The sequence below is a fragment of the Triturus cristatus genome, chromosome 4_1 (assembly GCF_964204655.1).
Source record: "Triturus cristatus chromosome 4_1, aTriCri1.1, whole genome shotgun sequence".
NCBI classification, from domain to species: Eukaryota; Metazoa; Chordata; class Amphibia; order Caudata; family Salamandridae; genus Triturus; species Triturus cristatus.
Window position 1 is genome coordinate 1,273,587,897 of NC_140585.1, and position 72,089 is coordinate 1,273,659,985.

Genomic DNA, 72,089 nt, shown 5'->3' on the forward strand with positions numbered 1-72,089 from the left:
GAATATGGGCTGTTATATTTTGTGCTCGGGACCCTTACAATCGCAGCACTACAAGACTTTATTTTCATTGTATCACACCCCCGCTAGAATAGCTAAATGGGGAGGCTCCACTGGTATTACCTGCCCCCGATGTAATGCAGGGGATGCAGATATAATCCATATGTTTGCTACCTTCCCCCAGCTGTATAGTCTGATTAAAAATGTGGAAGATTTTCTTGCTAATACACTTGATGTACGGGTAAAATTGACACCTTTGAGGATTTTGTTTGGGAGAGATAACCAGGACGGACCTGAATATAAGGAGTTTATGTTTATGGCTATGGCAGTTCTGAGGTTGACGATAGCAAGAGCATGGTTAGAAAAGATCCCCCCGGGAATGCAAAGCTGGCTGGCAAATTTATTAGCTAGTTATAACCTTGAGAAAGCAATATATGCACGCAAGGGGAAAAGGGGAAGGAAGTTAGGGTTAAAAATTTGGGAACCAATAGGGAAGTGGAAAGAGACTATTGCATCACAGGGTACTGTAACATAATATGCAATATAGGCCTATCTGCTACCTGTTTTTTTAACCTATGTTCTTCTCTTGCTGATATTGTTTAAATTTCAATCAGATGAAGTGAAATTATGGATGGTTATTTCAAAATTGGCTGGAAAATGTACAAATGTTAAATGTTAAATATGTAATACAATGTGTATACTGAGTAAAAAGGGTTAAACAATAAAAAAAAAATTTAAAAAAAATAAAAAGAAAATAAAGAATGGACAGTTGGTTTTGAGGTTGTTAGCCGCCCTGACCTTGCCCCAAGCCATAGCCGTTGTTAAATGTAGTGTCCACAAAGCAGTAGTTGATGATGTAGGTAAAGGAAATTCCTTTGCGGACAGAATCACTAAAGAAACTGCCCAATCCGATACCACCTCCATGTTTGTAACAAGTTTGCATAAAGGAATGATAGAAACAGAGACATTCCATAACATTATAGACAGCGAGAGAGAATTGCAATTAGAAGCAACCCCTGAAGAACTAAAGTACTGGCAAGAACAGATAGGGAAGCTAGATGACAATGGATGTTGGATTGATCTATCAGAAAGATGCAGATGGCTGCTGCCGAACGCATTTGTGAATGCTGTTGTGTCCATGGCACACGGTCCCGCACATGTAGGGATCCAAGGTATTTGCGCAATACTAGATCCTGTGTGGTATAATACCAACATCCATAGGACTGCAAAGCAACTAGTTCAGAATTGCATGATTTGTCTACAGCATAATCCAGGAGGTAGTATCCCTGTTCTGACTGGTAGCTTCGCGCCCCCCACCCTACCTTTTGAGGTATTACAAATGGATTTCATCCAGTTTGAGTGGGTTAACAATCTCAAATATGTCTTGGTAGTGGTGTGTACATTCAGCAAGTGGGTGGAGGCGTGCCCCACCAAGGAAAATACTGCCCTAGCTACCGCAAAGGCCCTAGTAAAAGAGTTCTTCCCCCGCTATGGGTTACCACGGGTGATCTGGAGTGACAATGGGAAACATTTCAATGCTGACCTTGTTGAACATGTCTGCAAGGGCCTGTCAATACGACAGAAGTTTCATGCTGTCCGTCATCCCCAATCAGCGGTTGGTGGAAAAATATAATGGCATCTTAAAACTAAAATTAGCTAAGCTACAGGAAACAACGGGACTAAAAGGGCCTGACCTCTTACCCCTGGCTTTACTGTCTGTAAGAACTACTCCCCACTCCCGGAGCGGGATATCACCGTGTGAGGTGATATTTGGTAGGCCCGCTAAAGTATGGGGTGTACCGTGACCAAAATCTTTTAGGGATATTGAATATCCTATGTTGGCGGATTACCTTTATGCATTAACTAAAGATCTCCGTTCCATTCATCAACAGATATCAGCAGTACTGCAGCCTCTGCCGGAGGGTCCTGGACACAGCCTGGAGCCTGGACAGTGGGTCTTGGTTCGGAACTACCAACGGAAATCGAGTCTAGATCCACGCTGGACCAAGCCCTTTCAAGTGCTCATGGCTACAAGGACGGCGGTAAAAGTTGAAGGGAAGCGGCATTGGATCCACGTCTCACACCTAAAAAGAGTTCCAATTCCCTTGCCAGATGATCAGCAGGACCCGGATGAGGTGTTAAGGCACAGAAGTGATAAACCCACCGAAAAGTCACCTTCCCCAGAGGCCCGAGGAGAAACGGATGGGCGAGTGGAGGGTGTCGTGAGTTCGGCTACATCTGCAACAGGTAATCTGACACCTGGGAATGCAATACGTGACAAGGAAAGTCACACACACAATCTTTTATCTGACCCCACTGTGCCTGTCCTGTTCATTAATCCCGAAATACCGGGTCATGCCTGTTATAACCTGCGGCCCCGACAGAAAGCAAGGATCCCAGACTCAACCTAGAAAATAAGAATGAAGGAGCTTGGAACTTTTTGATAGTGCTCTGTTCAGAAAGAAGATAGAGACATTGATCAGCTAGTGGGGGGCCCAGGTAGAGATTCTTTCCAGCCAGAGTTGTGTCAAGTGCAACTCCGACGCGAGAAGTTTTTGTGTTCTTTTCTTTTCCTTTTGTGTTGCATGGAACAATAGGAGTCTGCCTGTGAGGCTCTATAACGGACACAGGAAAGAAGCACCCTCCGGCAGGTTGGACTGCTTATAGGTTTCCCTTTTCCGAGATTATACCTGGACTTTTAGTGAGAATGTACCCTTTTGCTCGTTTTGTCCCTGAAGAGGAACGTCCCATAGTACATCGCCCTTTGTATACCCATTTGCCAATGTTTTCTACTTGGAGTTTGCGTGCCAAAATTGTTTTTATTATCATAATAGTTGTTTCATTAATCCTATGCTTAGGAATGTTCATTTATCTAGAATTCCGCCATCCTGTGCACACCCTGATAGCCACCACTCCCGCCCCCGAGGAACACCGTTTTCAGACTTTTGCCCCACATAAGGAGAGACATCGCCAGACCTATGTGAATAATGCTTTTATTTAAATGTTACATCAGACCCATAGTTCAACGAATGCCACAAATTGCTGGGTATGTGGCCTTCTTCCTTCGGTAATGCACAAACACGATATGTTTATTTCAATGCCATTGTCGTATTTAGGCAGTTGTGAAGCATGGTTCAGATTATTGTCAATGATGTATGAACATTATGCTGTTGATGGACACCGATTTTCAGAGAAGGATTACGATTTAATTCTGGCTTATATAGAGAGACACCAGGGATTCACTCCAAATGCCGAAGGTACGGATGGTACCCTGGATCCCACCGCTTGTATAAATGTGTATATGGAACATGAAAATGACACCTGGTTAAGGGACGAGATATCAGATTTTGTGTCCTTCAATTTTACTGAGTATTTTAGATATTTCCAGGAACGCAATGTGTCGAATGAAAGAATCATTCCGGTCCCTGTGTTGAATAGCTCGTCCTCCTTTTGCATACATGGTACTGGACATTTATTTGTTGGTTATAGTAGATGTAACTATACCTATAGATTACAAACCTTTAGCAGCCCCCCCCATACTAACTCCCTCGAATGTATATTTTGTGTGTGGAGAGAACGCTTACACCTGGCTTCCCAGAGGCTGGTCAGGTAAATGTTACTTATCCTTCTTGTACCCTCCTGTTTATACAGCACCTTCGGACTATCACAGATCCCACTCGTTAAATAGACGGAGTTTAGACTCAGGAAATCCTGATAGAGATGCTACCGGTCAGACTGATACCCCCGCCCAACATTTTGTTGATATCATAAAAGGAGTCCTGCCTATGTGGGGACCCATATTGACCAGTAAGGAAATTAGAAGATTGTCTAGGGTAGTAGAGGGAGTGGTGAACACCACTGCTGGGATATTAACTAATATCACAGTTGAGCTTCAAGCGACCAGACTTGTGACGCTCCAAAACCGCCTTGTTTTGGACGTTATCCTAGCTGATCGCGGAGGAGCGTGTAGAGTGATCGGCAGCTCCTGCTGTGTATATATACCTGACTCCGCCCCCTCGGTTCATTTAGCTATTCAGAAGTTGCATCGGTTAGCATCTGAGATTCATACGAAGACAGGTACCTGGTCTATTTCAGGGTGGTTCTGGGACCTCCTTACCACCTGGGGTTGGAAGATATTCATGGTCCTCCTAGGAATAGGCGGTTTCCTTTTCACTTGTTGTGTCTGCATTCAATGTGGGCCCGCCTGTTGCTCCTACTGTGCCTCCCAAGTACGTCTTGCTTTGCCTACTCCTAAAACAACCCCCGCTAAGGAAAACGCTCAACTAGTGCAGAAAGAGATACATGACATAATGCAGATAGACGAGGGTATCTTTGAAGAGTAGTTCAAATGGATAGCTACATTTTGCTAAAAAGGGCCGTTCTGTGGGATTCAAGTTAGTATGTAAAGTTAGCATAACGTAGCTTGGACTGTATCTCTATTACATATACATGGAGATCCGCTTTATAAGATGGCCCATTCATTCACTGTGTTTTGTATGATGGAAAGGGCCGAAAAGCCATACTACGGCCATCTTGGATTATGACCAGTCGTGCCTCAGATCACGTGGTTCTCTCTGTACACCGTCTGAATGATTTAGCTTGTACCAGCCTAGAGACAGGGTGAAATTGTATTTACGGTTGAGGCCCAAGGTCACATCTGCAGAGGGGAGTATCAAGCGAAATTCCTCTGGGCCCGAGACGAAAGGGAGTCACCCCGTCGACCTTCTCTGAAGAAGATAGTAACCTTATGTGTGCAGATGGTATGAGCTCATCTAGGTGCTCTAGGGCTAACTGGTGTTTTGCCACTCACAATGCTTTGTATGCTGAATCAGTTATGTATATAAGTGTAACTCTGTCAAGATGCCAGCAGTCTTCCTCGGCGCACCTGATGGGTGAGGGTCGATGAGGCTCCTCTATGTAGAGTTCTGTTGTGGCCAGTAAACGCTTGAACCTTCTACGTTGCCAACTGCTTATTATTAACTTGATATTGCGGGCCACTGGTAAGTGTGGCCCTTGGGATTACTATTTAGATTACTACAACTAACATTATCAGTAACACATAGTTTCTCAGAACAGCCAACCAATCAAGTGAGGACAAAAAAGATTCATTTTCAGTCTCATCAAAATATAAAAGACTTTCTCACAAGCAGGCTTAGACTGTGACCTTCAAATTAGCATATACACCTCATGGGCTGCGCCCACTTACAGGTGCAGTCAAAAGGCCCATTATTCAATTAAGAAATTCCACTGCAATCTTAAAGATTAAGGGTTGCATGTATCAAGCAACTATGTGTTCACAAACAGGCCATTTCGTAGAATCGTCCTGTTTGCCGATGCAAGAAATACTTTTTTCCATGTATCAAACCCTATTTTGCGATTCATCGCAAAATGGGTTTGCAATTCAGTATTTTGAAGGGGCGTGTTTAGGGCGTCCCTTCCAAATACTGAATCGCAGCGGTATATATGAATGTTTTGTGACCATGAATGCGGTCGCAAAACATTTGCATTTTACAATCAACTTCAAGTTGGTGGTTACCCATTTGCAAATGGGAAGGGGTCCCCTTTGAGAATGTAGGCGAAAACGTTTTTTAAGAGCAAGCAGTGGCCCCACGGACGTCTACCTGATCTTAAAAATGAAAAGAAAACTTTTCTTTTTTTTTTTTAAAACGCAACTTGTTTTTCTTTACGGAAAACAGGCTGCATTTAAAAAAAAAAAGATTGCTTTATTGAAAAACAAACACCGTCATGGTGGTCTGCTGACCTTAGCAGGCCACCAAAATCCCAGTGATTTTAAAGATTTCTAGGGGGTCACAAATTGGGACCTACCTCATTAATATTAATGAGGTTGGTTGATTTGAACCCCCTAGTAATCGCTAAATTAAACTCTTGGAGTTTCGTACATTAGGAATAGCAATTACCTAATTGCGATTCGCAGGAAATCGAAATTAGGCACTTGCTATTCCAAATGTTGATACATGTTGCCCAAAACTATTATTTTCTGAATTAGAAACAAGAAAATTAAATTTTCCCCTTTGTTAATGTTGCTTCAGCATTTTTGCAAAAAAATATGTGTTCATGTTTTACTAGCAAAGTAACAGCTAAAATGAAGTGATTTTTACAATACAGACCTAAATTAACTAGAATTAGTTTAAACATGGATAATGTGCAGAAATAAACTTGTGTCCAGCACGTAAATGTTAATATATGTATATACAGCATTTATTAAACATTTCTTTCAATCTTCCCTCTAATGACTCTGGGAGTCATCACATATTGCACCCACACCTCCTTTTACATTATATAACAGTTATTAACTTTTGCAGCTCGTGTCTGGACTCCTCTAAATCACGTATTTGATCGTACAGGTGGCTCTGCAACTCTGCAAGCTTCACTTCTGCCCGCTTCCTTTTTCTCTAATCTAATTTCATCACTTGCTTTCCGCCTTTCAATTTAGACGCACCTGTTGCAGTAATTATTTATATCTCCACTCATAAAAAGAAACAGGCATATCACACAAATTGCGATGATTACAAGTTTCCCTCTGAGTCATCTCTATATAATATCTTCATGTTATACCGGGGATACCAGTATCCTGGTCACAATCGGTGATCATCCCGTGTTCAAAAAGGGCTGTAGGGAAGATCTGTTTTGTTATTGAACCATCTCCTTGGTCGATTGCCAAGTGAAAATTTCAAGACAAGTGGTCTGAAATCACTCGCAACTTTGGGCGCGAAGGAGAATAACGCTCTGTCCATTATACAATATAAATTTAGAGCTGGTCATGGAACGGTCGACTAATGGCTTAATCTATATCTGGTTGCCTCAAAATACACAGTGGCAAAAAGTGATCACTTCACGTGGCCTTCTTGGATCTCAGTTCAGCCTTCAATAGAGTAAATAGAGACAAACTATGCCTATTCTATTTCATTGGGGTAATGTGGTGAGATCGCACAGGTGTGTGATTTACAACCTCTCATCTGATGGATCTTTTTAACCCTTTCCATGTGCATGACAGAATGGTTACAGTGGTTGTGTGCGTATGACAAAACCATTCCGTCATGTGCGCATGAGCACTAAATCCCTCTGCTGTATACAGCAGAGGGATTTCCTTTTATTTTGCCTTGGGAGGTGGGGAAGAGCTTTCCCAACCTTCTGAGGCATTTTCTTTTCACTGTAATGGCAATCGCTTGCATGGGACGCTGACGTCATGACATTGAGAATGAAACTGAAATGAGCCGATCAGCTCAATTCAGTTTTACTGTTTTGGGGTCCAGGGCTATCTCAGACCCTGAGCACTGAAACACACAGGAGAGGTATAATTTTGGCTGTTTCTGGCGCAGCTCAGAAATATTTTGAGGCTCATCTGAGTCCCATGGGGGCTAAAGACCACTGGACCAGTGAAAGTTTCTGGGTGTGGATGGTGCTTAGCTGGCGGTGTGTGCAAGGATGATGCATGGCTGGTGGTGTTCACAGTGGCCCCTCCTCTACTAATGCAGCGGAACATTGCCCCCCCAAAAACAGAAGAAAAGGAAAAATAAAAGGGTGATAAACACTCCATTCACTGCGCTTGACGGTTTGGCCAGCTGTCTCAGTCCGGCCAAACCCTCATGGGCAGTGAAAGCTCTCTCCAACCCAGAAACGCAGCTGGGTTGGAGAGAGCAGCACAGACTCATAGTCTATCCTGGAGAGCCAATCGAGAGCACTAAGGCAAATCCTGAAACTGCTCTGATGCACGAGAGCAGCTTCAGGATTGGCCGCAGGGCATTCGGGGGGCCTGTGCTGCCGAGAAAAGAAGAGGAGAAGAGCGCGACACGGCCGGTTGCAGGTACGTTTTAAAAAGAAAAAAATTATTAATTTATTTTTCCCACCCATGACACCTATGTCTGTCCCATCTCCTCCACCAACCCTGCCCACACCGCTGCTTGTCCAGGACACCAGCGGCGCCTGGGTGTGCGTGGACTGGTAGTGTGGCTTGTGTGGATCCCTGGTGTTTTATTTTACCTAGAATCCACTGCAAACATGACATTTCTGTGTGGGAAAGTTGTACTATCACAGAACCAGTACAAATTTCCTAACACCAGGCTTCGCCCTCAGTCTATCGATCAAACTGATACCTCACGTCTGTGGGTGCCTAAAGCAGAGTCAGCTTAAATACGTATAAAGAAACTGCCCTTTTGGACCCACTTTGGTTCTCCCTCAATCTCTACTACAGGTTTTTGTCCCTTCTTTGTCGCAGGCACATGGCCCACCCACACAAGTGAAGTACCATTTTTATCGAGAGGCCAAGGGGAATGCTCAGTGGTAGGAAATGTGTGCCGTTACTGTGATCCCACAACTTTCTCACACAAAATTGAGAGGAAAATGTGACTTTTTAGGTAAATTTGAAGTTTGCAGGGAATTCTGGATAAGAATATGTAGGGGGATCTACGCAAGCCAGACCTCCCTGGACTTCCCGGGTGTCTAGTTTCCAGAAATGTCTGGGTTTGCTGGTAGCTATGTATGGCTGCCAAGCCCAGGACAAAAAAAACAAGTGCCCCGCTACCTAGCATTAAACGACCTGGTTTTGCAAAGGGGTCACCTCCGTCTAGGGAGGTGTGGCTTGCGTGGAGCTCCCAACATTTTCCTTCCCAGAATCCCCTACAAACCTCAAATTTAGCTAAGAAAATAAAGTTTTCCTCACTTTTCTGTGAGGGAAAGTTGTGTGACCACCGGGCCGCCACAAATTTCCTACCACCCAGCATTCCCCTTGGTCTCTCGATAAAAATGATACTGTGATATGGGTGTCTAGTTTTCAGAAATGTTTGGGTTTAGTATATTTCCCTAGATGCCCGCCAAGCCCGGTACCTAAAATGCAGGTGTCCCCCCTGCAAAACCAAGTCTTTTTATGATCGATAATTTTGAAATCTCCGTAGTACGTTTTGGGGCCTTTCCTGTCGCGAGCACTATGCCTTCCCACACAAGGGAGGTACCATTTTTATCGGGTGACTTGGGGTAATGCTGGGTGCATAGAAGTTTGCGGCTTCCTGCAGATTCCAGAACTTTCCATCAAAGAAAAGTGAGGAAAAAGTGTTTTTTTCTTTACAAAGTTTGAGGTTTGCAAGGGATTCATGGGTAACCCCATCCCGAATGTCCCTGGGTGCCTAGTCTCAAAAAATGTACAGGTTTGCTAGGTTTTCCTAGTGTTTGGCTGAGCTAGGGGGCAAAATCAACACCTAGGAACACTGAGCAAAAAGGGTCAGTTGTCACTGGAAAAATGTGATTTGTCCAGGTTGCAATTTCCTGTCGCAGGCACTAGGCCTACCCACACAATTGAGGTACCATTTTTATTGTGAGACTTAGGGAAACAAAGAATATTAGAACAAGTGTTGTAACCAATTGAAGTTCTATTCATTTCTGCCTTCCAAATGAAAGACAATGTGTAAAAAGAAGTCATTTTGAAAAATGCCTTCCAATTCCCAAGCTAGTATGGGTACCCACAAATTTAGAGATGTGCAAATAACCACTGCTTCTAAACTCTATATTTTGTTCCCATTTTGGAAATACATAGGTTTGCTTGATACCTATTTTTCATTTTACCAAATGAATTCCTGTATACCCTGCACACAATGAAAACCCTTGCACGGCACAGCTCAGTTATTGGCTCTGGGTACCTGGCTCTGGGTATCTAGGGTTCTTTGTGAACCTACAAGTCCTAAATATTCCTGCAACCAGGAGGGTCCAGCAGACAAAACAGTATATTGTTTGTAGAAATCTGCCATACTTAGAAAAAGTTACAGGTGAAAACATAGGCACAAATGGTTGTTTTTTTAAACTCGGTTTGCGCTTAGGCCCTTGTAACGTTGTGTCCAGATAAAATATCCACGCCAAATTTGCATCCTTTTCTTCCAACATCCTGAGGATTATAAAAGTACCAAGGGTTTGTGGATTCCCGTTATGGGACTATGGAATTAGTTAACATACAGCTAAATTGTGATTTTTGGGGGAAAAATGGAAAAGAAGTGCTGCAGAAGATGTCTGTTTTTGCCTGCAAACTGTATCAATAAAGGGTTTATGGTGCTAAAATCTCCATTTTGCCAGCTTTCAGGAACAGGCTGACTTTTGTGAGAAAACCAACATTTTCTACACAGTTTTGGCATTTTACTGGGACATATCCTATTTTTTCTATTTTTTGTGCTTGCAACCTCTTTTCAGTTAGTGGTAGAAATGGATGTGAAAGCAATAATGAATCCCGACAAGCTCTTCATTTCTGTAAAGTAGACAAAAGTTTGAATTCAGCAAGGGGTCAATTGTGTAGATCCTTCACATTTTTCCTATAGAAACTAACAGTTGGAAAAACAAAATATTGAAATTGTGTTGAAAAAAAAACAGCCAATGTTTTCACCTCAAAATTCTAGCAAGTATGGCAAATTTTTTAAAGCAATATATCGGTACATCTGCTGGACCCTTCTGGTTGCAGGGATTTATTGGGCTTGTAGGTCCATCCAGAACCTGATTTACCCAGAGCCAGTAACTGAGCTGTGCCTTGCAATGGTTTTTCATTGTGTACCGGGTATATAGTAATTAATTTCGTAAAATCTAAAGAGTGAAAAATAGGTATCAAGAAACCATATGTATTTGGGAATGAAATATAGAGTTTAGAAGCAGTGATTATTTTTGCATCTCCGAAGTTGTAGCTATCTTTACTAGCATGTGAATTTGAGGACATTTTTCAAATGACTTTTTTACACAATGTCTTAGATTTGGAAGGCAGAAATGCATAGAAAGGTAATTGGTAATAACACTTGTTCTACGATTCTGTATTCCTCCAAGTCTCTTGATAAAAATGGTACCTTAGTTGTGTGGGTAGGCCTAGTGCCCGTGGCAGGAAACGGCCCAAAACACAACATGGACCCATCATATTTTTACAATGAAAACTGACCCTTTTTTCGCTATGTGCCCAGCTGTAGAGTTTGGACCCTAGCTCAGCCGGCACCTAGGGAATCCCAGCAAACCTATGCATTGTTTAAAACAAGACACCCAGGAAGCTCCAGGATGGGGTGAGTTGTGTGGCTCTTACCAGGTTCTGTTACCCAGAATCCCTTGCACACCTCAAACTTTGTTAAAAAACAAAATTTCCTTCAAACTTCTGTGATGGAAAGTTCTGAAATCTGTGGGAAGCCACACACTTCCACCCACCCAGCATTTCCCCAAGTCTTTCGATAAAAATGGTACCTCACTTGTATGGGTAGACCTACTGTCCGCACCAGGAAATGGGCCAAAACATACTGTGGAGACTTATTGATAGCAAAAGACTTGGGTTTGCGTTTGAGTCATCCAAGTTTTTGGTCCCAGGCTCTGCGGGCATCTAGGGAAACCTACCAAACTCAGACATTTCTAAAAACTATAAACCAGGGACAGTCCTGGAGGTGTATGCCTTGCTTGAATCTCCCAATGTTTTCCTACTCAGAATCCCCTGAAAACCTCAAATGTAGCTACAAAAAAACCCCCATTTTCCTCACATTTCTGTGTGGTAAAGTTGTGGGATTACCAGGGAAACAAAAATATCCTTCTACCCAGCATTCCCCCATATCTTCCAATTAAAGTGCTACTTCACTTGTGTGGGTGGGCCAAGTACCCGCAGCAGGGAAGGGCTCAAAACATGTTGTATAGAAATCAGAATTATCTATCACCAAATGACCTGGTTTTGCAAGGGGGCAGCTGCTTTTTGGTCATGGGCTCGGCGGCCATTGAGGGAAACCTACTAAATACAGGTTGTTTTGTGATAGATAATTTTAATTTCTCCACAATACGTTTTGGGCCCTTCCCTGACGCAGGCACGTGACTCGCCAACACGAGTGAAGTATCATTTTTATCGGGAGACCTTGTGGAACACTGGGTGGTAGGAAATTTGTTTCAGCCTGGTGATCCCACAACTTTCCCACACAGAAATGCGGCGGAAAATATGATTTTTTTAGCATGATTTGAGGTTTGCAGGAGATTCTGCGAGGGAAAACCTTTGAAGATCCATGCAAGCTATACCTCCCTGAACTCCCCCGGTGTCTAGTTTTCAGAACTGTCTGGGTTTGGGAGGTTTATCTAGATGGCTGTCGAGGCCGGGACTAAAAACGCAGGTGACCCCCTAGCATAACCAGTTCATTTTATGATAGATAATTTTGATGTTTCAACACAATACGTTTTCTGCCCGTCCCAGTCACAGTACGTGACCCACCCATGCAAATGAGGTACGATTTATATTGCGAGACCTTGCGGAACGCAGAGTGGTAGGAAATTTGTGTCAGCGCAGTGATTCTACAACTTTCCCACACAGAAATGTGTGAAAAATGTAATGTTTTTTAGCTAAATTTGAGGTTTGCAGTAGATCGTAGGTAAGAAAATGTTGGGGGATCCATGCAAGCTACTCCTCCCTGGACCTTCTAGGGTGTCCAGTTTTCAGAAATGTCTGGGTTTGGTAGGTTTCCCTACATGACTGCTGAGCCCGGAACTAAAACGCAGGAGCCTCCTTTACAAAAACAGGTTGTTTTATAATTGTTAGGGGGCACCTGGGTTTTCGTTCCGGGGCTTGGCAGCCATCTAGGCAAACCTACCAAACCCACACATCTCTGAAAACTAGACACCCGGGGATTCTAGGAATATGTGACTTGTGTGGATCCCCCAACATTTTCTTACTCAGAATCCCCATCAAACCTAAAATTTAGATAAAACAAATCACATTATCCCCACAATTCTGCAGGAGATCAGCCTGGCAGCACAAATTTCCTCCCACCCAACATTCCCCTTCATTTTCCCCCAAAAATTAAATCTCACTTGGGTGGGTGCCCAAAGCAGAGTCACCCTAAAAACGTACAAAATTAAAAACTGAGAGGGAATCAAAGTGTGTCCATAAGGGCCGTTTTTTAAATACATTTTTAGGCTGACTCTCTTTTAGGCACCCACACAAATGAGATATCAATTTTATCAGGATATCGAGGGGAAAGCTGGGTGGTAGGCAATTTGTGCTGGTGAGGTGATCGTTCAACTTTCCCACAGAGACATGTAAGGAAATGTGACCTTTTAGTCAAATTTGAGGTTTGCAGTGTATTCTGGGTAAGAAAACGCTGGGGGATCCACGTGAGCCACACGAGCACCGTGGCGCTTGACGGAACCACTCTGTCATACGCATGGAGGGGTTAATAAAGTTATGACACAGTAAATATAGTGCCACATGTAGTGATATAAGGGCATTTCTGTGATGTGTAAGCGTGGATTCTAAATTGTGCTACTCCAATCTCCCCTCTGTTGCGCTGTTAGCCATCACAATAACACGCATATGAATCCTTATTAGGTGAAATAAAGTCAAAGCCTTGATGTCCTCAACAACGTTCGTCTAGTGTTTTCCAGTAATTCATGTTATCATAGAATCTCCACTGATTCTCCTCCATTTCCATATCCCTCCTAGTTCTTTTCAATCCCTCACCATGTTGTCCTTCCTTACTTGCCTTTATACTGCTGTATCCTTTAAAGATAATGAACAGACATATCTCACAGCTGGTGATAACAATAGGAGGTCTCAAGATAAAACACACTATTCCACTTCCTTGTTTCCAAACTATCTGCCCATTACAGAAAATCCATTTCCAATTGCTTCCCAAGCACCTGTAACTTCTAATTCCTTCTAATCTCCTTTTAGATCAGTGATGTTCTTAATGTATCTCTTTAAGTCCTAACTCGTGTCAGGTATATAGGTACAGCATTGCTGGACCATTAATATCTTGCAGACTCCGTTCTCTTTTGCGAGAAGGGTGACTAAAGCCAATATGGAACTTGCTGTACTTGTGGCCAATTTATCTACTATGGTCGACAACTTTCTAATCTTAAAATCATTCGCATTGCATCGCATTCGTCTTTATTCAATCTCCCGAAGGCAAATCATAAAAGATACACACAATAAAAAAGAATCATGCAATATATAACACATATGTTAAAAAGACTAAAAGTTATGGAATAATTTACAATATGTAAAGTGACAGTGCATACATTTTTAATCCAAGGACATCAACACTAAAACGGACAACAAGGTGGATAAAAAGTAAGATGCCAGGGACAAACTTACACTTTACAATATAAGACCCATGAAACTTTGTAAACTAGAAAACAAAAACTATTCCATCAAAACAAAATGCTCCTTCTTTTGGCTAAAACACACTTCAAGAAGCTAGCAACTGCGTGGCATACACAGTGGTCATTGAGTTGCAGCAGGTAAATAGGGCGGCTTTACACTTAGAAAATGTATGTTTACGTAATAGGGGTAGTAAAAATGTCCTTGTGTATGGCAAGTAAAATTGACAAAAGAAGATAAAGTATAAAATGGTTTGACTCGAATGCTCATCACATGGGCAAATACAAATGGAATCCGAAGAATTAAGTTCATTCAAGATTACACCTGCAGATGGAATCATTACACTAAAAATGTTTCTCATAATTTTAGCATCACTACTACCTTGTATAGGTTTAGTTTTTGTCTCCCACACAGGATCATTTAAATGTTCCACATGATACATCTTTGGGAAAACTACTCTTAAATAACATGTACCATACCATCCATTGGGCAATTTGAAGAAGGCATTCTCCCCACAAACAAAATAAGCTCCAGGAATAACATCAGGTTGTCGTCACAAGAGCAGAAACAAACCTCCTACATACTCAAAAATATGGTCACAATCACTTCTACCCATGATCTTAGTGTTTAGGAATGATTTATCTCTGCTCACACAAAATTTCCCTTTGTATTGCCAATCTAGAAGTAGTGCAGGCATAACTCCTGAGTCTCGATGTTTTCTTCTTGTTAGACCTGGCATCCTTTGTGTCGTCTTGCTCTAGACTTTTTGCATTTTATATTTTGTTTTTGCTTATTTTTTTTGTTGGCCTTAGTACTCTGAGCATTTCACCACTGCGAACCAGTGCTAAAATGCACGTGCTTCTCCCCTAAATGTGATACATTGGTGTATACCTGATTGGCATATGTGATGATTTGGTAAGTCCCTTGTAAGGCGGCATACCATATAACCAGGGCCTGTACTTTAAATGCTACTCATGGGCCTGCAGCACTAATTGTGCCACCCACATAAGTAGCCCTTCAAACCTGTCTCAGGCCTGCCACTTCAGTGCCTGTGAGTGCGGTTTACTGCAACTTCGACTTGGCATTTAAAACTGCTTGTCGAGCCTCATACTCCCCTGTTATTACAGATAAGTCACCGCTAAGGTAGGCCCTAAGTAACCCTAAGGGCAGGGTGGAATGGGAGTAAAAGGTAGGACATGTGCGTTTATGTTTTACATGGACTGGTAGTGACAAACATCCTACTACTACTACTGTAAGGACAGCATTAGGAATTCCTTAATGCACTTTTAAACTGTAATTCTTGATCAGAGAGGAGTAGTTTTTCATGTTTTCATATCTTTGGAATGGGAGTGATAAATCCTCCTTATTGGCGAAGTTGGATTTAACATTATGTTTTAGAAATGGCACTTTTAGAAAGTGGACATTTTTCTGCACTAACTGCTTTATGTGCCTGACAGCCTGTCTCCAATACACATCCAGGGTGGGTGATAGCTACACTTTGTGCATTCCTGATAGACAGCCACAAACACAGTAAATGACACTCATCTGCATTCTAAGTACTCATCGGCATTCATCTGCATTCTGATAGGTCATCCTGGGCAGGGTGGAACAGGAGAGGCTGACACTTACACTTCAATAGGTAGTGTCTTGTCCATATGCAAAACACTGATTTACTACCCCCAGATAGCCTGGCAGACAGGACTTGGTTGAAAAGGATCCTTGTGCACTTCAAAGACTTGCTTTCAAGTCACCCCCTACATCAAAGGCACTTTTGAGTATAAGTACTGGGTCTCTGATCTCCTAAAACCAGACACTTCTGGATCTTGAACTGAGCCTCAGTCAGAAGGACTGATGTGCAGCTTAAAAGACTCAACTAGACTGCATTTCTGGAAGGATTTATTTTCTACGTGTTGCCCTGCTACCTGCTGTTCCCTGACTCTGCAGAAGGAGAGCTGGACTCTGCCTTCCTTCCAAGTGATCTCCAAGTGCTTGCTGGTTTGCCTCCTGTTTTCTGAAGTCTCAGGGACAGAAAAGACTTCCTACAATTCTGCTAGTGCTGCTGGACTCTGACTTCTGTGAGTCCAACCCTTGCCTGATGTGCTCTCTCCAGGTACTGGGCCTCACATGTGGGTTCTGCAGCTGTTTTACCACATGGATTTTGCCACATCTCGTCTGCGTGTAATAGAACCAGTGCAACGACCCGGTTGCGGGAGTAAAATTGTCACATTGGAAGCAGCACTTTCCCTACAGAGATCAACGCATCGGACAGCCATTGCTGCAGCTTGGTGAGATCAACAGATCCCCTTGACTGCATGGCAGAGTCCAGTGCATTGCTCAAGGCCTCTCAACTTTGGCTCCTGTCTTCAGAACTGATGCATCGCCCTCACTTTATAGAGAAGATTGACGCATCCTATGCAGCAGGACTCAACATCGACGCATCTCTTTGTTTGCATCCAGAAAAAGTATTTTGTTCACCAAGGCCTGCATGGGTTCTATAGCCAGTTGGGGCTCCATTGCAGTCAGCCCAAACTTTGATTTTTCCCCAGTTCAGCATGAACTAAAGTAACCTTTTTAGCGCTGCTTGCTTCTAAGAACTTTACTGCATTGAATCCTTTAAAATTCAGTATCTCAACTTCTATACATTGGATTGTTGTCGTTTTTATCTTGTGTTCTGAATATAATAATGTATTTTTCTAAATCGGTATGGAGTATTTTTGTGATGTATACATTTGTAACTATGTGCATGTGTGTGTTGCACAAATATTTTACACATTACCTCTTTAAATTAGCCTGACTGCTGTGCCAAGCTGCCAGAGGGTGAGCACAGGTTATATTTTAGTGTGTATCTTGCTTACCCTGACTAGAGAGGTAGTTCCTGCCTGGCCTGGGTACACATCAGCCAACCAGGAATCCCATTTCTAACATTGGTGGTCAGCGGTGAGGATAGGACCAGTGTTTGTGCAATACCATACAGTAACTCATTGTTCATTTCACCTCTATACTTAGATTGATTTGAGCCTTTATAAATTCTCCCTGATCTGACATTGTTTGATTTTTCCAAAGTCCTTTTGCCCAAGTCTCATTTTCTTACAATGCCTGTGGTCCTACCTGGCAAAATAGAATTCGCTGGCCAACTTGGGGGCATACACAGTTGCCCAGCTCAAGGGAATCTGCCAGGAGAGAGGGGGGTGTCCCATCAGGAAAGTGCCAAGAAAGCAGAACTTCATAAAGCCTTCAGAGCATGGACAGAGGCTCACTCAGAATGAGAAGTGGATGAGGAGGAGGGATCTGAGTCTGAGGAAGGATCAGAGCGGGACCTGACAGATGGTCTTGTCATGCAGCCTACAGAGGGAGGAGCAATTTTCTCCCAGGACTGGCAGTCCACTATAGAAAAGGCAACAGTGTGTCCTCAAAGAGTCTGTCCACAGAGGAGCTGGTGGACAGGGGGAGGAAAGAAAACTAATGCTACCGCTTGCCAAGATGGAGAAGGACTAGGAGCAGACTCTTGACCTTGCTAAGTTTGAGAAGGAACAAGCTCTAGAAGAGAAGAGGCTAGCCAATGAGGAAAGGAAGATGTATCATGAGCTAAGATTCAGAGAGCTGGATATTAGAGCCCTCCAAGTGGGGTCGAGCAACAACAATATTGGTGGCATCATACTTGCAGTAGCTTCACATGAGCACAGATTTCATAACCCAAAAGATATGGTGCTCAGTTATAATGTGGGGGATGGCATGAATGAATGGTTGGCAGCCATGCTGGCTCCCAACCTCTTTTCTTTGTTTATGAATGCAATGGTGGAAGATTTGGTCAACTGCTAGCATGATCCACTAAAGATGGCTGGGAAGGAAAGTGCTACGCAAACAAATGATGGTCAGAATGCTGAATACGTCATGCATTCACCCCCTGTCAGGAGATCTGGGTTAAATCCATTGTTCTTTTGCTCACCATGCCACCCCATTTTAGGCCCAGCCATATGCAAATCAGTCTTGACCCTGTTCCTCATGGGAACAGTCCAGCCCGAACTGCCAAGCCAGGGCAACCCTGCACCGGAAACAAGCATTTTGGGACCGGTTTAAGGGTATAACCCCTCATCAGTCAGGCTAGTTTGAATCCAGTGGCACAGTGAGCAAGGGACTCACGTCTGGGCATACCCATCCCACTTAGAGCAAAACGGAATGCTGACTAAATCATGCATTCACCCCCAGTCAAGAGATCTAGCTTAAATCCATTGTTCTTTTGCTCACCATGCCACCCCAGTTTAGACCCAGTCATATGCAAATCAGTCTTGTCCCTGTTCCTCATGGGAACAGTCCAGCCCAAACTGCCACGCCAGGTACTCGCCGGACCAGAAACAAACATCCTGAGATCGGTTTCGCAGTATTGCCCCTCATCAGCCAGACTAGCTTGAATCCAGTGGCATAGTGAGCAAGGGACCCATGTCTGGGCATATCCACCCCACTTAAGTCGAGAAGTGCTAGGCAAACCAATGATGGACGGAATGCTGAATAAATCATGCATTCACCCCCAGTCAAGAGATCTGGGTTAAATTATTCATTCTTTTGCTCACCATGCCACCCCAGTTTAGAACCAGACATATGCAAATCAGTCTTGACCCTGTTTCTCATTGGAACATTCCAGCCCGAACTGCCAAGCCAGGTCTTCCCTGGACCGGAAACAAGCATCCTGGGACCGGTTTCAGTCATCACCCCTCATCAGCCAGGCTAGCTTGAATCCAGTGGCACAGTGAGCCACTTTGGTGCCACTTCAGTGCCAGTAGGATGGACACAGCTCCTGTTGGCGGTAAGAACGATGAGCAGCAAAACCCAGATGGGAAAACCAGGGCAGCGGCAGTGTCACTAGATAAGGCTGGAACAAGCAGGAACTGGAGGCCACAGGCAAGTGGCAGGCTAGGTGTCCGGGTAGGTATCACGTTAAAAACTTGTGAAGAGGCTCGTACGTTTGGAAGTTCACAGAAAGTATATTTACCCACAGTATAAATTTTTAAAGTGCACTTTTAATTAATAATCAGAATAATGTCACTTAATTTTCTCGTTTTATTTTCCCAATAAACATTTTTCTGTCTGCTCAAAAGTTGTGAAATTACATCTCTGGTATAACTGCTAAGGGGGCGTGTGGTGTAACTAGAAACAGTGTATATGAGAGTACATCTGCTGATTTCCTTCCAGTGGCAGGGGTGAACTCCTACTTAATGCTTCCTCTGATGTAACTTCCAATAAAATTAGGACGTGTGTTCAGTTGATAATGCTGGAATGACACGATTTTAGGGCTGAAAAGAAAGTTGTAACTGGAAGCACCCTCACAGGAAGACGTTAAGTCACACATGTAGTGCTAAAATGTGACATTTTACGCAACAGCAAGTGTAAAAATGTCAGATTTTACACAAGAGGTTGATAACCTCTTTTTACTGTTGCCTCATATTCTATAGCTTTTCTATATAATATATGAATTTATTTTATTCATCTAAAGGAAGCATCATGCCTCTTTAACCATGGACCTTCACATGCAGCAAATGTTCCTGGGAATTAAGGTGGCAGCGTATGATGGTGGGGACTTCTCAAAATAAATATTAGGGAGGATTTAGGGAACCTGTAACCACAGAAAAATGTAAGGCAAAAAAATTATGGAAATAATTCTCTGGAAACGACGGCAAATCATCCCCATTCCCCGAGGCTCTTGTTATTAATTTATAACTGAATTTTCTTTCACATGCTTGAGACTAGTGTGACAGACGAAAACATTTTAAATTAATTTGACTTGTCCTATTACTGCAGAAAGAAATCAATGGAGTCCATAGTATTGTAAATGTATTCATGGAGAAAGACCTCTCAGGCATGATCCCACTTAGGGACAAAATACCAAGCTAACAAACCCAAAAGCAACTACGCAGGGACGGTGCGGGAAGAATGTCAACAGATGGAAACAGGAGAAAAGATGGCCAGCAGCTCCCATTTGTAAACAGGCACCCGGAGATTTCTATGAACAGATGGCCCAAGGAGGAGATGAGCTATTCAAGGGGCTGCGGTTGCTCCCAGCCATGCATATGTGTGCAGTATAAAAATGATTTTAAAAAACACCGCTTGATTTTTCAGTAGAACCGAATCACCGTAACTGAAACTGGTATCCTGGTGCGGAATGAACAGTATGTAGAAGATACCCATCTTCAAAGCTCATGTTCACGGCCCTCACATATCTGTAAAATAGTGGGCTCTAGGCCCACATACTTGCAAATAAGGAATGCACACAAAGTAGTATGGTACGGGATAAATGGCCCAGGATACGTGCGTCCGACCCCTTTTATTAGCAGGGACACCTGAACGTGGACGCCTGTGATGGGTGGGTATAAAGTGTAGTACATTACACTCCAGAACACTGTAACGTTTCCAGCAGGACGCTACATCCCTCCCAAATTTTATGGCAAAAGAACCCAACAAAAGTCCAACCAATGGGAAAAACAAACAACAATACACTGCACCGTTGAGTCTCTTCATGCCATCTGCCGGACAGTGCTGGATCCCAGGACCTCATGGCCATAAAGTTTTAGTCCACCTCATCAATGTAGATCAGACTGGCCTGGTCTCACCGTGTTGGAGACTATTTACACAGTTCAAAAGGGGTGCCTCCAGAGTGGAGGTGGAGTCCAATTTGGAGATCCTTTTGAAGGTGGTCAGGCTCCAATGGATGGCCAGACTGTAAAGACTAAGGACGACGTTGATGAGATGAAAGTCTTCCTCGAAGGCGATGATGTTTACAAGTGCCCGCTAGTGAAGCAGCTTCCTCTTCCCTCTTGTGCCAGGACTCCCCTCTCCCGGGAGTCTCCTTGAGGCCCTTCCTGGTGATCTGTCACGGGACTGTGTGGACTTTGAGGAGCCTCTCTAGGCAGTGCAAAGGTGTCTCTGAGGAACTGCCAACAGGACCACAACCAAGTCGCTTAGCAGCCACAAAGGATGGTGTCTCAGGGTCTGTGTGCTCTGGCCATCAGGACTCATGAGCCATCATCAGATAGTCTGTGGGTGACCAGTCTCCGTCCGTGACCTTCATGCTTCCCGGTGCCTGTTGTGGGACGACTGCAGACGCATCTCTCTTGTCGGCATTCCCCTCTCACCAGAATTCCCTTGAGGCCCTTGTCCCTGGATTGCACCGTGACTGAACATGGAGCAGCTGTCGAGAAATGACTGGACGGCCGCACTGTGAAGTGTGGGGCCTGGGTGCTGATCGCTCTTGGTGGTGGCTTGCAGTTGGTCCTCCCACAAAGCTGTCTCCAGTGACTTCTCTGCACCCCTGTGGCTGGCTTGTGTTGTTGGATGCCCTCTCCAGCAGAGGCATGAGTCCTCGATCTTTTCACTCTACTCCCTTTTCTCTTGCGCACCTGTGGTGGTTGTTCACCTTGTGGCATTGTGACACTCTCTTCTCCTCCTTCACGATGTGGCATCCTGCCACGCTCTTCTCTACTTCTGACCAAGTTCCTCACTCTGATGTGGCTTGAGGCCACATGTCTCATGTTCGCACCACATGGACATCTTGCTGGTTGCGTCGGTTCTTTGGACTGTCTTTACTTTGCTGCGAAACAGTTGCTGGTCTGTTCTGTCAGTAAGACTTTCTTCTCCTCGTGGACCTCTCGCAGGCCCCATGCCCTCCGCAGGTATCTTCTTGGTGCTCCACTACCTGAATGGAGGGTCACCTTCTTCAATCTTCTTCGCTCAAGGGTGCAGTGCTTGTGCCTTGAGCCTGCTCCATTGTGGTGCATGCTCCTGCCTCCATTCAGGCATGCTTGGCAGGGTTGGTCACTTCATGTGACATGCTTAATGCTGGGCCAATGGTGGTCATTCTGTGCAGTGGGCAGCCGGCTGGTGCAGGCTCGTCCATTCAGCATTGCTTCTTCCTTTCGGAGAGGTCTCTCTCTCCCGGGCTCCTCCCTGTGCTGTCAAGTTTTGGGGTGCAGGCTTCGGCGCACCTCTGACTTTGCCCTCTTGACCCTTCCTGGGCACCCTCTTCTGGAGCTTGGCATGCCCGTTTTCCTGGCTTGTGTTGGTGGCTGTTCACCACTGGGGGCAAGCAGTGTACTCTTCTTGCTTGTGGTGGTGTCAGTTTACCACCGGGGGGGGGCGCACGTTCTTCTGGCACCTTTTGTAAGGCTTGCTTGGTTCTCGGCTGCCTTCGGTCCCATTACCTTTGCGGGACTTTTCTTGGTCACTTGACGCTCCTCTTGGCTAGGGTAGCTTTGTGCTTCTAGGATCCCTTTGCTGGGAAGGTTCACAGTCTCTCTCTGCTGGCAGCTTCTTCTCTCAGGCCAATGCCCCTTTAGCCTTCTCTGGCAGACTGTGGCTCAGACTAGGGCCACTTGGGCAGGCAGCCTTTCAAACTCCAATGCTGCACCATTCGCTTTCTTCCTTCTTAGCTTTTTTGATGGCCACATGTGTGAGTCAGTTTGGAGGCCTTTGTGCACGATGGCATGCTTCTCGCTGGGTCTCTGCACTGTATTCATTATGGTCAGTGGGAGAGCACTGCAGGTTATTTAATAATGCTAGGCTTTAGGGCTAGCTTGTTTTGTTTTTAAACACAGCAATCTAGTAGGATTACCGCAATCCACACCAATAAAATCACTATTACTGGATTTGGGTTGTAAATCCATTAAAGAGCTGGCACGTTACCGGTTGGTTGCATTATGGAGAAGGATCTGGACATCGCCCGATTTAAGTCTTTTTGCTTCTGAACTTGCGGAAGTAAGATCAATCCTGGGCTCTGGAAATATTCCCTGGTTCCGCGAAGTGAAGAAGACCTTGGATGAAATGGGTCTTATTCACTTGTGGGATTCCCCGGGGAGTTCCGTTTTTCCTCATAAGCAAGCCTTTAAGTCATTGTATTGGGCATCGGTTAGATATCATGCTGTTGTGTGCTCAAACGGTGCCTCCCTTACCGGTAGATTTCTGGTACATAAATTAGATCCCCTTTTAGAGAATTATTGGGATCTTATTACTAAGAGCTTGGATAAAAAATTATACCACCAGTTTAGAGTAGGTTGCTTACCAGTGAGGTCTTTTACTAATAAATGGGCTGGCAGCGCGAATGAGTTCTGCCCCTGGTGTAATGACCACAAGGAAAGTGTGGGCCATTTCTTTTTCTGCTTGCCCTGCTTACCAGGAACCAAGGAACAAATGGATTAGGCCCATTTTCCTACGAATGAACATTAGTGGAAGCACAGAAGCATTGTGGGCCTTAAGAACAAATACCTCTGAATTGGTTGTTATTGGGGTAGCAAAATACCTAGGGTGGGCCTGGGCAATTAGAGCCAGATATTTTTAAGTATTATGGGTTTTATCCTTTGCATACTGTGTCTTTAAACAATGTTTAATTCTTTCTTAAAGTGTGTTCTTCGTCATGGACTAATATGACGTTTTACTTAATTGTTGTATGATTAATTGTTTAAGTATAATATTTTTATGTATTTGTCTTTTATGATTCATGTATCGAAATAAAGACGTATGAAACTGAAACTGAAACACATCATCCACGTCGGGCCACGTCCATTAGTTGCACCCAACCCGGGGTGCGCTGCAGTGGGCTAGTGCCAGGTGGCGCTGCAGCTGTCTCACATATTTTCCTCCCTGCTGCGGCAGCCTCTCTGGGATCACAGTCTGAGTGTGGGCTGCAACTTCCACATGAGGCTTGCATGTGCTGATGTAGCAGTTGCCTAGGCCAGGTGCAGTGTGTCAGATTAACTGCTGGCTAGTGCATCAGGCATTGCATGAGGCTGCGGCAACCTTCCTCCTGCTGCTGGCCATGTTGCTTCTCTGGATGCTGCTCCTCACTAGGTGCAGGGTCTGCAGAAATGCAGGGATGGCGTTTCCATATTGCCGGTGAGATTGCACAGTTGAGGTGTCACTCTGGGCATCTCTCATTGGTGCACTGCTATCGCAGCGTAAGAGACAGGCTGGGCTTCATGTACCAGCCGCGGTGGCAACAGGGAAGCATCACGGGGTATGCTTCTCTAATGCTGTGTCTCCTGAACCTCTCTATTCCCTCTTCACCATGGGGCAACAACGGGCAGTGCTGGGCTGAGAAAGCTGGTGTGGTCTTCCCATACTATTGATGCAGGCGTAGTCTGGGCACGCTGTGGGGATGTGACGTGTGGCAGGGCCAATGTCTACTCCTCTCACCTGGACACTTAGGCTGTCAGAGGGTGGGTGCAGTCATCTGCCCCACATGGGCGATGCTGGTGCAGGGTGGGGGTCCACCTCTTGTGGTGCAGATCGTACAGCATGCCGGCGCCTTGATTCCAGTTCTGGCTTCAGCACTCTACCCCTTCCACAGATCGTTCGCTATTGTCTGGTCGGTACGGCAGGGGCTACAGCAGCTCAGCATGCGGGCGGATGCAGGGGCAATACTGGTGGACACGTGTTCAGGCGTGCAACTGCCCTGATGCTCTGGTCTCTTCAGCTGCAAGTGCGAGGGTGCTTTAGGTCATTTCTACGCTTCCCCCCATGATTCACTGGGAGACTGCAGCCATTGTATACACAGGGATCAACCCACCTGTCGCCATTGTAAAGTAGAGGACTCTAGACCCACATATTTGCAAATAAGGAACTCACACACAGTAGTTGGTACTGGATAACTGGCCCTGGGCACATGATCCCAGCCTCTTTTATTATCAGGGTCACCTGACCGGTGAAGCCTGTGATGGGTGAGTGTAGAGTGTAGTACATCACATTGTGGAACACAAGAACGTGTCCAACAGGAAACTACAATATCCAATTTCCTTTAACATTTTAGCTAACATTTGAAGGTCATGAGTTTCTAGAGGGTATGGAAACGTGTCCCCCACTGCTTTATCCTTATACTTATAATGTCAGCAATTCACCCTGAACTATCAGGTTCCTTATGTGAGCACGTCCTTTCCGTTTTTTAGTACATTGTCGATGATATGTACATAGCAGCTACCTTGTGACCATATCATTTCTTTGACGCACAGCATGACATACGCCATTTTTTCATTTATTTTCATTGGGTCTTCCACATCATTATTCTTTCTTTTAAGAATAGACAACCTCTCCGTGATGTTGACAAGAATAGTTGCTGCATCACAGTTCTAGTTCGTTAAAATACAAACAGGGCACTGCAACACCATTGGTTGGACATTCTTACATTTATTCATTGATCTTTTTTCGTTATGTCTTGTAGTCCATATCTGATCTTCAGGATTACGATTTGTTATTATCTGGCGTTATCATAAAACTTCTCCACGCACATTTGTTTTTTCATTTTTTTTAGTGTTGTGTCTGTTAATCAATCAATCAATCATTGGCATTTATAAAACGCGCTACTCACCCGTAAGGGTCTCAAGGCGCTGGGGGGGAGAGGGTTGTTGCTCGTACAGCCAGGTCTTGAGCTGCCTTCTGAAGGAGAGGTGGTCCTGTGTTAAGCGGAGATGGCTGGGGAGAGAGTTCCAGGTCTTCGCTGCGAGGTAGGAAAAATATTTGCCTCCGGCGGTGGCTTTGCGGATGCGGGGGACGGCTGCCAGGGCTTGTCCGGTTGATCGCAGGGTGCGGGTGGGTATGTAGAAGGAGACGCGGTGGTTGATGAGTTTGGGTCCTTGGTTGTGAAGGGCTTTTGTGTGCATGGGTGAGGAGTCTGAACGTGATCCTCCTGCTGACTGGGTGCCAGTGAAGCTTTTCCAGGTGTCCGGAGATGTGGTGGTGGCTCGGGACATCCAGGATGAGGCGTGTGGCGGCGTTCTGGATTTGTTGGAGTTTCTTCTGTAGTTTGATCGTGGTGCCGGTGTAGAGGGTGTTGCCGTAGTCCAGGCGGCTGGTGACGAGGGCGTGGGTGACTGTCTTCCTCGTGTCGGTGGGCATCCAGTGGAAGATCTTGCGGAGCATGCGAAGGGTGTTGAAGCATGCCGATGTGACTGCGTTGACTTGTCTGGTCATGGAGAGGGAGGAGTCCAAGATGAAGCCCAGGTTGCGGGCATGGTCAGTGGGTTGGGGAGTGCTGCCTAGGGCGGGGGGCCACCAGGAGTCGTCCCATGCGGTGGGAGTAGGGCCTAGGATGAGGACTTCCGTCTTGTCGGTGTTGAGTTTAAGCCGGCTGTCCGTCATCCAGTCTGCTACTTCCTTCATTCCTTCGTGTAGTCTGGTTCTAGCAGAGGAAGGGTCGTTGGTGAGGGAGAGGATGAGTTGAGTGTCGTCTGTGTAGGAGATGTGGTTGAGTCCGTGTTTGCGTGTGATGTTTGCCAGGGGCGTCATGTAGATGTTGAAGAGGGTAGGGCTGAGGGAGGATCCTTGTGGGACGCCGCAGATGACCTTGGTCGCTGTTGATCTGAAGGGGGGGAGGCGGACTCTCTGAGTTCCTCCGGCGAGGAACGAGATGATCCAGTCCAAGGCCTTGCCTCGGATACCGGCGTTGTTGAGGCGCTGTATCAGGGTGCGGTGGCATACCGTGTCGAAGTCTGCGGAGAGGTCAAGGAGTATGAGGGCCACGGTCTCTCCCTTGTCGGTCAGGGATCTGATGTCGTCCGTGGCTGCGATGAGGGCGGTCTCGGTGCTGTGGTTGGCCCTGAAACCGAACTGCGAGGGGTCGAGTGATTCGTTGGTTTCGAGGAAGGTAGTCAGTTGAGTGTTGACGGTTTTCTCAATAACCTTTACTGGGAACGGGAGGAGAGAGATGGGTCAGAAGTTCTTGAGGTCTGTGGGGTCTGCTGTCGGCTTCTTGAGGAGGGCGTTGAGTTCGGCGTGTTTCCAGCTCTCGGGGAAGGTGGCGGTGGTGAAGGATGTGTTGATGACGTCTCGGAGATGGGGGGCGATGATGTTGTCGGCTTTGTTGAAGATGTGGTGGGGGCATGGGTCGGCGGGTGATCCTGAGTGGATGGAGTTCATCGTGCGGGTGGTTTCCTCGGTGGTGATCGGGTTCCATGCATGGATGGTGGTGCTGTGGGGGGTGGGTTCTGGTGGTGGGTTCGCGTTTGTTGTGGTGAAGCTGTTGTAGATGTCGGTGATTTTGTGGTGGAAGAAGGCTGCGAGGGAGTCGCAGAGGTCTTGTGAGGGGGTGATGGCGTTGTTTTCGGCGTCGGGGTTGGAGAGTTCTCTGACGATGCCGAAAAGTTCTTTGCTGTTGTGGAAGTTGTTGTCAAGTCTGTCTTTGAAGGAAGATTTTCTTGCGGCGCGGAGGAGTTGGTGGTGTTTCCGGGTGGCGTTTTTGAGGGCTGACATGTTCTTGTCGGTCTGGTCGAGGCACCAGGTTTTCTCGAAGGTGCGGCATCGTTTTTTGGAGTCCTTGAGGGTGGAGTTAAACCAGGAGCTTCTTTTGTGGTTGGCTCCGTTCGCTCGGGTCGTCAGGGGAGCCAGGATTTTAGCGCAGTCGGAGATCCAGCTCGTGAGGTTGTTGGCTGCTTCGTTGGGGTCTGAGGTGCTGATGGGCGGGTTCTGGGAGAGAGCTGATGTGAGTTGGTCGGCGGTGATTCCTTTGTGTTCTCGGTGGTTGTTGAGCATGGTGGTGGGTTGTGGTTTTCCTGTAGCTGAATTGGACGCAGCTGTGGTCCGTCCAGGAGAGTTTGGTGGTGTGGTTGAAGGAGATGTGTTTGCTGGAGGAGAAGATGGGGTCGAGCGTGTGTCCGGCGAAGTGGGTGAGGGTGTTGACCAGTTGCTTGAGTCCGAGGTTGGAGAGGTTGTCCAGTAGGGTGGTATACCCCTTTTATGTATCCATTCACTCGTTTATTAATGTCATGTCCACTGTTATCATCAGTTTAGTTCATACTCAATCAGCACTTTATATCTTTTCTATTATTAGTCATCTTATTATAATTGGTACTGTTCACCAATTTAAATTTGTAGTGTCACTATATTTTGCAGTTCTCAGTGTATTGGCACTGAATTTTTAGCCGTCCCAAGATGGCGCTGATGGTTTTTTCAACAGACCACTACTGCATATGGAGTAGTCTCTTCTTTGTTTTTTTACTTCCGGATTGGTATTCACTTAACGCGCGTATCGCGGTTCACCGTTTTTGGATCTTTTCGGCTGTGCACTTGGTCAAGCTCTAGATATCCTTGTTATAGGTAAGGCAGAATTAGCAGTTTATCTCTAGAGTTGGTTTTCATCCCTTAAATTTAGCAGCTTACATCTTTTTTTCATCATGTTTTGTTTCACAGCACATCCGAACCTCACATCATTGAGGTAAGAATCTGGCGTCAGTATAATTCTTCGTTGTTCATTTTGTTTAAGCCTCAGCATTCTAGACGCATCTTTCATTGACATGTCATGCTGACATCTTGCATGCTATATTCTTTTTATCTTTACACAGAGAGTATTTTACCAACATAAAGGTAAGCTCAGCTCTTTATCCCCTACCGCATCCCACACATTTTTACTACAACATAATAACGCCTATTCCTTATTTATGGTTTCCCCCTAGTGTGCATCGCACAGAAAATCATTACAGGTAACACTAAGCATATCTTCAAGAAACACTGTTGCATCACGATTTTGAGCCACCAAGCATACAATCATTTATGTATATGTTTGTTTTTGTTTCAGATTTTCCCCTGATGAAGGAACCGAGAGGTTCCGAAATGCATTGGGCATGCGCATATATGATGTTATAAATCTGTGAAAGCTAAATGTATCAACATGCATGTTCATGAAAGATAAATGGACAAAGTTTATTATGACTATTCAAAATGTGAAAACTTTATTCAGAAGTACCGTCTGAGATCATTGTTTTGTATTTTCTTTGTACATGAGAAACAAATTGTGTTGTATCTTTGAGAAATAAAAGTACAACTTGATACATAGATATTTATTCAGTGTCAGTTCAGACACCATGTGAATAGCGTGCAGTTACACACAAGTCCTCATCTTGTTATTAACTCCAATTTTCTCAGTAGAAGTGGACAAACTTCTACATAGCTGCTGCACCACAGTTCAAGCTTATTATCATAAGAAAAAAAGAGATCACTATAGGATTGCTCCCCTACCTTATAACTCCATGCTTCATCATAGGGCATGCTCCTCATCAGGTAGGCACTGCAATACCTGATGGGCTCCCTATGAGGGGCTCTTTGCATGAGATCTTTTATTCCAAAGTGTCGCTGGGGGGCGTGGGATGAGGGGTCTAGGTGTGTAGATGAATGTGGTGAAGGTGAGTGCTCCGAGTGAGTATTAAAACAGGGTATGGAAGTTCTCCAGAGAATTATTTTAATCAGAGAGACTTCCAACCTGATTAAAAACAGGGTGGCGTACTCCTGAAATAATGTTTCAGGGCTGGCGCACTATCAAGTGGTCAACATGTTTCTTGCCTGAATAGTCCTCAGATCTAGTGGCAATTCGTCAGGACTAAAGTAAAAAGCTATCTACACAGTGGTTGTTTGTCTGGTAATGTGACCCTGATTAACCAAACCTAAAACCTACAGTGTGGTACTTGAAATTCGGTGACCGACCTATTAAAACACAACTTTATGCATTAGACATATAAATCATTGATGCAATCCAACACAAACCATGAACAACCTTGAGTTTCCTCTCAAAATATGGCATGCTATAAACCCATCGTGATAAATAATTCAAAGCAATGTGACAGCCATGTGAGTGAAAACAAGCTAATTAATAACTGGCTTGAGAGACAAGTATGATGGGACAACAACATCAGAAAATGGAACTCACCCCATTGGAGTTGGTAGCAATAGTCAACAACTCTCTGCAGTAAGGACACTTTGAATTACCTAGTGTCCTGAATGAAGTCATGCAGGAAATAAAAACAGCATAAAGTAAGCAAGTTGTAATGAGAGAACGTGGGAAGCGAGGAACAGGAAAAAAGGAAAAAACGGCAACTGCCGCGGAGGCTGAAAGTGTAGCAGGGATACTCACGCTTGCTCAGCGGCAAGTATGCCGACAGACCTACCCACTCACTGCCATATGCGGGGTGGTAGAGAGCAAGTATGCAGTTGCTCATTTTCTACTCCGTAGTCCAGCGTAAGTGGGGGGGGGACTCCTCACAGTGAAAGCTGAAATGTGTGGAAGGACACACCCGGCGGCGGAAACATCCAGGAATGCCCCAGTGTTTTCTGATGATTTTCCTAATTCTGTTAGAATCTGGGGTATATGTCGTTACACAAGTAAGAGTGTCTGTTGTTTGTTTTGGTCGTATTTCTAATAGTGCTTCCCGATTGTTAGCAAGTACCCTTTCGCCCCAGCCTGGCAAGGCCCTGCCCACACAGAGCCAGCTAGACAAGAAGTTTAAAGAAATTTAAAGCCACAGCAGCACTTCACAGCATAGAAATGCCAGGGAAGGGCAGGGAGCCCAGCGAATGCCGAAGGCCTGCCTGATTTGAAGAACCACAAAAGAGGTAACAATGAATGGTTCCACCCTCCTGGGCCGTGGAGCAAAGAAAAAAGGGTGGGGATACTGATTTGTACAACGACCTTGAGGTGATGCTGGCAAAAGCACGCCAAATAATTGCCAGCATGGGGCGGGAGTGGGTAAGCCAGCAAGTGCTGGCTCCACTCGAAGGAGTACCAGAGGAGAGGCCCAGAACAGCTAGGGCCACGAATGGCACGGGCACAAGAGGGGAAGAGGATGCAACAAGTGTGCCAAAAAAGGAGAGGCTTGCATCCAAGACGGCAGCCAACCCTAACAAGAGGGGAGAAAAACAGGCACCAAAGGGCAAACAAGGGGGTACGAATAAAGTGGCAAATATGGAGCCAGCACGCAGCAAAGGACACAAGAAGGCACGGGATTCCCGGCAGGCAATGTCCAGCAGTGATGAGGGCAGCTCAGAAGGGAGCGACCGTGATGACCAGAGGGCACAAGCAGGTCTCATAAAAGAACCCATTGGCCAAGAAAGGGCGAGTAAGGTACACAGAGAAAGAAAAAATGGTGACCAGGCGTATCAAGGGAGCAACAGGGGCATGCATTGCAGCGAGGCCAAGGGGGGGCGTCAAGCATTGCAAACTTTGGAACCCAGGTGGTGGTGATGAACGCAGCCATGCAATGTCTGGGGGGTAACCGGGGGGAGCTAGCCCCGCCCTGGACAGTGCCACAATGGCCTACAACACAGATGCAGCACCGAGGTCAGGATGGGGGCAAGACTTGAGGTGAATGGGGTGCAGGCACAATATCCAGCACCATTCACTGGCCCACCCATGGGAGGGCCATGGTGACCATTGCAAGGAGCCGGCAACCCCATGCTACTAGGGTACACACCATATGGTCGGCTGGGAATGTTACCTTAGCATGGCCACGGCGCAGGAAAAGAAGATGAAGGGAGTTCCAGCAAAAAAGTGGCAGAGAAGTGGCAAGGCGAGAGCGGGGCAGACCCAAAAGCTCAGGAGCAACCTACGATTAGCGGCAAACAAGCAAGCACAAACGGAGGGGCGGGTATGAGGGCAATACCCCAAAAGGACAGCTCCACAAGTAGCCAAGAGAAGAAGCAAGGGATTACCGCACCAAGAGAAGGGGGGATAAATAAGGAGGTGAATAGCTCCCCGGCAGCAGGCGGAAGGACGGATCCTTTCAAGGCCTTGGCCGGGGGGGCGGCAAGTGAAGCAGTGGAGGGAAACATGCCAGGAAATACATTAGGCCTTCGCCGGGGGACCCACCCATTACAGCGCGGGAGACGGGCCTAGCCAGCCTCATCCCTTTATCGGTCAAGGAGAGGATTCGGCGCAAAGAATACATAGATATCTTCTCACTCCTAAAAGTGCGGAAGGTGGGGTTTGACCTCACAACACAGGATAAGAAGGATGATGACAGGAAGAAGAGGCGGTGACCAAGGGTGGAGCAGTCAATTGAGAATTGGTTAATGGCCTTTAGAACCTTGAGGAGAGTATTTGTAGAAAAATTTCCCCAGAGTGCAGCAGCGCGGCAAAAGTATCAAGGGGACACCTGGCTCTGATATGATGAAAAGTTCAGGGAAAAGATGCAAACTGGGCCGGTGATAGATTGGGACCACCAGGATGTGGAGGGCTTCACCAATCACATGGTGGTGGCTAGGGCAGGTGTAGGCATGCACGACCACCCCTTTCAGAACACGCAAAGCAAAGGAAGGTACGAAGGCCCACACGAAATGAGCAAAGCAAAAGGGGCGTCGGTGTCAGGAATGGGAAAGGCTGGCTTGCTGCATGCTTGAAATATGATAAAGATTAACGTAAATGGGGCACTAGTGCAAGTTCATACATGCCTGTGGGAACAGCGGTGGGGCGCACCCAGCGATTGATTGCAGAAAGCCGAAGAGAGTAGGGGAAAACAAGAATGGCAACAAAAAGTAACGACAAGGGTGGGCTGCTAGGGGCAGATGATTGGCCGGCGGGGTTTGAACCCACCAATCAGCTAAGGGTCTTGGTGAGGGCGAAAGGGGAAGGAAGCCATAACTTGACAAGCCTAAGTTGGCACACCCACACTAAAGAGCGGGCATTGCAGCCACAAAGTTGGGAAAAGGGCAAGCGGAAACAGCACAAAATAGACAGACAAGACAGCTCACTAGTCCAGGTTGACAATGTGCAAAACAGTGTCCTAGGGATGCCTTTCAGCAGGGGCACTGAGGGAGCAGGCGAGGGGCCAGCATGGGGTCAGCAGCAGGCGGTCACTGCACTTGCAGCCCGTGTCAGGCCTGGCAGCTGCCCACTCATATTGTCAGTAGCAAGGGTAGTCTGGAGGCCGCAAACGCTAGGCACCAAAGGAGGGAGACCCTCATACAGTGGGCTGTGCTGAAGTGCTGTAAGGAGTGTAAAGAGAAATGCTTCAGAGTGTGATAATTTTATAGATGTGAGGCAGCGCTGAAATCATGGAACGTACAGATGACCATGGAAATGTGATGTTTATGTAATACGCTATCAAAATAAACTGCTGCCATTATGCACCAGCTAAGTCTCCAACTTGGATTATCCGGTATGGAGGGTGGCTAAGGTGCACAAATGCGGCAGCGGGCGGAGGGGGCTCACTCGCACATCTGGGAGGTTTTAGATAGTTGGGTCTATGTCATGGAATTTATTTAAGAAATGCGCCTCTTGTGTGCAACATAAAAACCTGGACTGGGTCTTGAAATAGCTGCAGCATGCCTGTTGCTTGCACTAAATCATTAATCTACTTCTGTTTTCTAACACTGCAGCAATGGAAACAGCTCAATGCACAAGTCATGCCATTATGTCTAATGTGAAGAGACTCTGACATACTTGTATTGCCATCTCCCATCCTGTATACTCTACTGTGACACAATATGTGCAATAATCCCCTGAAACACAGTCAGTCATTTTTAACAAAGATTCTCACCCTACTCCACATACTTAGTTTGGAAGTGCCTAACATTGTCAATGAACCATGACACTTGTCTCTGTATACAGACACCCCTTCTAACCATATGCACCCCCTTCACACCTCCTCTTTCCACCATACATCTACAAAAACACCAGACATACAGCACTCCTGCAGCACAGACTAATGATACCAACTCTTCTTACTAGTCTGAAAGTAATTTAAGCATTAAGGGCAAAATAATGTTTCATAAAGTAAACTGCTTCAATTCTGGTCCACCGCATGCCAACAACCTTATTTAAGTTTCTTGCACACTCATATTTTGTTATTGCTTCACAGTCTTGCAGTGGAGGAATTACTAGAGGGGTCATACAGACCAACTCTGGGAATTCACATCAATTCCAAATATATTTATTTCTTAGGTGAACATGTAAAAGGATCATAAGTCCCACTGTTGAAAAGAGATCTGCATGTGCAATACCAAAATATGCTATTGATTTGGAGAAAATATCACAAGCCCAAACTGTAATCTGATGTTGTATGAAATAAAATGGTGTTTTTTACAATTACAGACTCCACCTGTGCACATATTAAAAGGAACTACACAATTTTTGCATAACTGGTTCATTTAATGGCTTCATACCAGTTTAGCAAGACCTCAAAATGTATGGTACTTCGGGAGAAGCATTGTTAATGTTTTTAGTTAAGGAACTATTTAGTGCTTCCAAAAGAGGTGCACGTTCATATTGACATGACTGCTTGCAGATACCTTCAGCAGATTTACTCGAGCAAAAATGTACTTGTAAGTGTGCTCCTTTTATCAGCTCAACTACCTTTCATTTGGTCTTTTTCTAATTGCATAGACATAGGATATGAGCAGCATTTGGACCCTACTCACCACGCAGCACTGCCCGCGATGCAACACGGCCCATGGTCAGGGGCAGGACGGTGTGCAACACACACACATGCACATGAATCTTTTGATGCCCCGTGATGAGTACGAGGAAGGAAAATGCCATACAAGCACTGGCTCCAATCAGGGACAGGCTCCAGCTCACAGAAGGTGAGACCTGGAGTAAAAGCTCCATTCTGACACCAGAGTGCATGCAAGGTAAAACAAAACTGCGTTCTGCACCGGGCATTGTTGGGCTGCGGCAGCCTCAATGAGCCAGGGCAGAACTTCAGCTAACACCAGCAGGCAGGTGATTGACCGTGCGATAAGCGCTAAAAAGTAGATTTCTCATTGAGAGATAGATTAACACTCCAGCACTCTCTGAGGCTCTCACTTACTTTGCGAGGGTAGCCACGGTGACAGTAATTTGATTTATGGGCTGCCCCTGCTTCCTCAGAGTCCTGGCTGCAACTCCCTCTGCAAGCTTGTGGCCGTCTGCATTCAAATTCTCTCAGGCTCAGAGGCAGCTGCTAAGCTGCACAGTGTGTGTCTGGTCCGAGGGGTTGGCCCGGTCCAGCGGTCGGTGCGGGAACCATCATCATTGATTTTAATTGACTATGGCATGGCTAACAGCGCTGCTATTGCCCCAGCCAGCCAACCATAAACTTCCCAAATTGCAACAGGCAGCAGGACGTGAAGTCCTGTGCGTTAGCCTCTAAAAAGTCACTGTGTCACTCCCGAGTGAGTCGACTGATTGTCTCTGTTGTCGCCATTGGTCACTGCCTCGTGATGTCAGTCAGAATGTAATGCCGTGGGGTGTAAATCCTTCCTATTGATACATTGTAGCCAGTTAGGCTACACAGCTAGCTCAGCCAGTCCCCAAGCCTGCTGGGAGCAGCATGCACACCATGGTGCGCTGCCACTCCAGCTTTAGTTTTAGTCAGCATAGCAACACTACGACAGACTGCCGAGACGGGCGCTATGTGTTGTGTATTATCCATTATGTTACTGCTCTCTTTTTATGGAATCCTTTTATGTCATTACCCTTGTGTTAGTAGATTCTATGTTGCTAAGTTACATATGAGAATGTGGTGTGGCATTATGTGTTCTGCGCTGACCGGTGCTGGAGGTGCTCTGTCATCCGCACTGGTGGGTTTATTCATATGTTTATTTCTAAATAAACATCTCCTACTTATCACCGCCTGAGACCCGTCTTTACATTGGCGATGACTGGGATCACCCACCGTGAAGGAAGGACCCGAGATTTCCCTCTGCACGTCCGCTCTTTGTAAAAAAAAAATTTTAAGAAAATGATTTCTACATGAAACCTTCCCGACGTTGCTGAATACTGGCTAGCAAATCGCTGCTTCTCTCCGAAAGAATTACTTTTAAAAAGGTACATTTTTGTACCTTGAGTAGTTTGCGTTCATGGTTGGCAGTTGGAGTCCTCTCTGCTCGAGCCTCCATAGTCGCCCCGCGCCACTTCTACGAACGCCATAATCTTACTTCTTACGCTGAGAAAGCAAGACCGAATGCCAAGGAAAGCGCGTACGTCGTGTGACGTTGTATGCGGCGGCCATTTTGAGTTGTTCTTGTTCATCAGCAACGGCTTTTCAGCATCGGCAACATAACTGGATCGTCTTATTTCTTCGGGATCGGGTTCTCAGCAGTAATATAACCGGGTGCCAGGTTATTTTATTCAGGCCAATCTCTCCAGACTTCATTTAAGGTATTTACTTTTGACGGTGCACAATTCGACAGAAACGATTTACTTTCACTTATTTACGTTTGAGTGCACTTTTCTGAATTAACTACTTCATTACCAGTGATACGCACACTTTGTTTTTAGCGCTTGTCTTCATCAGTGAGGTGCACACTTTGTTTTAGCACATTTTCTTCAGTGATGTGCGCACTTAGTGAAATTTTACATTCCTTATTATTTAGTTTGCATTATCTTACTGTCATGGCTCCTTCTCAAGTCTGCAATCAACCATCAATATTTTTGAATGTACCAGGGAAACGTACATTAATTTGGAAGAAATGGTACAAAACATTTGAAAACTATATTGTAGCTATTGATGGTGCAACATTTTCAGCTGAAAGATAACATGCGCTCCTATTTACTTATTTAGGATCAGCTGCAATTAAAATTTTTGAAAACTTACCTCCTATTGCAGCACCAGCGGGAGCAGGTGATTCTTGGGATATTTTCAAAGAATCTGTTGCTAGTTTAGAAAAACAATTTACTGAAGAACCCAATATCTTAAATGAACGTCATGTCATGCCTTTAATAAGAGGAAACAGTTTGCTGACGAAACGGTGGAACAATATGTTGCGGCATTAAGGGTGCTTGCTGCCAAATGCGACGTTGGACCCAGTGTTGATATTTGCATAAGGGATCAGTTCTTATTTAATTGCGAATCTAAAACAATACAAGAAAGGTTGCTAGCTTGTCGTAATCCTACACTAAATGAAATTATAGATATAGCCAAAGGTATTGAAAGATCTATACAATCATCTAAGGTACTATCTTCTGAGGAGAGTTCTGTGATCAATCCTGTGTGTGCAATTCAAGTTGGTAAAAAAGTGTTTAAGTATAACAATGTGTCCAGGTCTGTTAAACCTTCTTGTTATAGGTGTGGATCCAAGTTTCATCTTCCTAATAGCACAGAATGGCCGGCCATCAGGAGAAGATGCACTAAATGCAATAAGGTTGGTCATTTCCAAACTGTTTGCAAAAATGTAAGAAGTGGTTCTAGTGCAAATAGTACCAGTGTAGGTGTACATTCTGTTAATGATGTGATCAATGATCTTGAGAACATGATCATTACTTTGTATGATCCTATGATTAATGTTAATATGATTGATGTTAGTTTCAAAGCACCTTTAGGCGAAGTCCATATTGGTGATGTCACATTGGAAGTGATGGCTGATTCTGGCTCTCCCATTACTGTGCTTTCTGACGTTACTTTTGAAGAAAAGTGGACAGATACACAACTTAAAGTCACGGATGTCAACCCTAAAGCGTTTGGCAATTTTGATATTGAAATGTTGGGTTTCTATGAGGAGAATTAAAATGTTCAGGGACGCTGTATTTTCACGAAAATCTACGTAGCAGTCAATGATAAAAACATTGTTGGATGGTACGATCTGGGCAAGTTAGGAATAATGTTATGTCCCGGTACTGATACTCCTATTAGATTACGTGACATTTCTGTTAATCAAATTGTAACTCAAGATTCTAATACTGATATCATTCTAACAAAACACAATGCTGTCTTTGCAGATAAAGTTGGTCATGTGAAAGGTTTTACTCATCACATCAAGTTAAAGAAAGGTGCCATACCTGTACAGCACAAAGGACGTATGGTACCATTAGGAGTTCATCAAAAGCTTAAAGAGCAGCTTGATAATTTATGTTCTGAGGGCATAATTGAAACCACCAATAGCTCGGAATGGATTTCGGCTATCGTGATCGCACTTAAAAAGAATGGCGATTTGAGGCTGTGTATTGACTTGAGGTCACTCAATAAGAACATAATTATTGACAGTCATCCTCTCCTGAGGATTCAGGAATTACTCATGGCTGTCAATAATGCTAAATACTTTTCCATTATGGATCTTAAGTCGGCATACCATCAAGTAATTTTGGATGAAGATTCTAAAGATTTGACAGCTTTTGTAACTCCTTTTGGAGTGTATAGGTTTTTGCGAATGCCTTTCGGGCTAGCTTCCGCTGCCAGCGTTTTTCAAAAGTTAGTTGATGTGTTATTTCAAGACCTTGTAGGTGTACAAGCCTTTCAGGACGACATCCTAATTTTTGCTAAGTCTCATGACGAGCATGACTCCATATTAGATAAAGTTCTTACCAAATTAGAAGACAGAGGCATGACTGTCAGCAAAGAAAAGTGTACATTTTTTGTGAAAGAAATTGATTATTTAGGACACAAAATTTCATGTGAGAGTATTTCTCCTAAGGTTGATTTGCATTATTTAGGACACAAAATTTCATGTGAGAGTATTTCTCCTAAGGTTGATTTGATTAGTGCTCTCAACAATGCTATTAAGCCATATGACAAAGATTCTTTGAGGTCCTTTTTAGGTCTCGCTGAGCCCAGTGCATGCGCTGGCTCGGAGAGACATTTTGTATGTGCGTTTTTTAAGTGCTGCTGGCTGGCCTAGCACTTGCGTGCATGTGAGCGTGCACGCGCGCAGCCGCCATGCGCTAGGCCAGCCAGCAGCACTCATTAATGCCTTTCTGTGTCATCGCGATCACTTTAGCTTTCACAGCGATCGTGATCGCGATGACTTTCGTGGCCAATGCTTGTCTGATTTACTTAAAGGGAACAACACTGCGGTTTGACGCACTGGATGGATAAAATTAATATTCGTATTGCCGCATTTTGCTCTCACCCCCAATCTCTTGTCCCCTTCTATATTCTCTCCTTCGCACTGCCCCATCCCTCCCCCCGTCCCTATTCCATCCATACATTATTTCGTATTGCCCTCTTTTCTCTATCCCCAGACATACTCCGTCCCTTTATGCATTCTCTCATCCTCCCTCCTACGCCTCACCACCCATACTTCATCCCTGTCTCTCTCCTCATCTTTCCAATATGTCCCTCCCTCTCTCCTCGTCCGTGTCTCCTCGCCCTCTTTCTGCCCTTGCTCCTTTCTCCTATCATATTTCCCTTCTGTTCTCTTGCCTTTCACTGGTATTCAACACACCCCACAAAAAGCGGTTTGTATGTGGTCGATCACACTGAGGTAGGAGGGGGCGAAGCCGCTCTCCAGAGGTTACAGTAAATATCGCCCCTTTGAGGTGAAAAGTTTGGCGCCCCTCCGAGGAGCGTGAACACTGACTGCAGTCCCCTGGCCCCCTTCGACTGGCCTGAGATATTTCGCTTGTCACCGCTGCCCATCTCTTGATTTTTTTTTCTCTTATTGTCGGCTCTGTCAGCCCCACCTTACTCTATTGCCTCTTTCTTCTTTCGATACACACAAACACCTCTCCTTATATCACTGCCCCTCCCTACCCCTCCTGCCCCCCACCTGTCTCTGGCTGGTAATCCCAGGGTTAAACTATCCTGAGTCAGTAATCACCTTTGATATAATCTTCCTTCAGAGAGGTGTTATAATGCACCATATTGCATCAGTTGCCCCCCCGCCCAACCCTAAGCAGTTTGGAAAAGCAAATTGTCTTATCAATCTAGTGGTTCTCGGGCGGGGTTCGTGTGTGAGTGGTGGGGGTTGCCTACTACACGACAGGGTACAGAGAGCGATAGTAGATGGCGTGCATGTGTGTGTGCGTTGTGGAACAGTGTGTTTACATATCTGTACAGCTGTTGGCAACGTGACTAGCCTGTCTAAATCTCTGGTGGCACATGTGTGTGTTTTTAACGTCAGAATAAAAGCAATTATAATAGGATAGCTGTGTGCCCAACTGTCTCTGTTGTGGCACCCATGTGGGTGCCTCTCCCTGTGCATACATACGTCTGTGTCCAACTATATGCCCATAAGTATGAATCCCTGTCTAACTTTTTGTTTCCGTTTATGTATAATTGCCTATCTTCTAGAGTGTTTGTTTTCAGGTATCAGTGTTTTGGTTGGTTGACCTCCGTAGATATTTGTGTGTTGTTCGTGTTTTTGTTTAGACTGTGATATGTGACAGTATGTGTGTCCACGTAGTATAACAGTTAGAAGTGTACTTTTTTGCTGTGATCTTCACTTGTAATTGAATGCCCAGGACATCTGTGCATACTGCAATGTTTGTGTAGTGTACTGCACAGTTATGTTCGTCGCAAGAGCTCTGGTGTATGGTCCTTCCTCTAATTAACTCACTAACTCTCACACTCTCTCTCTCTCTCATGGACTCTCTCCCTCAACAACTAACTCTCTAACTATCTCTCTCTCTCTCACTAAATAACTCTCTCTCACTAACTCTCTAACTCTCTCTCTCACTGACTAACTTTCTCTCACTAACTCACTCTCTCTCTCTCACTCACTAACTTACTAACTAACTAACTAACCAACTCTATCATTAACAAACTAACTAATTCGCTAACTACCTCATTAACTGTTACACAGGTACTATTGCCAAAGCTTCAGCCTCCTGTTATTTATGCCCCTTCATAACAAAAAAAACATAACAAGCCAGCATTGGCACAAGTTGCACAAGTTGCCAGCATTTAAAGAACAAAATTAGATCAAGACATTATTTATAGGTAATACTTTTTTAATATAGTCTTTCACTTGTACGTAATGCTTTCTTGGTCATATATAAAGTAACAAAAATGCTTTAAACACTTCTTTATTATAACTTTGTAGCTCGTGGGCGTCGACTCTCCACTTACCGGAGCAGGAGTTCTGCTTTGCCTGAATCCCCAGACTTGTGGGAAGGTTGCTGTTGCCGTAGCGCTGGACGCTGGACGCTGTGGGAGCCTGATTGCCGGGACGAGGGTGCTGTCGGCGGAGATCACTGGGCGCACCTGGTAGCTCTTCTCGGCCCCGCCTCCCTCCACTACAAAACGCCTCGCGGCCCCCGCTTCGCGGGAGCCGCTCGTGGGCGTCGACTCTCCACTTACCGGAGCAGGAGTTCTGCTTTGCCTGAATCCCCAGACTTGTGGGAAGGTTGCTGTTGCCGTAGCGCTGGACGCTGGACGCTGTGGGAGCCTGATTGCCGGGACTGCGAGGACCAGGGTGCTGTCGGCGGAGATCACTGGGCGCACCTGGTAGCTCTTCTCGGCCCCGCCTCCCTCCACTACAAAACACCTCGCGGCCCCCGCTTCGCGGGAGGTGCTCGTGGGCGTCGACTCTCCACTTACCGGAGCAGGAGTTCTGCTTTGCCTGAATCCCCAGACTTGTGGTAAGGTTGCTGTTGCCGTAGTGCTGGACGCTGTGGGAGCCTGATTGCCGGGACTGCGAGGACCAGGGTGCTGTCGGCGGAGATCACTGGGCGCACCTGGTAGCTCTTCTCGGCCCCTCCTCCTCATTGACATCAACACTGCTATATACATACCTTCTCACACGCGCTAGCGGGACGCGCACGGGACGCTTACCGGGGCGAAGACCGGGCAAAGAGCGGGCCGTTTGAGGCCGTTCGAGACTGTACGAGGCTGGGCTGGCCTCCCCCCCTGGTTGATAATCTTTGTAAGGCAAATATAATGGCCACCGGATTTCTACGGGCGGGCACTAAGGGGTGCAACGTTATGGGGACATTGGACAACTTCATAACTCGTGCGAGCAACGTTCTGGCCTACGAGATCGCTGCCACAGAACGCAGATTATCCCTTGATCCATTACTAGGGAAAAGATCCTCATTGGGAGCTATCGCGCTTGCTCCCTCTCCCGATAACTCTGAGCCCCCCCCAACAAGTGGTCATATAGATGAGGTATTGATAAGGGACTCACCGCCCCTCGTTGGCTCCACCTTAGCTGATTCGTTTCTTTCTGGGTCTACTCAGGGTGATAATTATGCCCCTGCACCCACTGTTAATTGTCCTAAAACAAGGTCCATGGTTGACCGTTCTGTTAGAAGGAAAAATACTGGGATAAATCCGCCAGCCACAAAGGGCAAGGAACGAGAGGGTGCTATAATGACATATCCCACTAAAAAAAAACAAAAAATATTAGCTCCCAATCCTGCTCACAATACCCCTATCCAAAGTACAGATCCACAAAACATCCCGAGCAAGGACCCTGATATACTTACTATCCCTACAACAACAAGTGAGGAAGCTTTGGGGGCGTCGCTCCCCAGTGACTTTTGGGATAAAATGGCTGATGTAATCGACGGAAGGTTGTCTCCTCTAGTCAGGCGACTTTCTGCTTTAGAAACAAAATCAGCATCATTAATTGAAAGGACCCAACCTGACATTGCACTTGCAGTACATCCAGCCGCGAAATCATCTAGCCACAATCCAACTACATTGCCCTTTAACACGCCTAGTAAAAGGATTACATCGAATATTTCTCAGTGTAACCTAGTTGAGAATATAGGGGAATTAGCTCCTAGCGAGAACGGTAGACCTTTCCCTCCCGCTCCCCCACACCAGACAATTGCTCCCACCATAGCTGGCAGCCTTGCAGATCCCCTAACTCAGCTTCCTCCCCCTGCTCTGATTAACCTTAGACCTGATACCCTCCCCAACATTAAGATCCTCCCGAGACTCGATCTCCCGCCTGATTGTAGTCCATATGTTGTTGTCCTAACAGGTGTACCCGAACTCCCGAAGGATAGAGCCGAACCTTATTTATCACTGAAGTTTCAGGCAATACACTGGATGAACACACATAGACCTTTGCCATCCATTTTGAATGGGGAAATTCTGATGGTTCGAAGAGTTTCCTGGGTGGGTCGGGGCTCGAAGAACATAAGGGGAGACTGTATAGTTGTAACCTTTAAAGATCCAAGGGGTCCAAAATATGTGTTTGAGGGGGGATGGGCTGACATTGCTAATGGAATACATACCTTTCCCCTTTCACACTTTTATCCCCTAGGATCACTTACCTATAGGAGGGATATAGCCAATGTGCAACTAGGTAGAGAGAAACTGGGCTTTGGCCAAATCAGAAACCAAGAGGCTGACACATACCCGTTACAGTTTAACATACCCTGCCACAACAGGTTCAGTCCCTTGGACTGTATAGATTGACTGAAGCCTAATCTTGCTCAAGGGCCTGCTGTGATATTATCAACGGAGCTAACCCCGAGTTTGGTTATCCCCCCATATCCCTTGGTACCTCAGGGTTATGACAATGGGAAACTCTGGGATGGTGGCCATGACCTAAGCTTGGGGGGAAAATTCCTAAGATCCCCTTCGTTAACCTTGGACTATCAAAGATTAGGGGAATTTAGGCCTAATATGGGAAAGGTTGATGGCCAGGGCATCTTTCCCATTCTGACCTCGACCGTGTACAAGGATGGACACTCTGTAAAAGGGCCAAAAAATCGAGCCACGGTGAGGTCAATGGATTTAATTTCTCCTAAGCCAGCTGTGTCCTGTTCCCCCACCCATCTTATTAACACGCTTCACCCTCTCCCTCTTATAGATTTGGGACCAAGAGTCACCATTAGGGACAGTTTAGCTGTCCCTTTGGGTATTACCCCAACCTCCTGTATGACTCATTCTGGTAACCCCACTACCAATCAGGCTGTGGGGTTAAATATTCTATCCTGGAATGTGGCAGGTCTGACACGCCTGCTTGATCTCCCCGATTGGGGGGAATTCATTGATGGCTATGATATCTGCCTATTACAGGAGACTTGGGCATTGAGGCCTTGCCACCGTGTAGGGTTCGCTACCTTTTGGGAACCCGCGGTAAGGTCAAAAAAGGGCAGACTGTCGGGAGGGATGCTTATCTGGGTCCGAACTCATTTGGGATACGACTTTAAAAAAATATGTACTGACTCCCCGGATATCATGTGCTTAGCCATGTCCTCTCAGGATAGGCAGGTGCTGAACCTGATAAATATATACTCCCGCCCAGTGAGCTATGGCCAATTGTCTTCCACTCTGGTCAGCCTAGAGGCCTTTTTGAGTACGATCACTAATCCTGAGCACCTTATAATCGGTGGAGACTTTAATTGCCATCATGAACCATTGAACGGGCTAACCATGCCTGTATCACAGGAGGAGGATCAAGTATGGGATATACCATCACCCAATACTTACCCCACAAAGGCCTGGACGCCATTGGTCCTACAACTCACACAAATTACACTCACCTTTTCGGTGAGAGCATGCAATGGCAGGTTTCCCCTTGATAGCCCAGGTAACTCAACCTTCGAAAGAAATGGGCAATCCTCCATTATTGACTACATTATGATTAGTATGGGACTGTGGCCAAGGATCTTGAACTTTGAAGTTATTAAACTCCATGAAAGTGACCACAATCCCATAGTTGTAACTATGGAGGGTTTTATTACCTCTCTTATTACCGCCAATGACTCACCTACCGTAGCACCGCTGACTACTACTGGAGGGGCACGGAGAATTAGATGGGAGAAGATTGTTCAATCTGAAAGTGATCTCAGTGCAATGTACTCCGAGATTTATCCTCTCCTAGAGAAAACAATGGGAGAATCTATCATATCTGAGGGCTACGCAAACACTGAACTATTCGGAACTATCCATACTGAACTTTGCGCCATCCTTGGGAACCACTTTAGTCGAGCTATTAGGACTAAGTTAGCACCCACGAGGGGGAAGTCTACTTGGTTCAATAAATCGTGTAGGGAAGCAAAGTTATTGCTCCTGACAACTCTCAAGAATGGCAATATGTTAGAAATTAAGGAAGCTAGGGCCTCCTTTAAGAAAATTTCCCATGAAGCGAAGAAAGATTGGGAAACTACTAGATGGGAAGAGATCTCATTCGCACTGAAGAATAGGGACCTTAGAATCTTCTGGAATCTAGTTAAGACAGGATCATCAGCCCCTAACCAAGCACTCCAACCCAATCTTGGGGAAGAAATCTGGTGCAGACACTTTAAAGATCTATATGCCTCTAACGCACCAGTAGCAAATAAACACCCCCCTTGCTCCTATGCCCGCCTACTCACCATTCCGGGGCCGGCTGAGATATGCACCCTCAGTGAGGTTAGAGTGGCTCTTAGCAAAGTATTGCCTAATAAAGCCCCCGGCTTAGACAAGATCCCAGGAGACCTCTTCAAAAGCGAACCTGATATCTGGGTCCCATATCTTTATGGCCTTTTTAATGCAATCCTAGGTGGAATGCCATTACCATCTACATGGGCCGGAGCCGAGATAATACCAATTCACAAAAAGGGCTCCCCACTCGATCCGGCTAATTATAGGCCTATTAGCCTAATCGATGTAGCTCAGAAGATCTTTGCTCGCATCCTTTTGGGTAGACTCCAGACCTGGATGGTGGACTCTAACATTTTGACTCCTCTACAGGTGGGCTTCAGAGCCAAGATGTCAACCGTGGACCAATTGTTTAGGCTGCAAATGATCCACTGGAAAACCATTATTCTAGAAGGGGGCAGTCTTTATCTCACGTTCATTGATTTAAAGTCTGCCTTCGATATGGTGGACCGAAGTCAGCTTTGGGAGCTACTAAAGGAGATGGGAGTACCCCTTTATCTTTGCGACCTATTAGAGCGACTCCACAAAGACACCTTTGCCAGGGTCAGGTTCGGATTAAAGGGCGCACTCACGCACCCATTTGGGGTTGAAAAGGGAGTAAGGCAGGGGTGTGTCCTAGCCCCAACCCTTTTTGCCCTATTTCTAAATGGGCTCGTTGAGTATATTCTGGCTCTAAGAGATAAAGATGCCCCCAAGCTGGCAGGTAGGAAAATTCCTGCACTAATGTTTGCAGACGACACCTTGCTCCTCTCCAGGACTCCCATGGGGATGGGAAGAGTCCTGGACGGTTTTGCATCCTTTTGCAGGAAAAGGAATTTAGTTATTAATGTAAGCAAAACTAAATATTGGTGTTCCATGCAGATACTACCAACCACCCTACCCCTAAACTGGACGGCCAGCCGTTAGAACGGGTCACTACATTTGATTATCTGGGCTTGACCCTCAATAATAAAATGACCTGGGGCCCCCAGATCTCTAAAGTAAATTTTAAACTTGTCCAACTAACCGGGGGCATCTCTAAGATGCTAAAAAATAGCCACCTAAAATTGATCAGCCCACTTGTAGAGATCTATAAAACCCAGGCCTGGGGTGTTGCAGCTTACGGAGCAGAATTATGGGGCCATACTCCCTCCCAGATTTTACTTAAGTCAGAAAACAATTTTTTTAGAAACATATTTGCACTCCCAATGAGTACTCCTATTCAGCCACTTAGGATGGACTTAGGCATCCAACAGATTACGGATATGGCTGCCTCTAGACCAGTAATGTACTGGCGCCGCCTATGGAGTACTCCTGAATTGATAAACTTCCAGGAGGAATTGAAGTCTATTTTGTCGATCCCAATGGTAGGTGCCATCCCTTGGCTAGCTTACATAAAGAAATTACTAAGGGAGATAGGGAGAGAAGATCTCTGGCTCTCTCCTGAGCATGCATGCCTTTCTCTTTCAAAGAGATCCTTGGCAAAAATTGTGGAGGAAAGAAATTTGACCCACCTTATTCAATCTGCTACTACAGCAAATTTGACCTCTGCTTTTCTTGAGGCCAAAATCAGTTACAAATTTGAGTCTGTAATAGATTTGATCCATCCAGTCATGGCCAAAAAACTTTATCTACAATTTAGGCATGGCTCCCTCCCGCTCTCTTCGAGAACGAACAAGTGGCCTGGCTCAGTTTGGCAATCCTGCCCTGGTTGTGGTACTTCTGAAGAAACTGAGGCACACGTTATTTTTTTGTGTCCGGCATATATAACACCTCGTAGAATATGGATAATCCAACTAGCTAAGAATATAGGGGCTAGACACTGTATGGAACTTCATAGGTTGCTAAAGTATGACACTTCTCCTTTATATGCTACGGTGATTGCCAAATTTCTTTTCTCAATGTGGCTAATTAGAAGAAAATTGTTACCTCACTAAGGCAACTTTGGTGTTATTATTCTTATTTTATCAACTGCTCTTATCTTATGCAATGATGAACGTGTTTTATCAGATTAATGTTGTATTAATTTTAATAATTGTTGATATTATATTATGTCTTTTTATGTACTTTTATGGCTAAAAGCCGAAATAAAGTTTTCTGACTGACTGACTGATAACTTTGCAGCATTCTACAAACTAATGTACAGCACAGCTTAAAAACATAGGCAAAGTCAATATCTCTGGCTAAACACTTATAAGGTCCTAAAGGCGAGACCTATTGGCTATGCCAATGCATGTTATATTTTATATTGTGACTGTTTCACTCTGGCATAGGTCATCGTTGTACAGACTGGTGCCCCATAGCCAATAGGTCTCGCTTTTGGGACCTTATAAGTATTTAGTTATGCAGCACAATAACCTTGGAGCAACAACATCAACTGTTGCATGGCTAAACACTTATAAGGTCTCAAAGGCGAGACCTATTGGCTATGCCAATGCTTGTTCTTATTCCTACAGTGATTCAGAGGCAGGCACAGCCATTACCAAGAGGTTTATTATTAGCCATGACTTGTCTTTCTAAACTTTTAGGGCCTGTTGTTCAGGCCGATAAAATTTGCCTTGATGAAGACAGACAGCTGTAGTCTTGCACAAACATTTGGTGCCCCGGGCACCGCTACGCCTACTCCTCCTACTGCAGAAGCCTACTGGCTGCAGCGCCTCTATTTATAACCTAAAGGCAGCGCTTTGTTTGGGACCTCCCTGGTGTCTGCTGGCTCCTATACAAGTGGCCCTGCCAAGCACCACCTTGAGTATTAGCCCTTCACAATCTGAAAAGCAGATTCGACATCTATGGTTCCCTTGGTTGCATTAATTCACTGGACACTTCCTGGCGTACTTGGAGGAAGCTGTGACATCGGATGTGAGTTCAGCTAGCAGCCAGAAGTACCGCTGTGAACTCAGCCTAGTGCGGCCAGCGAGGGAACGGAACGTCTTCTCTCATTTAGGTCTCAACCAGTCAAAAACAATTACCAGTGCCAGTTTCGTGTTCTTGTGGTTGCTGGTGGTTTACTGGTGATGTCCTATTTAGGTTTCATTCGCTCGATGTCCTAGCGTTGTTCCACTGCGCGCCTAAACATGGAAAATCTGACTTTTCAGTATTTTACAGTCTTGTACTTTCAGCTAATAGCCCAAATGAATAGGCATCTTAAATCTATCTATGTAAGTGTTGTATTTTTACAGTGCAAATCTATTTGTTTTACAGCTCTCTCCCTTGTGTGCCCCTGCCCTAGCTCACAAACACCCGCTCTGAGTTGCAAGCTCTCTCTAGTGTGCTTCTACCCAGCAAACTCCCTCCCTCAATTAATGCTTCAATGAAGACTGCTTTCTCTGCAACAACAAGTTGATGGATGGTATGCTTGAATTAATCTCAGTCACTGGCAATTGCTCGGGCCACAGCCCAATCACCCACCATGCAACCTCAGTTTGGAACCAACTATATGCAAATGAGCCATGACCCCGCTCCTCATGAAAATAGTCCAGCCCTGGGTCCAAACTGAGGTAGCATGGTGGAGAAAAAAATATGGATTGGGTTTGAGCGATTGGCAGTGGCAGAGATTAATTCAACCATTCCATCCATCACCTTGTTGTTTTTGCATTTGACGCCCTAAGTGCACCAGGTATGCCCACCCGTTGGTACCAGACTCACTGTGCCACTGGACCCAAGCTATACCTGGCTCAAGAGCCCAGACAAGGGCAAAACAGGTCCTGGGTTGCTTGTGTTTCAGTTCAGGGATGACCTGACCTGGCAGTTCAAACTGGATTGTCCCAGAGGAGCAGGGTCAAGACTGATTTGCATATGGCTGGGTCCAAACTGAGGTGGCATGGTGGGTAAAAATGATGGATTAGGATGTGGCTCTGAGTGATTACCAGAGGCTGAGTTTAATTCAAGCATTCCATCCACCACCATGTCGTTTCTCTACCATACTTCTGGTACAGCGTAAAGTTGCCCACTCTTTACACGCCATTAAACCTAAATATTACTGATACCTGACACAAAATTAATGTGCACTTTGCACATGAGCCCTACTTGTCCTTATGATTCTTGCACATGTTACAACTGACATTGCTGTTGCAGAGAGGTTTTGCTATAGAATTTCAATTTCACATAGAATGATTTACTAATGTTGATAGAAATGTATGTCATGTTTAATTTAGAACCGTCTGCTCTGAACAAAAGATGCTCTTAATGGAAATGTATTGGAGAACAACTTCTTGATGTGGAATAATAAAGAAGTTTACACATAATAATTGAACATATATGCTTTGTTACAATTAAAAGGATTTATAATTCCGATGTGTTACATATAAACGTGAAACATTTGTAATGAGTAGTATACTTTTAATCATCCTCTTTCCATTATTTCTGCAGCTTTACACACAAACTATAAATGTGTGCAATTATGTCTGTGTAACTGATAGAACTGTTGTTCATAGTTCTAAAGGATCCCTATAAGTGTAAGATATTAATATAGGTTGAACGATAATGTTTCATCTTTCTTACTATCTGATTTAGTGAACTAAAAGATACTAATGAAATATATTACTCTTATATGTCTAAATGTGCACACGCATATTAAATGTACATTATTAGATGTAATGTTAGCTGTTTTACACTAAAAGGCAGTGGCGTAGCTAGACCTTAGGCCACCCGTGCCGGCCACAGTGTCTGCCGTCCGGGGCAGCCTAATCAAAGAGTGGGGGGGAGGGAGTTGCTGGTGCTTCACGCAGCCATGACGGCCACAGGTAAGAGTGGTGAGGGGGTTAATGTGATTCATACAGCCGCAGGTAAAAGTGGGGGAGAGGGGGCCGGCCGTCACCCCCAAAACTTGGGTCGCCTGGGGCGGTCTGCCCACACTGCCCCACCCCCCCCTAGCTATGCCATGGCTAAAAGGCCTGAATCTTTGTCCCATGGGAATCTACAGTTTATGCATTACTGATGACTTGCTTTCTTTTAGGTGAACCCAGCGACTGTTAGTTCGAATAGGTATGTTTTTGTAATAAGCAATAGACACATGTCTGGAAACAGATACCCAGCGACGAGCACATGAGAACTCTGTAGACTAACAATGGGCTGTTATCCTTACTAATGAATGTGGGATCAAGATGATGTTCCCATGTTCAGTGTGTGTCTTTCCTACGATGTTTCATTCTAATACTATGTGCAGCTATACAAATTATTGAAACAAATACAGTAGACTTCTATTGATGACGCAACCAAAAGGGAGTTGCCGATGGACTCTGGCAATTATACCTTATCGATGCCCTGGTCGAAGGCAAGGCAGAACCAACAGATCTCAAAAGGCCGATCTCAGAGAATGCTCTGAGCAATGATGACTTTGGACTTTAATCCTGAACTCCTATGCTGAACCCCTTTCTGCATATTCTATGTAGAGCCTTCCTTAAACTCTGACCTGAAGCATTTCCCAAATCCCAGTACCCTTTGAATGGACTTTAAGAGATGTTTCCCTATGGCCCGATAATTCCAAAGTGTGGTTTAGACAGTTACTTGCCAGACGTATTGAAGACTCCTGACTGAGCTTCCGTCATCTTATTGCTAATACCACTTGTACTCTTTTGTCTGATCCCTATTGTCTTTTGCAGATTTGTACTATAAACATGAGAGGGCCTTAATTTGCAATTGAGAGACTTAGATTGCTAATGCCTAGGAAAGATCAAGCCAGATTGTATTCTGAATACCAAATATTTATGTTGCTATTTTGTAAAGCAGCTACAGAGCTGCTTGTTTGCCTGATTTTAGTGCGCTTAAACATTTTCCGAAGACTTGGCCTCCCTGTTGCAATACTTTACTTATATAGTTGGAGTGATATACCTGAACATGATCACAAATCTGTAATAAACACCCTTGAAATTGGCTTCCGATTCCTGGCCCTCATTGTGTAGCCAATTTGGTTTGACTGCTAATTGGCATACGAAGGATCCAGAAGCAAGTACAGGAGCTTTTTCGGCATACGAGGGATCCAGAAGCAAGAACAGGAGCTTCTTCAACATACAAAGGATCCAGAAGCAAGTACAGGAGCTTCTTCTGCATACGAAGGATCCAGAAGCTGGTACAGGAGCTTCTTCAGCATACAAAGGATCCAGAAGCAAGTACTGAAGCTTCTTCAACATACGAAGGATTCAGAAGCAAGTACAGGAGCTTCTTCAACATGGGAAGGATCCAGAAGCCAGTACAGGAGCTTCTTCGGGATATGAAGGATCCAGAAGCCAGTACAGGAGCTTCTTTGGCATATGAAGGATCCAGAAGCAAGTACAGGAGCTTCTTCAGCATACAAAGGATCCAGAAGCAAGTACAGGAGCTTCTTCAACATGGGAAGGATCCAGAAGCAAGTACAGGTGCTTCTTCGGGATATGAAGGATCCAGAAGCCAGTACAGGAGCTTCTTTGGCATATGAAGGATCCAGAAGCTGGTACAGGAGCTTCTTCAGCATACAAAGGATCCAGAAGCAAGTACTGAAGCTTCTTCAACATACGAAGGATCCAGAAGCAAGTACAGGAGCTTCTTCAACATGGGAAGGATCCAGAAGCAAGTACAGGAGCTTCTTCAACATACGAAGGATCCAGAAGCAAGTACAGTAGCTTCTTTGGCATATGAAGGATCCAGAAGCAATCTTTCACTACAGCTTGAGCCCTGAACGAGAGATGGTCATCAAACATAACAGCCAGGTTTCCTGCCACTGCCGATGGAGAGGGTAGCGGGGAGTCATTATAAGTAATTTGCCAACCCAATTAGCAAATTTGTATTTTTGGTAAGGCCACAGTGAAAGTATGTAAAACGGCACAAAGATCAGATGTTGCATGTGACACAGCTAATGGCAGCCCTTAACTGATATAGGACATCCTGCAGCACGCACGACAGAATAAACATGTTTAACATAACTAAAGCCAATCCTAACACTAAATAAGTAATCTGTACAATGAGCCTTGGTGTCCACAAGACATAGAAGCATAATGTGTAGACCAAGCATGTAGTTAGAACGTCTCCCTTGTGACATTTTTTTTTTCAAAGATATGTTTATTAGCATTTTATTACTTATCACAAAGTAAACTAGCATATTGTACATCCGGATAAACTCAGACGACTTGACAGATTATAAAGACCAAAAAGCAACATACATCGATAGGTGTGTACCCCTGCCATATCCCAGATATCCTAAAGGAGTTAGCACAGTTTCTCCAAGAGCAAGGACGGGGAGTAAGTCTGTAGCATAGCAAAACATAATATTCGTCTGTCTTTCTTTTGTGATAATGGTAACCTAACCCCTCCAACTGGGACGGTGTCCTTTATAGGGAGCAAGTCTAAACAAAGATTCCCAGAAAACATGATGAACAAGAAACCCCCCCTCTTACTCCCCCCAACCCGATACTGGTGGCGGCTACCTGAGTGCAGCTGGGTTACAAATCATGGGAGCTTCAAATAGGTTAAAACTGAAACAGGTGCATAGCTGTGACTGATGCAGGGCAAACGGCTGATGGTAATCCCTTTGTAAGGAAGGCTACTAGTGGGCCCCATCTATATTCAAAGTTCTTATAATCATCCCTGCATATATTGGCCATCCTTTCAAGGCACAGAAGTTTCCAGAGTCTGAAATGCCATAACGAGATAGTGAGAGCTTCCTTTTTCTTCCATGCGGCCGCTATTGCTACTTTCGCAGCCCCAATGCAGGTCCACATAATGGCCTTATCTGCTTTAGTTTGGTGTTTGAGGGAGGGGTCGCGGAGACCGAAGTGAGTGTTTGCCATGGAGGTCGGAATAGGGTACCCCAGCATATCTTTAATTTGTGTGAGAATTTCCTCCCAAAAGGGTCATATTACTGGACAGTCCCACCAGATATGTTGAAAATCGCCTAGTAGCCCACAGCCCCTCCAACACATATCAGACGAGTCAGGAAATATCTTTTTGAACTTGGTAGTGTAGAGGTACCAGTCCATCATCGTTTTTAGGTGGGCCTCCCTTATTTCAATGGAATGGTTGAATTTCATGATATCTGACCAGAGTCCCACCCATTCTCTATCTTGGATGTCCCGTTGTAAGACACCCTCCCACATGTATGTGTAGCGAGGCCTCAGGGTGTGCATAGAGGTGAGGAGGTAGTTATACAGAAAGGAGATCACACCTTTCATAAAGTCTACAATCTGTACATATTTTTCAAACATCATGAGGGGGCGAGTGGCTTTTCCTTCAATTGTCGAGCTAAATGTCTACCTATCTTGTTTCCTTGTGAACAGGAGAGTTGTCGGAGTTTCAGGAGGGTATACTCCGCTCGATTGATATATATGGCCTTGAGTTTCCCCATCAGTGCAGTGACCGTGCGAAGAGTCAGTCTACTGGGTTTGTTATTATGGATTCTTTCTGCTGTGGGTAGTTCGGCCTCTAAGTCTATTCATTCTTTGGTCTGGCGATTGTTCAACTCAGAGTTAAGAACAATACAGCGGCCTCTAAAAACCGCCTTGAAGGCATCCCAATTATTAAACATGGAAGAGGCTTTTGGCACATTTCTGGTGAAGAAGTCTGTAATTGTATCTCTTAGTTCCGTACATAGTACCCTGTCCCTCATGAGAGAGGCCGGAAAATACCATTTGGGGGATGTGGACGGTAAATTGCCCCATGACAGACAGATCAAAATGAGACAGTGGTCAGACATGGAGAGTGGGAAGATCTTGGCCTTCCGCAGAGCTCCCATTAGATTTTGGCTAATGAAGATATATTCAAGCCGGGAGTATGTGTGGCGCACATGCGAATAGAAGGTGGAGTCCCATGTCTGGGCATTGAGGGTCCGCCATGAGTCTCTAAAGCCCATGTCCTGCATTTGTTGTTTAGCCTCTGTGGAGAGGACGCTAGACTCCTGGCGATGGGTGTGTGTGCTATCTATGTCTGCCTGCCACGTGAGGTTAAAATCACCTAGTAGGAGTGTCGGTCCCTCCGCAAAATCCTGAATCCTCCCTAAGAGCATTTGAAGGAAAGCTGCCTGCCCTGTGTTGGGTGCATATGCCGATATGAAGGTGCAGAGCCTACCCTTCAGGATGCCTTTGACCATTACACAACATCCCTCCTTATCTGATTTGGCATCGGTAGGTTGAAATTTTGTGGAAGTGTGAAAGAGGATCGCTGTCCCCCGGTGTTTAGTGAGTGCAGAAGCTCTGTATATTAAGGGGTAGCTTTTGTGGTGAAGGCAGGATTGTTCCGCCCAGGGAAGATGTGTCTCTTGCAGAGCTATTATGTCAAGGTGGTGGTCAGAGATATATTTCCAGACCTTCTGTCATTTTTTAGCCGAGTTGAGGCCTTTGACATTCCAGGAGCCTAAAGTGAGTACCATTGGTTCTGTGTCACCCCTCTCCGCCTTCTCAAGAATCCATGCGTCAGCCCTCTAGGACCCACGACATAGACCCCACTTGGGAAGAGACAAGAGTGAACCTGTTGTGTATCCCCCAGCCCTGTGTGTCTATGTACCGAGTCATGTGGCGCGGTGCAGTGGGTGTCACGCCATCTCACAACCTTGGGCTCAAGCAGGTCTCATTCATTTCTATATATCGACTGGCGATCAGTATGTGGCAACATTGGAGTCTTAAAGAGTCAACTTGTATTTGTACGGATCCAAGGGTAATGTGGAGTAAGCAGGTGCGCCGCCAGCTTGAAGTTCTGGGTCTCCACTTAGTGACAAGGCGTCCGTGGCTGAGTCAAAGTCCACCCTTCCTCCCTGCCTCCCAAATACTTAGTGCGGCTGATGTGTAGAGGAGGTCCAGGTTATTAGTGGTTTCCTTGAGAGCTTGTGGGCCACTGTGACTTGGGAGAGCTAGTAGTCTGCGTATCTCGTGTTTTGCCCTGTGATTGTTCAGTGTCGTCTGCTGGGAGACCCAATAGGTACAGCCCCTCCTTCAGGGCCACCCCATGTCTATGTTTGTCATGGTATTCAAAGCTTAAGCCAAAGTTATAGGTACATCGGTAACTGACCTTATCCTCGCGTAGCTTGGAGGTGATGGGCGAAATTATGGCCGCTTGATCAGTGTTGCAGGAGCCAAATCCTGGTAGATGGTACAAGAGTAATCCTGAAAAGAGACCGTGCCTTTCTTATGGGCCGCAAGAAGTACTGCTTCTCTCACTTTGTAGGAGTGGAACTTCGCGAGAACATCTATTGGTCTTTGTCGTCCTTCCATCGCCAGGTTTCCAACCGGATGTACTCTCTCGAGCTTGAGCTTGAGTGTCTGTGGGCTGAGGATCTCCGCAAAAAGGCCCTCCAGGAAAGCCTCTAGATCCGGCCCCTCCCACCCCTCCTTAAGGTCGCGAATCCTTATGTTATCTCGTCGGGCTCTGTTTTCCAAGTCTTCCGCTTTCAACTGGGTTTGGTGGAGCTGGTCTTGGAAGGTGAGTACAGTGTCATGCATCTCGGAGGTGCGCTTGTCCGGTTCTTGGGTACGCTGTTCCAGGTCGATCACTCTAGTGCCCACTGAGTCTACATCTCGTTGAAGATCTGCTATTCGTGTGGCAAGATTGGACTTCAGCTGATCAATTGAGGTTTGGATGTCTTGACTCAACTCTCTTCGCAATTTCGCTTTAAAGTCTCGCAATGAGGATATCAAATCTTCCTTGGTAAGGGCCATATCAGACGTCTCCCCATCCTGATCTGAAGCCAGGTGTTTGTCTGCTGGCAGAAAAAAGCTCGAGACCTTATTTGTCGCTCTGGTTATTGTCTTCTTCGGCGGCATAGGGGCTGCCCCCACCTGGTGTCTTCTGGTTTGGCATGGAAGGGTTGGAACAGTAGACCCTAGTGGCACCGTGGCTCGGGGAAGTGCAGCAGCCGCGATTGACCAGGTTCTGCGTCTCTGTGGGCACCTGAGGGCGGTTGTCCGTAGTGAAGCTGAAATGGTGCAGACAGCGATTCGGGAGCGGTGGGACCTCATCCCAGGTTCTGCACAGCAGGGAGTGACTCGGGTGAGATGTTCCCTGATGTGAATGTGTTGCTCCGGCTTATTTCAGGAGCGAGAGCTCTGGCTTATTTCAGGAGCGAGAGCTCTGGTAAGTCTGTGCCATGGCCAATCAGGCATCGGCTATGGGCCTCACTGGAGGGACGATGGGTAGGTCAGCGTTTAGAGCCTGCATTGGTGGTGGTTCTATTCAGCATCTGACAGTCAGCATTCCCAAGTCTCCTCTTCATGAGCCGAGGGGTAGAGGAGCTGTTGCACCTTAATGTCTGTTTATTTTCAGCGTGAGGAAATGGAGCCTGTTCTAGTGTTGGCCGCCATTTTAGGGTCAGGCGCGGCGTAGTATGGGATCGAAAGATTCAGCCAGCCCCTTTTTTCCCTTCATATGGAGTGCCTCCATGAGCTATCGCTCCCGCTTAGGCGTGCTTCTCTCTGGGGAACCTCCGATCGCCCGCACCGTCCCGCTCCCGCACCCTCCTGAGAGCCGGGAATCCAACGCAGCGTCACCCCGTCTGCCGGGCTCCCAGGCGAACCGCTCACCTCAGTACTCGGAGCATCGCAGCGGGAGTCCGGTTGTGATCGTGGAGGGTGTCAGGAGGTCTCTGCCGGTAGCGCTTTTCACGGCTCCCTTTCGTACGCATCTGGGGAACTGGCGGCTGCCATGTTGCACCGCGTCCAGGCCTCCGTGCAAGATATTTGCGTGGTGTTCAGGAGCGATTCCGATGAATGATCAACGGATCATCCTCCGCTCCAGTCTCTTGTTCACCACCGGATCGCTTTCCGCACAGGTAGGGCGGCAATTTGCAGTGATTTCAGGTCCAGAACAGTAGCGTAGCTCAGATTACGTCCATTCGGCCATCTTGCCCGGCCTCGCCCCCCCTTGTGACATTTTGATAGTAATTTAAAATATAATACATTGGCAAACTTAGATTTTAGTGAAAATTAGGTGATTTTTTTTCACAAATTATTTTTCCCTGCCTCAACCCAGGCAGCCTCTAAACGGATTCTGGCATTACTGACTTCCCACATTCCAGAGGTACTCAACTAAAAGGTGTGAATGGCCTCTATATGGGGCTGCTTGGAGAAACAAATGTCTTATTGTGCAGCTGCCTAACTATGGGATTCCTGTCTGCAGCACAAGGGAAATATAAATATGCAGCATCACTAGAAGGACACATCGCCAGAACATATGAGAAGAATGTGAGGGAAGTCAAGACAAACTGACAAACACAACGGACAGGCAGGGCCTCCTAAAAGTTTAATCTTTACATCAAATAAAATATCTATGACACTGCCATTGACGCTGGCCTTCTCGCAGTCAAGCTGGCACCATTCACTCACCTGACTACCTGAGGGACACAGAGCTGTATGAGTAAGATTTACAATAGTTGGGATAGGGGGTCCCTCACTTTATTAGATGAACTCTTAAACACAGGGAAATAAATACATAGTATGCAGGTTACAAGCAACTAAGGTGTCATATCATTAATGATCATACAGAGCCTCCTTTATTATAAGTGGTAGAGAGGCACATTTTTCTCAAGCCATGCTGCAGGACTGAAACTGAGTGCACTCATTAGTGCTCGGCCTAGGGCTTTAGCCTAGCTCCCGGGCCTGAGGCGAGCAGTCATTTTCAGCAGGAGTAGGAAATACAGTTAAAGGAGGTGAGATTTCCAGCAAACACCACTTGACAGGTAGTTCTGAGAGTGAGAGTGGAGGTGTTGGTCACCCCAACCACACAAAGGCAAGCATGGATGCCGCCATTGCTGCCTCTTGTTTTTACTCCTAAGTGAAAGGCAGGAGGACACAGTAGAGTAGAGCCTTTGACACATGCTTCCCATTGCACACTGGAACTTCACTGTGAAAAGAGGAGGAAGGCAATTAAAATGTGACCAGTTTGAGTGAGCTATCCTTGGACAGGGAGAACATGAGAAAGCCCAGTGGCAGTCTTGGAGAGTTAAAACACTGAAATGGCATGAGTCTCGCTTTTGCCATGGTGAAAAACTGAGTAATGGTGCTTCTTGGGTTAGCTTCTACCAACAAGCATTGGTAAATGCATTAGGTTTCGCCTATGAGTTGAACAATGAGCTGTTTTTTGTTGTAAGTTGTAGCTTGCTTAGTACTTGTACAATATAAGTTACAGAAAGTCTGTTAACCTCTTCTGTGCCCATGACGAGATAGTCTCGTCATGGAGCACGGTCGCGCTGTGCCCATGACGAGACTATCTCATCATGAACCCCACCCGCGTATGCAACGCCCGGCACAGGAGGGGGAAAGGGCGTGGCACTGAAGGGGTTAAAGTGTTATGACTTGTTTATGTATAAAAAGGCAATATATTGTACTGCTGCTAATGGTGGTATAGTGTGGGTAAGTGATAGCAACATTTTGAAAAGTGAAATGAAAGAGGGGAAAAATATATTTAATTGATGAATAGCAATATTATGTGTTAAAAGGAGTTCTGCCAACTTATGAGCCCAGTTCAACTGCACCTGCTGCACCATTCAAACCATGCCTCTAATACCTGCAAGATAACTGCATTTGTGACTGCCTGTTTAGGAGTAAAATATAGAAATATTTGGTGTTTAGTGGAGTTATGACAACTGTTGGCCCTGGTGCCACTACACCTGCTGCACCATTCAAAGCATGACACAATTGCCTGTAACATAACTGCACTTGTGACTGCTTGTCTCCTAGTACAATATTGCAATGTTTAGTGTTAAGAGGGGGTCTGAGAACTTTGGGCCCCGGTGTCACTGCACCTGCTGCACTATTGAAATCATGACCTTAGTGCCTGCTAGGAGCCTGCGCTTGTGAATACTTAATTAGTAGTTAAATATAGCAATATTTGGTGTTAAGAGGAGGTCTGACAACTTTTGGCCCCGTTGCCACTGCACCTGCAGCACCATTGAAATCATGACCCTGTTGCCTGCAAGATAACTGCACTTGTGAATACCTGTTTAATACTAAAACAAAGCAATAATTGGTGTTTAATGGAGTTATGACAACTTTTGGCTCCAGCGCCATTGCTTAGAGTGTTTAGAGGAGTTTTGACACTGCACCCGCTGCACCATTCAAATCATGACTCTGTTGTCTGCAAAGTAACAGCACAAGTGGTTGCTTGTTTAGTGGTAATATATAGATAGTTCTTGTATATTAACTTTATTTTTAACGTGCAATGTTTATTACAACATTTAGAATTTGATCATAAAGACCAAATAGATTAACTTGGAAAAATCAATCCGATAATGCCTACAAAGTGCAAATAAAGGTACTGAGGCATGAATAGTAAAAGCCACAAATGTTTCAAGGCTCAAGTATTTGCTTTACACAACTAAGCAATACAAGCATATGCAATGCAATAGGTCTCGCATTTGCGAGAGTTTGAGCTATTGGCATTGTAAATGACAATGCCTTTTATGTATCTGTTATTTTTAAAACTAATAAGAAAAAGGAATTTTCATTTACAAATGCGAGACTGAACACAGTAGTTCCCCCATGGGAACTGATAAGAGCCCCCTTTATTAAACACAAAAGATTTCACAAGCAGTGTGCAGGGGAAACCTAAAAAAGAAGCATTTGTTGCAAAATCAGGGAAGGAGCTGCATGGGAATTCTGCAAAGATTGTTTGAGAGCTTTTACCTATCCCTTCCATATTACCCACTAAATGGATTTATTTGTATGTCATTCCAATCATGAAAGTTGTTTTTGTTTTTCTCCTTCACCAAACTGGCTTGGGAATTGCATATGATTTATTTCTTGTCTTTACTGTTGTTTCAGTCTTTTTCAAGACCAATGCACGCGTTTTCTATTAGAAAAGCTTGCACCTGAGCGAGACTACTAAAGGTAAGCGTATGCTTCCTCACAGCATCCTTCACTTTCTAAGCACTGGTTTGTTTAACTTTGTGTAAGCTGAATCCCACCTGATAGCAAAACCGATGCCCCTCTCCACACATCCCCTAACCCAAATGATCAAGCCAATTCCCCTTTGTACTGGCCATGTGACACTTTACTAATTTCTTTTTTAGAGAATACTGAAAAATGTGTGGCTGTTTTAAAAGGAAAAGATGAGAATTCGAAAAGGTTAGAAGCTGAAAAGTGTGGACGGAAAGAGAAACAGTTGGCAATCGCACAGATATTTGATAAAACAATGATTTTTGTCCCTCGTACATTATTAAATGGCAAGAGAGCACTCCTGGCTAAGCCCTCTCCTGTTTGAAGAACAGAGACACAAATGGTATAAAAACATGTGTACCCATAAAAGTAAATAAACTGGTGCTTCATTTCATTTTTCGAAAAGTAACTATCTAAGGCTGGACTGATAACAAAAAGTAGCTATGGCAAAAATGTCCCTTTCTCTCGTTTTCTATCTCTCTCTTTCTCCTTATCATTGTGGCCCCATTGTTACAGCTGCCATTAACACCACGGTGCTGGAGGCAGCAGCAATGGTGGTTGACCTTTAAAACATGGCTTCCAAGGGCACAAGTCCAAAGGTAGTCGCCCAATGGAATAAATGGCCAGTCTGACTCTATTCATGCTTTGTAGGTCAAAAGCAAAAAAACTTGTTTTTCCCTCTACACTAGATGGCCCCTTCAAATGAACAATTTAAAGGAGTCCACACTCACTAATTGCCTTTTGCACAGTTTTAGCAGGTGCAGAACTTGCACCACAATCTGAGTTACAGACCCCGGAATGGGGGTCACAATTTTAAACATGTTTTCACTTGATTAAAATTACAAGGCAAAACCCCCCCAAATAACCTTGCTTCCAATGTGTGCCCTATTTGTAATGCCCTTTGGGCTTAAACAGGGGTTTGAGCCTGAAATTGAATGAATTGGCCTTTTGTATTGATGGCTCAAATGTTTTATGTAAATTATACCTCTGTATGATCATTTTAACAACAATCTTTTCAATTTACATTGTCTCAAAGTGGCACATACACATCCCGAATACGTTTGCAAGCTATGCCAATATGCAACATGTTTCATACAACTTTGCAAAGTTACAAAAAATCAAAACTTTGCAGATCTCGAACATTATATTAAATTAATTTTCAATCCTTTTATTTTTCAGTACATTTAAAAGTTGACTTAAGTAGCGACAATGACAGATGTAGCTAGATCTCATAGAACCAGTATTTTGCATTCCAGAGGATACACAAAAACCAGTATTTTCCTCAATTTAACTAGTTCACTAATATAATAAAATGTGTGAACGTTTCTGACAGATGGGAGTAAGAACTGAGGGGAGTGCAGGCGATTTAGCTCTCCCAGATATAGGGTTGGGACTGCAGGCACTGAATGTTCAGCAATTGTTTTTGAGGCCACGATTAAAACAAACGCAGGCCCCATCCCGTGCAGGCAGAGGGGCAAAGGTCGCCTGCCTTATGGTTGTGTGCGCCCAACCACTACAGTCAGTAAATCTAAACAGCCTGGCAACACAGCACCGATAACATTACAGCAGCATACAAGAGCTCTTAAATGTGAATAAATTAGTATTTAGTGAATCATCAGTGTATGTGTATTGTAGAATACATCAAACAAAAAGCCTTTGTTTAGTATGTAGCATGCAATGTGCCTCAAGGCCCGAGTTCAAAAGCAGATTGCATTTGCAGAATTCCAACCACACCCACATTTCTGTCTAAAAAAATGCATCACCAGAAGCGTTTAGAATTAACCAACAGTAGTAACGCTTGAAGAAAACAATAGAAACGACTCCTACACTACTAGCAGGCTGAAACATGCAGACCTCTTTGAGAACGTTTTGAAAATGTGCCAATGTGGTACAGCTTTGTGTTTACAGAAATTGAATGTGAACTTGAATGCCCTTACAAAATAAAAGATGCATTCCTCATTGTCGTCATTCTGCGAGGTTCTAAAAGTGTGTAAAGTTGTGGGTTGACATAAATAATTCCTTGGTAGAGTTCCTTGGGAGAACATAGCTTCTTGCTTTTAAGTTGCAAACCAGTTGAATTAGGTTAAAATCCCAGGATTATCATTTGGTTAGATGGTGTCAAATCACTTGTGATGCCAGTGTGTTCTGGTGGGATGCCAAAGGGCGTACCTCGCGGTCTAATGGCAATGGAATTTTACTTTGCTGCCAATTTTGAAGGGGGTGGGAGGTGATCCTACAATGTCATCATATTTCTGGCCTCCTGCAATAGTTATAGGCCATGGTTGTACTGATAGAGGGATTCGTGTCAGAGGATAGAGGAAGGCGCACTCCATTTTAAATGCAGATCCTACCCTACTGCCCGTGCCCAGAGGCATGGGGCGGTATTGCCTACTCATATTTCCAGGAGATTCTAGAGAGCCTGTGGATATATTATTCCCCTCAGCTTTGAATATTAACAGATATGTACACAGAGATGCAGCTGTAACCGTCCTCCTCGTGGTGCAACAACCTGTATGAAACAACAAGGGCTGTTCATACATCCAGGGATCATCTTATGCCATCAATTTTAGGTCTCTCTTAAGAAAAACTGTATTTGAGTTGTGATAGGTCCCACTGTTATGTTATGTTAAATGCACTTATTACGTGCACAGCTACTCCGAGGAGTGTCCCGGGGCGACCCAAGAGAAGACGAACTATAACCGAGCATTAAGTGAAGAGGTGCGTTTTTAGCAGTTTTTTAAAGACACCAATGTCTTCAACAGTGCGGAGTGATAGGGGGAGCGCATTCCAAGCGCGGGCCGCATGCACGACCAGAGAAGCGCCCCCTAACCGATGGCGCTGGAAGACAGGAATGTTCATCAGCCTAAGGGATGACGACCGCAAGGATCTCCCCGGCACATAAAACGAGAAACGTTTTTGCAAATAACCGGGGCCTTGCCCATGCAGAGCGCGATGGGCGATGGTGAGAGATTTGAATGCCACACATGCCTTGACCGGGAGCCAATGAAGGGAGCGGCGGTAGCCATGTACACTCTGCCTGGGACCCAGTCCACCCAGCATGCGGACAGCCGCATTCTGGGTCACTTGTAGCTTATTGAGAGCATAAGCTGGGATCCCAGCAAAAAGAGCATTGGCATAGTCCAGACGGGACAGAATAAGTGCCCGGACCACCGATTCCCTAGCCGCTTGAGGGAGAAGCGGAAGGAATCTTCTCAGAATTCTGAGGAGACCGAAACAGCAACCAGTCAGACGCTTAACATGACTGGAAAAGGAGAGATTACAATCAAAATAAACTCCCAAGTTCTTCACGGTCTGACTATTGGAGGTAGGCGGAGGGAAATCGGGAGGCCAGATTGACTCTCTAAACCCAAGGGGGAAGTCGCCGAACATCAGAACCTCGGATTTATCCTCGTTACATTTTAATTTGTCCGTCGCCAGCCACTTAAAAACCGAGGAAAGGCACCTCTGCACAAGGGCCACCGAGGTCCCCTGCTTATCCCAGGTAAACAGTAGTTGTGTGTCGTCGGCATAGGCAATGACCTTAGCCCCCCAACTTTCCGCCAGAACAACCAGATAAGTGAGGTAGACATTAAACAAGAGGGGGCTAAGGGAGTACCCCTGGGGAACTCCTGTGCCCACTCGAAGAAGTGACGAGGCCACCGGGGGTATCCAGACTTGCTGGAGCCGGCCATCCAAAAAGGACTTAATCCAATCCCAGACCAGGCCCGACACCCCAATCTCCGTCAGTCTGTCAAGCAGCAGTGAGTGAGGGACCGTGTCAAAGGCCCCCGACAGGTCGAGCAGCACAAGGGCTGCCTTCCTGCCGGCGTCAAGACACTCCCGAATTGCCTCCGAGACTTCCAAAAGAGCACCTTCCGTGCTAAAGGAGGGGCGGAAGCCAGATTGGGCAGGGTGAAGAAGTCCCGCACTCTCGACAAACTCCGACAACTGTCTATTCACTATTTTCTCACAGACCTTAGAGAGACTAGGGAGGAGAGAAATAGGCCTGTAGTTCCCCGGAGTCGAGGGATTAAGAGTAGGTTTCATCAGTAGAGGGAGGATTTTGGCTAGCTTCCAGCCACTAGGAACCCTGGCTTCCTGCAAGGACAAGTTAATAATGTAGTTGATTTCCACATTCACCGTCTCTGCCACAGATGCCAAAAGTCTTGCCGAGCACGGGTCATCCGGAGAACTGGACTTCAGGCCTTGAAGGATTCTCAGAGTGCAGGACAAATCCACCGGGGAGAAATTAGACAAGGAGTAAGTGGAGGGCAAAGCTACAGGAGCGGAAGCCGATGAGTCCAGAGAAGCTGTGGGCCCATCAGAGACAGCCGGGTAAGAGAAGCTGCCTTGTATCTTTAGAATCTTATCCCGAAAGAATGTAGAAAGCGTCTCACACCAATCAAATGTCACCGGTAGGATGCTGCTCTGCGCTACAGGGGCCATAAAGCTCTGGACAATGGAGAAAATCTCCTTTGAGTTATTCTGGGCCTGGTCAATCCGGGTGGCAAAGAACACCCTTTTTGCAAAGGAGATAGCTTCATAGTAAGTTTTCTGGCCTTGCCTGAGCTGAGCCTTAGCTGCCGGGCAGTAGTTGCTGAGACGCCAAGAGCGCTCCAATTTCTTGCAGCCCTGCTTAAGACGACGCAGCTCCTCCGTAAACCACGGTTTGGAGGGCGAATCCCTTGTCTGTTTAGCAGAGGTCGGTGTGGCAATTGCCGCCATAGAGCCCTGGAGCCAGTTGGAGAAGGCAACAAGACACCGATCCAGGTCTTGTGGCAGGGACGGCCTATTATCCTCCAGCGCCCTGGCGAAGAGGATGGGGTCAATCCTCTTGAACGCCGGTTTGTGATAGACCATAGATCTAGCACTGGGAGAAGACACTACCCATGAAAAACCAATTAGATAGCGATCTGACCAAGAGACTGGAAGCGGAGCTTTGATTGAAATTGGGAAGTTAGAAAAGGTAGGATCGAGAGTATGGCCCCCGAGGTGAGTAGCCTGGTCGACCCATTGTGAGAGCTGTGCTGATTGGAAGATATCGAGAAGCTCAAGTGTGTCCCTTGAGTTCTTTTGGTCAAGATGGATATTGAGGTCGCCTAAAATCACATAGTGGGAAAACTGCAAAGCTCTCATAGAGACCGCCTCCACACAAGCCTGAAGGAAGGCATGAGCCACTCCCGGCGGGCGATAAATCAAAGAACCGCCAAGTGAACAAGCATTTGCAATGCAATAGGTCTCGCATTTACGCAAGTTTGAGCTATTGACATTGCAAATGACAATGCCTTTTATTTTTTTAACATAAATAAAAGGCATTGTCATTTACAATGCCAATAGCTTAAACTCGTGTAAATGCAAGACCTATTGCATTGCAAAAGCTTGTTATACCATGTCTGGCAGCATAGGCAACAAACAGGACTGTTTCACAAGCGTAACCTTAGAAATATTCACTTTCAAACGTAAGGTCCATTTTGGTTTGTACTATTGCTTCATTTTTAGTTTAAAATGTTGACGTGTTAGCGCTTGAATGCTATTAACAAAAGCATTTAGTGGCATTGTAGGATTCATAAAAACTCTGCTGTATGTTCAAGTAACCTCTTGAGCACATACACGAGCGACAGCTTGCAATCAGTCTCTGTGGGGAGTTTTAAAGACTTCTCCATCAAACCGCTAAGGGTGTCTAGCTGCAAGGAAAGAGCAACACTTTGGTCACTTACGCTTGACATTATAGCACTTCCTGCAAAGAGCCACAGAAAAGGCAACACTACCAACCAGTGATGTAGCATGCTACCTGAGGCCACCTATTCAGGAAAGCGCTTCAGCGCCCGCCCGTACTGGGGCGTGAGGCGCTATATAAATGCTGCAATAAAATACGATACCATCAGCTCAATTCCAAGTGGAGATAAACACCACCCAGGCGGTGTATGTCATTCAATCCAGGCCCTCAACGCCGCTTTTAAATCCCACGTAACATTTCATTTCTTTTAGAGCCTGTACAGCAGAATGAACCGATGCTCTAGGACTCAGAGCACAGCTTATCCTGACCCAAAGAGAAATGATACCGGTCAGGGTTACAGTAAGTCATTCGGCCGGGCTGCGGAGAGGAAACCTGCCTGAGCGAACACCAATCCGCGCCGCGTCCGGTCCAGGATGAGCCAGGCTGCCAGATGTACAGAAAGGTCCAGCTGTCACCGGGTCCATAATTACAGCCAGATTGATTCGAGTCAACATGGCGTAGAATGCCAAAACCAAATCCGTGCCCTTAGGCTACAGAATTCATACAAAGAGTTAGGTGTATATATCCCATTTTCAGTCTTAAAACACGTAAAATCACGTTTTCAACCCAGAGAACAGCAATTATACAAGAAGGCGGCGAATGGGCCACCAATGACGGGCTCATTGTTGCCTCAACGCTATCTCTGTGTGATGCCCGAGGACATATATTATAATAAATACATTCTACTTTTTAAGGTAACAAAGAGGGTATTTACCAGTGAGGTGGCAGGCGAGTACTTTCTGTTTGCTTGCCTTTTGATGCCAATTTTGAGCAAAGACAGGAACTGCTGAAGCACGGAGTCGTCTTTAAATAGCTTGGCGTGTAATTTGGGTTCAGCCGACAGAGGTCTTGCCAAGGAAAGCTGGTGTCCCGAGGTCTCATGTCCTCTGTGACATTTGAGTAAACAAGAAGGGCTGGGCGAGAAGGGAGGGGGGAATGCCAGCAACAGAGGAGCCCGCGAAAGTGATCCTGATTACGATCGCTACGGAGGAAAGACACATGGCGCTGCGCGCGTGCACGTTCACGTGCACTGTAGCTTTAGGCCACGGCAGCACTTTGAAAAAGCCCAGATATAAAATGTCTCTTCGAGCCTTTGGCTCGCGAGACTTAAAAATGGGCAGGACAGCGGGTACTGAAATCCAAGACTTCACAGCCGCCCCACGTGCTGAGAGAGCACTTAACCAACTCCCACTTCTCTTTAAAAATGACAGCCAGCCCCCCGCCTCTCCCTGTCGTCCGGTCTAACCTGCTGATTTTATACCCCACCGGGATGGCCATAGAGACTATCGGATCGGAGGAGTTGTCAAGCCAAGTCTCAGTAACAAATAGTCCAAAGAATTGTCATCAAGGAGCTCGAACACCTCTAAATGGTGCTTTTTCAAAGAATGCACGTTAAGCAGCGCCGCCAAAATGACAGAGGCACTAGGAGTTTTAATTGAGGCATTAAAACACAACTCAAGATGAAAGCCACAAGCCCCGCACACATAATCTCGCGCCCCGTAGAGGTTGGGGAAGGTCAGAGAGTTACAGCACGACCCCTGCAGCTGTTTAAGACAATCACTTGAAAAAGACCGGAGGCGAGGACCGTCGATCCTGAGTTGAGCAGCATGACTGCCCCGGCCATCGACGAGCCGCTGACGGGCGCAGACGGGCTTGCCTTAGGCTCGCATTCAGCGCGCCCGCTGCGCGATCCCGCAGCGTGCATTTATATAATGACGGTGGGCCGGAGTCTAGAGCGCCTTCAAAACAAAATAGCGCCTAGCTCTGTCCCACCCGAAGTGAGGAAAAGCTCTCACTACGAGAAAAAGAAGTTCAAAGTGCCCCAAATTCAATTTTTCCTCCAATGAATGTGCAAATAACGCAGTTAAAAGCTTAAGAGGTATCACACACCAAATTACAATAAAATAGCAGCGGGAACAGCGAGAACTAAATTACACAGTAACAGGGTTAAAAATTATGTCAGCCCTCGAGCCTGTCTGAAATACATTTTAACCACCTTTTCTGATAATTTATTTTTTAGCTAGGGTGGCGGGAAATATGTTGCTGGAGACATGAGGAAGACAGGTTGGTAAATTGCAAAATGGGAGGGTATCAGTAGGGGAAAAGTGACTCACCACATTTATAATCTCAGACACCAACAAAATGTGTGACTACTTTGTTTCAGTCTGTCAGCTACTTTTGGTTTGCTGATCTGACACAAGTCTATTGCTGGAGTCATTGCTCTGAATGCAGTGGCAAGCTCTAGGGATTTCTTACTCAGGCTTCAAGCCTCGAACAGTTGTCAGATTCTGATTATGTAGCCCTTCAAAAGAGGTGTTCCTGGCCCTGAATCATCTTATCCTGGTTTAAAGCTGACCAGATGGCCCACAACAATAGCAAGAAGACCAGTGATAACAGCACGAAGCTTAGTTGGTTGGCAATGCCCTCACCTGCCAAAATATTCATGTAATGAGAGAAGCCCTGTTAGACATTGACATATTTTGCGTGGTATTCCCCCAGAGTGAAACTGAAATTTCTCCAACTCGGAGATTTCTCACCAAAAGTCAACGACTTTTCCAAGACCTTGCCCAGCAGCTGTCAAATCCCATGAAGCCCTCTTTTTCCCCAACCTACTGCCGTGCACTGATGTGGATTTTTTATAGCTATCCCAAAGACTAATTCAGAAGGAAAATCCAATCACCAGGGCATACTTCGTCCCTGAATCTAGCCTGGGCTCTATTGCTGTTGGCCTTATCTTTCGACTTTGACCAGATCTAGCGCAAACATATAACTGCGGTTGGTGTTTAATGCATTTTGGTGCCATTTTGAACATTAAACATTAAAAAATCATCAATCCGGTTCTATGGATTGGCTTTTTCCAGTTTTACTTTCATTTTGGTTACTAAAATTAACTTTATTATTCTAAGTTAGTTTGGAATTTTTCTTATGTTGTGTTTTCACTTTATTCTGGTTTGCATACTGCATACATACTTCACACATTGCCTCTAAATTAAGCCTGAATGCTTTGTGCTAAGCTACAAGAGAGTTAAGCACAAGTTTATTTAGTGACTTTTGTGGTTCATTAGGTCAAGTGTTTTGATTATTATTTGAGTTAAGTTTTCACACACCTCGACTAATACTCCAATTTCTAACATTGGTGTTCGGCGGTGGCATCCAGTACTTGTGTTTGTGCAGTGTCACTCAGTGATTTGTGTAAAAGCAAAAATCCCTTTATAATCTGTCAGAATCATGTTTTTATTTTTAAATTCTCCTTCATTTTTGAATGAACATTAATTTTTTTCTAAATTTCACTCCTGCCCTCATTATTTTCTTTGTGATTTTTGAAAGAATGAAGATGAATCTCATCAACATTGAAAGCTTCATGGTTGGGAGAACATGGCAGCCAGCGCTTAGCCGGTCGCGGAGGTACCGTCCGAGCGCTAAGGGAATTCTAGTCGAAACCATGTCATTTTGAGCGGAATTGAGTCAGAGGGAACAGTGGAGACCCGTCAGCCTTTCCTTTAGAGTTTTTCCCGTTTTGTCTTGAAAATTACCTTCTGGTTTTTGGCGGGTGAAGCGGCTTAAGGTTGTGGCGCTGTGGAAGCGGAGCACCCCTCGAGTGTAGCATTGCTCGGCATCGGTGTTCCTCGGCGTCAGGGTGGAGGAGGTAGCAGAGTGGCCGTGGGAGAGGGCGGCCCTGGTGCTCCGCAGAGGAAGAGGTGTGGCAGCCAGAATCTCCATCCGGGGGAAGGGTGGTCGCGGAGCCAGCGGGCTGGAAGGTCTGCCCGGGAAAAGAGTTTCACTGCAATCAGGAGAGATTTTGGAGAAGGGCGATTGCAGTCAGGGTGAGTCAAATGAGGACCGGTCTCCGGGGGCTCTGTTTGAGAGTGTGAGGTTGGTTTCTAGTCTCTGTCCCAGTCCCGGTCCCAGCTCCGGTCCCGGGTCCACCGGGGCTAGAGACAAGGTGAAATCTCCCCCACTCCTGCCCCCACACCCACGATACCTTTTGAAAAAGCCTAAGAGAGGCAAGGGAAGGGAAAATAAGGCAGTAAAAGGGCCCAGAAAAAAAGAGGAGGAGGAGGAGGAGGAGAGGGGCAAAGTAGCAACGGCAACAGTAAACAAAACAAAGGGAGGGAAGCTTGCAGTTCAGAAGAAGAAGGCTGGCCAGGGATTAAAGGGTACCCCCTCCCTTAAAACGTTTTTTAAGGTTGTGCCCCAAACAGTCCTTTTAAAACGAGTTTCGTAGCGCGCGCTGCATCGCAAAATGCAATGCAGCGCACGCTACGAAATTTCCTTTATTTATTTAATTGTTTACTTACCTCCAATTATCCATATTCCAGTTTTTAGTACCTCCCACCCTGCCCCTCCTCCACCCCGCCTCTCTTCCCCACAGAACTCCCTCCACGGGCAGCGGATGCAACCGTTTCAAGATTGTCACTTTCTACCAGATTTTTTGTGTTTTCCATGCTCATGTTCAGACATCCCAGTCAGTAATTTCTTGGCACTTGTCATCCCATTTTCATTTACGTGTAATTTTCATGCTTCTAAGAAACTACATGCATGCCCAAAGATGTTTCGAGCAAAAATGTTCAACTGCAACACTCCAAGTCATTGACTAAGTCAATGTCAACAAAGCATTGTTTTGAGGTTGTAAACGTTAACACTATATCTCTGTACATGTTTGCCACAGTTAATGTTGTTATATAGTTTATAAATATTATGTGATTTATTAAGTTGGTGTTAGAGCCATTTTTTCTGCCGATTAGTTTCTTAGCCTGAATACTCTTAAGGCCTGTAGCATATGCACTGGATGTTTCCATTTATGAGTGATAACTCATCTAACTTGGACTCCTTCTTCTTGGCCCCCATGCAATGGAATGTCCCAGGTGCCTGAAAAATACAAAGAGTTAGGATCAACTACAAATTACTAAATTACAGTAAAACCCATTTGGTCACACCATAAAATGCAGAGTCAATTGATGGGATTAAGTATGAATTTATTACAAATTCAAAGCCAAGCTGATATAAATCAGTCTCAGGAAAATAGTATAAAAATTCAGAATCACTGGAGATAGCTAAAACGGCAATAAAAATTGATCCTCAGTAACAAGAAGCAAATGAGGATTTCAGTAGCCGCAATGCATAGAATGAGAAAAAAAGTTTTATAAGTAGATTGAAAACTTCTATCTTCTTGCCTATACACGAGGCTATCTAAGAAAATTTACCAAAACCCTATTCTAGCTGAGAAGCGGGAAAACCCTATCAATTTGGGGGAAGCAGAGAAAGGTTTCTGCTTAGCGGAATGTCTGTAGGAATTCTCAAAAGTAAAGTATATTGCATAGCATAAAGGCGCACATAGAGAGGTCGCAAAGTGGTCTGTACCTCTTAGAGCCGAAAAGGGAATCTTAACAAAGCCAAAATGCAACCCCCAATTATTCCCAGCAAAGAACCTTTGAGAATCCCACGTCATGTGCCTAATTAATTCTTTTCTTCAAACAACTAACTTGGCTGCTTCACTTTAGATTTATTTTATTTGGTCAGCATATTAAACATCCTTGGATTCCTTCTGTCACCATACTCCGCTCGGACAAAGTCCTCCCTTTTCTTATATATTTTCTTATCTTTGCCAAGGGATACACCTTCGAACCTCATTATCTCTTTCACACAATGAGGCTGTCTTGGCCATAAGTGCATTAACTGCACCAGCAGAGGAGAGAAAAACATTACACCCGAAGCAAGCATTCATGTTAAAATAAAACACTGCAAAATCAAAAAGCTGAAGGCCTCTGGTCAACTTTGGTTCAGCAAGCATTTCAATACACATTTAAATGAATGATTACAAATACATATTCAGTTACGATATAGTAGTAGAACACTATTCAAACTGATACATTTTCAGTTGTAACGTTTTTGGAGAGTATTATTTAAAGAAATACACAAACGTGAGTAATATAATGTTATACAACCCACACAGATACAGATATCTGTGAAAACTGCGACTCGTTAATGTAAAGAAAACATTAATATGAATTCATAGAAATGTCGAGATTACACAGTAGATGCATTTTCTGTAACTGTTCAAGTGCATTATGTTACATTATTAAGGTTACATCACACAAGTACATAAGGCCATAAGCAAACGTTTGTGTGGCCTAGTTAAACATGTGAGTGTGGAGACAAATTTATGCTGCTGCAGTTCTCCCTCTGATGGCAAATCAAGCCATCACAGATTACAATCTGATGTAATCAGATGGACCATCTAAAACCTTGTTGTCTTTAGCATCTTTTGTTTAGAATCTTCCACACTTTTCATGACGTCACAGTATTTACTCTGACTCTCCTCCAGCTCCACATCTGTTATTTTATCTTATGTAATGTTATGTTATGTTATAATTTATTTCTAGAGCGCATGATTTCCCGTAGGTGCCTTGGTGCTAGCTCGACAGAAATGAAAATTCAAAAGCTCAAATAAGATCACCTATTGTCAGAAATTAAGCACAAATGTTTTAACCCCTTGCATGCCCCGCCCTTTCCCCGCCCTGTGCCGCGCTTTGTATTAGCGGGCGGAGTTCATGACGAGATGGTCTCGTCATGGGCACAGCGCAACCGCGGCCCATGACGAGACCATCTCGTCATGGGCACTGAAGGGGTTAACTGAAGTTCAAAGGGAACTTAATAAC